Below are 72089 nucleotides of genomic sequence, written 5' to 3'. Positions count from 1 at the left end.
TCTTTAAGTCTTTTGTACATGCACGTGTCATGGGTTTCAAAATCTCGAGATGATGTTTTTGATTATTAAAAAAAACTAAAAAGGCGGATAACCCTTACACCACTATAGCACAGGGGATGTCCAAAACAACTATATACAAAAAGGTCAAGAAATACCTCTAATAATAGATTAGTAACACAACTTCAAAATGACCACAAGAATGATTAGATATATTAGTTGTAACCCACAATAGAGGGACAAGAGAGAGAAATTTTGGATTGATTTTTCCTTCACCATTGGACAACCATTTAGGCAATTGGACCCCTGCCACATAGGGACAATAATGACACCTTTAAAGAGAGAACCAATGTTAGTATCATGAACATAGTCTTGACATTTTTAAACTTCAGCAACCATAGGTTGGGGTAGAACATGAGCAACCATAGTCAGAGAAGGGTCCATATTGTTAGAGGGGACCATATTAGTAGAAAGAGTTTGGACCTTGAGATGATATTGGATCTATGTGGTTTTTTTTATAGAAATATTTAATGGTTTTTATGAAGTCTCTCACCTCTACACCATTTATGATGAGAATCATATTAGAGATTTTAATATACCATTTTATATTCTTAATCAAGCATGCAAAAATGAGTCTTAAATTTTCTCACATCACTGTCTAATAAATTTTAATCTAGAGTAATATAGGTGTAAATATTTAGTCATCATGTGGTTTGGTGATGAAGGTTGAGTTGCACATTTTATGTCAATTAATAAACAAATAACTTAAAAAACCACAAATTAGAAGTGGAATTACTTTAGAAAAATAATAGTGAGGGAAAATATTTTTTTTGGTCATCTTCAAAGGCACATATGGTCTTAATTTTGGTCTAATTGTAGGTTAATATACCCAAGTGGGGGTGGGGGGTTGTGAATCATTATTCTCAACTATATTCAAAATTTCTTCTTTTACCACTCTTCACACTAATCTACAAGTTAGTGCTAGCTACAACTTAACTGACTAGGACTAAGCAAAAATATTGAAGACAATCATAGCAACACATAACACAATATTTACCTCATGGAAACCCAACTAGGGTAAAAACCATAGTGAGTGAGTCGATCCTCATAAAGCTTGCATGCTCCTAAAGTGCACCCAATCAAGATCTTATCTCTATTAAAATATTACAATGACACTATTAAGTGCCACCTAGTTAAGATTTTTGAACAATACTTGTGAAAGTCTTCCCCTATTAGGAGTAGCCTACTTAAAGGATTTCATAACACAAGTTAATGTGTCATCCTGTTAGAGGGTTTTGTAAAAAAAATCTATTAGGGTCCACCATCGATGGGATTTTCTATTGTAGATTAGATTAGTAAAAAATAAAAGAATGATCTAATGAAATAACTACTACATTTAGCTTGAGAATATATCCCTTTATTTCTCCTTTGACCTATCTGCAACTGTTCTCTTCCCACTCTTGACTCTGCAACTTCACACATGATTACTTACATGCTTGGCACTGGTCACTCTTGCATGCATTCTCTCTTGTGTTGTTTGAGATCCTTGGCTTCTCCTTAACACACTAACTCCTTAGTTGTGACTTGTCTCTGCCACTCTTTCTCACTTTGAGATTACACCTATCTCATCTCTCTTGGCTATCTGACTAATCAATCAACAATCTAACCTTTTCACTTGAGACAATTTTCTCTTTGAAAGTCTCTTCTCATTTATCTATGAAACCCTAATATGTGAATTCAAAATTTGAATTCTCAAGCCTACTTCTAGCTTGAATTCTCATTGCTATCGTGTGCCACTCTTATCAAATATAGAATGTTTGTACAAGATTCACATATGTCTTGCTAGAAAGAATTCAAATTTGAATTCTTTTCACCATTCCTTGATATTGCAACTCCATCACCATTAAGTGTAACAATGTGCGCACTTCTAACTACTCTATGGAGCACAAGTATCCTGTTTCATGCTTCCCTTTTTGACTCAACCAATACATCCTATATGATCACCAATCATTCTAACTTCCTTGGTTACTTGAAATCCTTATACATAGTCTTACTTCACTTAGCATAACTCTATCTAAGTGTGTATCCTTATTCATTGCCTCTACTAGGCTTGTCTTTCATCTTTCTCTACTCACTCTTATGAACTAGAGTCACACATACAAGATCAATATGCCTTGCTGGTCATGGATTTATACTAGTCCTGGTTCCTTCTTTGCCTTGACATTAATGACAATATAGTCGTAACTGAATTCACCAATCATTCTATGAGTCAGTCCTTGAGCTTTGAGACAATTATGTCAACAATCTCCCCTTTGGAATTCATGGAAACACCTCAACACTTTGTTGAATTTTCATTTTTATTCTTATCTTAACATCTTCCCCTGAGATGATGCATCCAAATTCTTTGACTATTTTGAGCCCTTCTTTATGGGTTCACTATTGTTTAAACTCTTTTTTTTCTTTTTCTTCTTCTCAAATTCTCTTTTCTCTTGCTTCTTTCTGCTTCTTGATCCCCTTTGTTTCTCTTCTTGTCTTCTTCTCAACTTCTCCTCTTCTTCTACTCTTCTGCTTCTTTTTCTCTTCTCAACTTCTTCCCCTTTGACAACAATTCCAAAGGCACACATTTTAACTTTGTGATTGCTCCCCTATGGAGTAGTCCCCTTTTCTCATCAATCCACCATTTTTATTTCACTGTTTTTTGATCTTGGGTTGATGCTTGTCTAGATATCTTAGTTAAAGTTTAATAGGTGTAACACTCATAACTTTTCTCTCAAATACTCAAATTCACCCTTTTGAAGAGGCTTTGTGAATATCTCAACCAATTTTTTCTTGATTGGTACATATTTCAATCTTACCTCCTTTTCTTTCTCTTATTCTCTTAGAAAATGACTTTATTGATATATGCTTTGTCTTTGAGTGCATTATTGGGTTTTTGGATATGTTGATTACACTGGTGTTATCAATAGTTGATAACAACTAGTTCCTCCATCTTCACTTGAATTGATTTAAATAGTTATTTGATCCAAACAAGTTGAGTATGAATCATTTTTGTAGTAATGTACTTTTCTTCTTCTATTAATTGCAATATGTGGTTCTGCTTTTTGCTAGCCCATACGACCAATCTTCCTCCAAGAAAGAATGGAACACCATTTGTGCTCTTTCTATCATCTATGTTACCCAACCAATCAACATCAATAAAGATACTGACCTCAAATTTTCCCTTACGATGATACCATAGGCCATACTCTTCAGTACCCTTTAGATATCTAAAGATTCTCTTCATAGCTACCATGTGTGACTCCTTTGGGTTGGTAGAAAACCTAGCTACTATTCCAACTGACTATGAGATGTCCAATCTATTGTGTACAATAGTTTACCAATCACATATTAGTAAAGTGTCTCATTCACTTTAGGGCTTTCATATTCTTTTGAAAACTTACAACCGGTCACCATTAGGGTGCCCACCAACTTTGCTTGCTTTATATTGAATGTCTTTAGAGTATTCTTTACATACTTTATTTTCCCTATGAAGATTCATCCTTTCAGTTGAGATAATTGAAGTCTAATGAAGAATTTGATCTCACTAATTATGGACATTTCAAACTCTCTCTTCATGTAATCAACAAATTCAACACTCATCTTATCATCCCCTCCAAATATGATGTCATCCACAAATATCTCTACAATTAACAAGCTACCCGAAGTCCATTTCTTTCTTTAGATATATGTTGCTATTTTCACTCATTCTTATAAACCCATTTTTTATTAAGTATAAGTATTGTCTCTCATACCATGCTTTGGGTGTTGGGATTAACCTTAGATAGAAATAATAATTACATGCAAATATAAACAATAATATAAAATAATAGATCGCATAGAAGAGAACACAAGACACCAAGATTTAATGTGGTTCACCCAAACCTTGAGCTATGTCCACCAACAACAAGTCAGTTATTATTACGATCCAATGATTACAACCTAATTACAATCCATAATCTCTTACAGCTCAATATTGCCACAAGAAGCAATTTTTGCATCACACCTTATGAAAACCCCTAACCCAAAGCTCTTTTATACAAGTAAATTTATAGCTTTAGGGTTAAAATTAGTTACAATATATTGGCCATAAAATGCTGAAAAAATAGGCCCAAACAGAATTTTCTTGGGGGTTCTTCCCTCGAACCCTCGACAGTCATGGCCAAACAACCTTAACTGTATTGGGGGCTTCCACCCTCAAACCCTCACTCGAGGCCCAACCCGACCCCAAACCCCACCAAGGAATTATGGAGTATGCACAATACTTCCCTGATTAGTCACCAAAAACTAACAATCTCCCACTTGAGGACTGATTAGGCTCCACACTAGACAAAAATCTCCCACTTGGAGACTAATCTTGTAGCTATGTTGCTACTTCATGATGCTCCTAGTATATCAAACCACCTTGGACTCATATTTTCTTTTATTCTATATAGTCTAGAAGACCAACCAAAGCTGAAGAGGAGTTCAACTTCGCCCTTGTCACTACCTTTGTAAATATATCTACTAGATTGTCATCTATATGTATCTTGTCTAGCTTTAGCTATCCATCATCCAAAATTGATTGAATAAAATGGTATCACAATTGAATGTGTTTTGTCTTTGAATGCAGAGCTAAATTATTTGCAAGATGAATGGCACTTTGGCTATCTATAAACAAATAATTATCCTTCTGAGGGTGTTCCAATTCTTCCAGAAAGAACTAAAGCCATAGCATCTCCTTGGCTACCTCTGTAGCAGCAATATACTTTGCCTCTGTAGTGGATTAAGCATTAACCTTCTATAACCTAGAAACCCAACTCATTGCTACCCCACCAACAATAAATATATAACCTATAGTACTTTTCTTGGTATCAATATCCCCTACCAAAACTGAGTCAACATATCCTTGTAAATTAGTAGTAGAGCCCCTAATGTGTAAACACTTACTGGATGTTCCTCTCAAATATCTAAGAATCCATTTGACTGCATTCCAATGCTCAATTCTTGGATGACTCATATCTCCTATTGCATGTACAATATCTGGCCTTGTACATACCATAACATACATCAAGATTCTTATAGTTGAAGCATAAGGTACCTTGGACATCTTATCCTCCTCTTCTTGTGTCTTGGGACACATCTCCTTAGTCAACTTCAAATGACTAGGTAAAGGTGTGCTAACAACTTTAGCATTCTCTATAGAGAAATGTTGCAACACCTTCACAATATAATCAGCCTGAGATAATGTCAATTTCTTGTTATTCCTATCTCTACAAATCTTCATACCAAGGATTTATTTTGCTTCCCACAAATCCTTCATAGAAAATGTATGTTCTAACTGGCGTTTCAACCCTTTAATGTGATATGTGTTAGACCCAACTACAACCATATCATTAACATATAAACATAAAATAATTTATCTACCATTATCCAACCTCTTAAAATAAACACAATGATTTGAATGACACCTACTATATCCATGCTCATGCATAAAACTACAAAATTTTAGATATCATTGCTGAGGTGCTTGCTTCAAGTCATATAAAATTTTCCTCAATTTGGACACTAGATTTGCCTTACCTTTGACCTCAAATCTTTGTGGCTGTCCCATATATATCTCTTCATCCAAATAACCATGAAGGAAGACTATTTTAACATCAAGCTACTCCAAATGCAAATCTTTAGTAGCTATACTATTTATGGTATGAATAGAAGTCATTTTTAATAACAAGAGAGAATATCTCATCAAAATCAATGCATTTTTTCTATGTAAATATTTTTACCACTAACTTGGCTTTAAATATTTTCTTACCTCCATCCTCTTCTTTCAATCTATAAACCCATTTATTCTATAAAGCCCTTTTACCTGCAGGCAACTTGCATAAATCCCATGTCTTATTTTGTAGCAAAGAGTCCATTTTGTCTTTCATTGCAGACTCCCACTGAATCTTAGTATCCACTTGCACATCTTTATCATAAAATTTAGGTTCACCAACATCTATTAGTAAAATAGAGTACAAAGGAGGAGAAAATCTTTCTAGAGGTCTATTTAGCCTTTTTGACCGTTTAACATTCAGTGGTGTGTGCAATACTTGTTGTTGCGCACCATAAAAAATTATTGGAACATCATCTTTTGGAGTATCATTGAGCACTACATAACCATCTTCTTTCTTCTCATGTTGCTACAACAGATCTTTGTACAATACTTTGAATATGACATCCCTACTTCTTACAATTTTATGATTTTCAAAATCTCAAAGCCTATAACCAAATTCATCAATGCCATATGCAAAAAATACACATTTATTTGACTTAGCTTCTAGCTTTGTTCTATCTTTAGAATCTATATGAGAAAATGCTTCACAACTAAAGGTTTTGAGAAAAGAACAACTCACCTTCTTAATAGTCCATGCTTCCTACGGAATACCGCAACCAAAAGGAGTAGAGGGAATATAAGAGGAGTAACTAAGAGGGGAGGGGTGAATTAGTTACTACAAAAAATAATCTTAGATCCCTTAGATGTCAGGACAAAATGCAAATAGATAACTAAATACAGTTGAAGCTCAATAAACACACAAAATGTTGTAATTTAGTAACAACTTGGTAAATGATTAACAAATAAACCTTTAGATGTTATTAGTAATTACCATTACTTTGACTTAGTTGCAAACACATAAAAGAAAATAGTATGAACACATTTGACACTAGAATTTTATGTGGAAACCCAATTTGGGAAAAACCACCAATTTTAACTAGTTACTATTTTTCACTCTTCTGAAGTGAGCCTTGTTAGGAGCCAACTCTGTTAAAGGTTACAAAACACAGTGTTAGGTGTGACACTATTAGAGGATTTAATCACCCTATTAGGAGTGGCCTTGTTAGAGGTCTTGAGAACAATTCAATGGAATTGCCACCTTGTTAGAAGATTTGCAAATAAATGTTAAGCCAAATCTGTTAGGAGATTTAGATCACTGCTACAATGGTTAGAGAGTGACAATGAGATGACCTGATTTGAATGCAATTGAATTGCTAATTACAGATCTCTATTCTAGCTTATACTTGATCCTTCTTGATTGAATATATCTTTGCTACTCCACAAGGATATTCTCCTTATCCTTCAAATTCACTTCCTCTTCTCATCATTAGATCTTCAATCACATTACCATGTCTTTCACTTTCTCACACTTTGAAATCACAACTAGCTCAAATATAACTTAAAATAATCAATATTCATCAACTTAGTCAGCTGGAATCAATAGATAAATCAACTAAGCTTGATACAACAAAATAAGAAAATCCTTCATTAGCCGACCCAACTCAGTAGAAACTTATTCAAAAATGATTTCCTTTGTTAACCAACAGAAGCTTGGTTAAGATTGCAAACTTGCAAAAATCCTTTGGAAACCAAGTGAGCTCGATTAGCACTAGTTCCATCCAACTTTCCTTTGTTGACCAAGTGAGCTCGGTTAACACTCACTTTCTGCAACTTTTCTTTCGATGCTCAAGTGAACTCGGTAGACACTACCTATTAAATTAAGCAAATACAAGAATGCTTGGTAAACACTGAGGACTGTCTTCACTGCTCGAGTGAGCTTGGCATATACTGACTAATAATGATATGACATTTGTGTAACATCAAAGACAACACACAATTAATCAATTGTATCCAACAATCTCCCTCTTTGGCATTGATGACAACACAACATGTCATAACATAATAAAATTTTGTATTTGGCCTTGAGAACTCCCTCTTTTAGTATGAGCTCTTCCTTTCATTGGATTCTATCTGCAACAATTATTATTAAGTTCATTTAGAATCTCCCTCTTTCAGAAAACTTCTTCTATGGAAAACTTCTCCCTTTCTAGTTCTTAGTTCCAAAAATTTCTCAAAGATATGACAGTAAACTTGTCTCTCTTTTACAACACATGCCAAAGACAATAATTCTATAAATACCAATGTACCTTAAGTACTAATTCATTTGCAATATGCCCTTGCTAATTTTGCACCAACTTATTGATCTTCAATAGGTTCTGGTTGATGCATTCACTAAACTTCATTTAGTGAATTTTAGATAGGAGAATGACCCCTAACTTACCTCTCAGATACATAAATGCATCCTTAAAAAATGACTTAGTGAATATGTCTGCAATCTATTCTTTTGTATTCACATATTCCAATTTGATTTCTGTATTCTACACTAATTCTCTTAAAAAATGATATTTTATAGCAATATGCTTTGTTTTGGAATGCATTACTGGATTCATTGATACATTGATTGTACTGGTGTTATCATAATATATGAGAATTGGATCTTTGATTCATACCTTCATTCCTTCCAACAATTGTTTCAACTGTAAGGCCCACACTAGTACCCTGTCCTAGGTCCTAATGACATCAAAGGTGAGTCATGATTTTAGGAGACTAATGTAGATTTGGACACTCTCTCCCGTAACATTAGGTCGATAAGACAAGACCACATGGAAATGAGATTTAAAATGTTCAAGACAGGAATCTGACCATGAGACACTATGGATGATCTACTAGGTAGTTAGGACAGATAAAATAACATTCAACCTACTAAGAACAACTATGAGTATAGGTTATGATGATAATTAAATACATGGATATGTTTGAAACTTGGTTCTAAATTATTATGACATAATTACTGAAACATCTTAACAATATGTGGAGTTAAAACCTGGAAAATAATACAAACCCCTCATAATGTGACAAGGGGATATTGCTAGAAATGTCACTATGTTTGACCTTTATGTTTAACTTAATCAAAGTTACTCGTTAACCAGTCTACACATATTCATTTTATATTGTTTTTGCGATCTACTAAAGATGACTCAGAGTTTCATTGTTATGTGAGAATGAGTTGTGATGATACTCTAATTGACAATGATTTATGTTCAGAAAGATTATTATTGATCCACATATTTGATATGTCAATGTTTTAAATATTTTATGGGAATGATATTGAAATGTTTTGAATATGCACTTAGATGAAAGTTAAATGGAACGTGCTATTGCAATGTTTTATTGATAGTACTTAGAATAGAAATGATTAGATGATACTTACTTGTATACGTTAATGAGTAGTACAAGATATTGGATTTATGTTGTACATGTTTGTATGGATCTTGTGTTATCTTATTGGGTTACTAATGTTTAAGTTGAGTGTGCAGGAAAGTGGAACCATGGTGATTAATGGGGGAAACAAGGTTCAATCTTATGTGAACACGGTTAAGCCAAGGCGAATATTTGAAAGATTCAAAAGCTCGTTGTATTGTGTTTATTTCATACTGTGACTGTGTATGAGTGTTATGATCAGAGAGCATGGTTGATTAGTGACATGTCATCGTAATGTGTGAAGTGTTTTTATGTGCATGTGTGCGTCATTTGACACTTGTTTTGTCTATGTGTAAATGACATGTCAAATAGGATTCTTTGGCATGAAGTCACTCAACCTAAGCCTAATCCTCATTGCAAAATTAATTAAACCACCTTGAAGATTGTTAGGAAGAATCATCTTTTTGACGGGATTCAAGTTATAAGTTGATAGGAACTTTAGAGAGCTAAAGGTGATTCCTAAGTGTTAATTTTGCGGAAACAAGTTACCCACATGGTAATAGTATGGGTTGGGGAGTTAAATATTATCATAAGAGAGTCTAGGGGACCCTCAAAAAAGGTCATTTCCAAGCCAATTCGAAAATCATATTGCAACCTAAATCCTTTCCTCATGACACCACTTGGTTAAGTCCTTATTGGTGGAAAAACACAAAAGTAAAAGAGGTAGGTGAGGATGGAAGTGAGGGTCTTTAGAGGGGAGTTGTGCCAATCTTGGGGATGGATATTTTTTTTCACCCACTCCCTAATTTTAGAGACAACCAAGGATTTGGAAAGGGAAGCTTGAAAGCCAAGCAGGATGAGGTCTCCACTCCATTGGCATAGCTTGTGAGCAGGTTAGTGCTTCATGCCATGCTTCTTCCTTGGAAATGGTAAGAGAGTGTCTTTTGTTGAATTGTGGGAGTGATATGGCATCATGTATTGTGCTTTTTTGTGTTGTGGTGTATTGTGAGTGTATGTATGGTTGTGAAACTCTTTGGCTTCTGTTAGATTTTCTTGTTTTGTTGGATGTTGAATTTTGTTTATGGGTGTAAAGGCTTCACTCACCCTTGGGAGGGAAGAGCAAGCCTTGGGTGAAGGGGTTAGTTGGGCTTGAAAGGTAGTTGAGAGCATGGGAGTATTGGCTCCAAATTGTGTATGGATTTCTTGATGGCAGTATGATGGAAGAATGCTTGTGCATAGCCCCGAAAGGGCATGAAAACTATTGTTACAGATTCTATTTGATATGGCAAGTCTCCTACTTGAAAGCCCACCTTCACCTGATGTGTATGATTCCAATGGAGAATCATTGTGTAAATCCTGGGTTGGGAATTGTAAATGTGTTGCAAAATATGTGATTGTGCTAGTTTAAGTGATGTGATAATGTGTGGATGAAACCTGGTTGAAACTTGTTTTCCCCTAGCGCGGGGGTGGTCTCCTTGAGGCCTAGGTTGGGAGGTGAGCCTCCATGGTTCCTATTTATCTTTCTAATGTGCAGGTATTCCTTTGAAGAGGTTTGGAAGATATGATGGAGTCTATTTCTTGTATAGGAGCAAGTTCATTATCATTGTGTTAAGCAGTATTGTAAAGTGTAGTGTTGTTCCCTTTCTTATGTCCTCAGGAAGAGAAGTTGTAGTATCATTATCATGCATGATTTCCCTGTTGTGATCAGATTGATAGAATTCATGTTTGCTATTCCATTGAAGAAAACTTGAATATCATGTTAGAGAGATTAAGTTATATTGATGTTATTCCATTTAGATTCCATAAGAATGTGAAGGAAGAAGAATTTGAGTATCTTAAGATTACAATAGGATTAAAACTGAACTTTGCCAACTTGATATCTTATGTTTTCTATTGGGGAATAATGTAAAAGTTTGATGTTAGTATTGAAATTGTTAATGCAGTAAGGTATGAAATTGATAGAAGTAATGGAAGTATTGAGTGATATCAAAGAAAATGGAGACACTTGATGTATTAAAAGTTAGCTCAATACTTCCTGAGTTCTATCTTTTTCAAATTTGAATTCACCAGCATGTTTTTCTCTATGTTGATTTAAATGAAATCCTTTGTACAAAGAATTTAATAAGTTTAGAAATTTAATTGGTAAGAACAAGTTAAATAATTCATAGTATGTCATTATAATAACTCATGGAGGATGATCTCTTTTAATGGAGAAGAAAATCAGAATAATACACATAAGTGTAAGGAACATAAAAAAACTAACTAGCTGAAGGTGCTCATTTATCTCTGGAATTTATATGGAAAGATAACTAATTCCCTCCTTCTAATACAGAGCAATATTTTATTGGCTAGGAGTTTATCTAGGACTCTAGAGGGATAAGACAATCCTAGCTAGAAATAGTATCAAATAAACAATGAACTATAAAATCCAAGTGTCAAATCACTCTTTATAAGGAAGAAAATTAATAAATAAATAAAAAAACAAGGGGGAGCTACATATAATAATGCTAACATAAAAGTTATTCATGATCCTTAGGATAGTTTTGATAACTAAGGCGCCACCTTTTTGGTAATAACCCAAGTAAACAACAAAACCTAATAATAAAATGGCAAAATATATCCTAAAAGCTAGTGGCATCCCATCCTAGACATCACCCTCTATGGACATGGGAAAAAGGTGTTTGAAAAGTCATAAATAGCTGCTGCTTGGCTATGATTACCTTTTCTCCTTGGTCAGCGTTATCCACTATGTGGTTAAGGAAGGAAAGACTTAAGAAAGCCTTGGGGAGCGCACCATTCTTTCTCCTTGCTCCTCATCTACCACCATCTTCACTTTGGGCGCCCATGTGGCAAGGAAATAGGTGGCATTTTATTATGTTTAGTTCAAACAAATTTGCCATAGTAAAAAACATGCGTTTGGAAAAAGGAGGTAAGTTTTAAGAGCATGGAAATATGTGATGGGACAGCTTGAAAGGACATAATGATGAAAGGCTAAACCCTCTAGCTTAGGTGATTGAAGTAGGGGACAACAAGATAGGACTAATGAAGTAATGGTGATATTCAAAGAAATTGAATATATAATCATAGGTGAAGTTTAATATTATATTTAGTTGAATATGATACATGAAATAATAAAGTAGTCCCTATTTTAAAGAAAACCTAGATGTACATAGGCAGATTTGAAATGTAGTTTAGTTATCCATTAAATGTGACATAAAACTAGCAAGTCATGGTTGTAGGGATTATTTATATGTTATTTACTTTAAAAAATGGGTAAAGGAGATTAAAGTGTGTGGATATATATGTTAGTTTATTAATAAGACAACCTTAAACATACTCATGATGTAAGTCTAGACCCTTAGCCTAGGCAAAATAGATGTAATTTAAGTGGTATTTTTAAGTGGGTTTAAATAGTAACTTAGTTTTTGTGTTTGGAATTTAATTATGGCATGTAAATTAAAGTTATGTTTTAGTGGAAATTAATATATAAATAGGTTTGATTCTAGCATAAGGATGTTATGGGTAACAAGGGATATAACTATATTATTTATATACTAGATGATTTATATTATATTCTTCTAATGTCTCTATATTATTATCGTATAATGGTTGGATAAATTACATTATTTAGTGGTTATTGTCAAGAGTAGTATAGAAAGATAGACGGGTAAGGCACTTAATTTTGGAGATGCTGATATTGCCATTGACCCTAGCCATAATTGATGATGTCTTGTTAATTATATCAGGAAATATGGAATTGGAAGGTGAGTTGATCGAGTTAGTAATAGCTCAATAGTACCGAGTATCGTAGCTTGAGTCAATCTGCATAGGTGCTTTTGGGTTATAGCTATAATACTATGTACTCATAATAGTAAGTAAAATAACAAGTAATATAACAATGCCTTGAATACTGATGGAGGCAAATTAGTTAGTGATTCATCCTCTCATTACAGTTCTCAGTGCTATCACGATTGTTTTTTTATGTATAGAAGAATAAGGGCTGATAACTTCATCTCCCGAGTAGAGCCTACTGATCCATTAACGAACCTTAACAACTTCGAGTTTGAATACAGATAGTTTATCCTTTAAACTTATCGACAACTCCAGTTAGGTAATTATCGAAGCTTCATCGTAAGCTCTAAACTTAGAATGTAACTCACACTTTTAACCATTCAGTGTAACAACCAAATATAACTGCCACTTGATAGGAGTATAATTCTCCTTCACAAGGCACACTAAACCATTCAGCTAATCCAGGAAACGGTAATGTATTCTTCACAACAACAACAAAAAAAAAAAAAAAAAAAAAAAAAATTAGTTGTGTTCTTCCGTTAAAATGAGGTTGAGTTCTCCTGTTAAAATTCATGGCATGGCATCAACCAAACAATGTTAGAACAATTGACTGTTGCTGCTACATATTTTGCCTCTACTGTGGATTGAGATGTACAATTTTGCTTTTTTCTTGTTCAAGATATTAGTCTTTTACCAAGAAAGAATGCTTCACCACTAGTGGCTAGTAAAGTTTTGACACCTTCTAGTCTTGCCATAGGAGCAAAAGTCTCACCATAGTCAATACCTTCTTCTTGAGAATAACTTTTGCACACTAATCTTGCTTTATTTCTTGATATTTTTCCATCTTCATTCAACTTATTTCTAAATACCCACTTTGTACCAACTACATTTTTATCCTTGGGTCTAGGAACAAGAGTCCAAGTTTTGCTCTTTCCTATTTGTTCTATTTCTTCATTCATTGCTTCAATCTAACTTTCATTTTCTAGGGCATCTTTAACACTTCTAGGTTCAAATTTAGGAAGTAAACATGTGCCTTTTAATTTGCTTCTTTTCATTGTTCCATTTGATTTGTCTCCAATGGTCTAATCAGGTGCATGACCTTCTGACATATCTTGCTAACACAAGATCCTTGGTCTTTGAATGAGTTCCACTCTCTTCTTGAATTTTAGTTTCAAGCTCGAGTTCTTTTACCTATGACTCGGGTCCATCAGGCTAAGTTTGAACTAGCTTGGTAGCCTTTGATTGTGACTCGAGTCCTTGTAGCTTAGGTTGCACTATTTGCAACTTGGTAACTGTAGGAGCTTCTATGGACTCGAGAGATGAAGCTTCTTTTCTCTCAAATAGATTCGGCAGAGCATTAGGTTCATAGTAAATAAATCTTCTATAATCTTCAAGTTCCTTGTTGCTTTCTTCTTCTCTCTTTTTGGCAAATTCATCAATTTTGATATGTACAATTTCTATAATTTTGTGAATGGACAAATTCAAACATTTGTATGCTTTACTTTTGCAAGAGTATCCTAGAAATATGCCTTCATCACATTTTACATCAAATTTTCCTTTTCTAGATTCTTTTGATATACAACATTTTTTGCCAAATACTTTCAAGTAACATACATTAGGTTTGTAGCCATATAGGTGTTTTGTTTGAATCTTTCTTCAACTGAACTCTGTTCAAGGTATGAACTGTAGTGCTGATAGCTTCCTTGCAGTATTTGAAAGCAATGTTCTTTTCAATCATCAGGGTTCGTCATGCCCATAACTCGACAAGGCAGACAAGGCAAACACAACATTTTTTTAAAATTTTTAATATCAATATTATTATTAGGGTTAATATTTACTAACTTAACTATATTCCTAGCACATGACAATAATCAGAACTACCTCTAACTCTCCTTTACATCAAGAAAAATCTCAATTAATTGACACATCCTTATACTTTAATTCACTACAATGCTAACATTGGGTCATCCCTTAGAAATACATGGAGCTTTTATATACTTCATTCAATAAATTTCGCTTCCATGATATTGGTTTCTCATCTCACTACATCTAAGGCATATAAGTGTAATAAAGCTTATCATTCTACTTGTTCTCTATCATTGGTTAAACTTGATTTGAAACTAAATTTGGTGGATGTCGTTCATCAGTAACACCACTCCACGTAAGCTTAAATTTTAACATTGATTTATAACATTGTATAATATACATTTGACTATTATTTGTACCCAAGTCTTATGAATATTATTTGATATTAACATTTTATGTAAATTTTATTTTAGACTTAATTGCAACTCCATTCCAACATTCTAATGTAACCTTCTTATTTCTCTTTCTAATAAATCTATAAGAACATTAAAATGTTACAAAACAATCTTCACTATCCTCAAAAAATCTTGCATTATCAAATTGTATTAATCTCATAATAACCATACCTATAGAGTTTTCCCTCTAAATTATCTAATGAGTGTTTGTCTCAAAAATATATATAACCAAAGACATAATCCCCCTAAATATCTTAATATTACTCTAATTATTATTATTGTTATCTCTAAGTTTCAATAGCATTCACTAGCTATTAGGTTTTCTTAACCTACACCCTATCTATTTACCTATTCATATTTAATTTTCCTAGCATACTTTATTTCCTTTATGCTGCCCCATCCAAGTCATACTACTAACCACCACCTAGAAATCTTAAATTAAAAAAAAATACTATGCACAAGACTTACTAGGACCATACCTACTCTAAACTACCCCCATCTCATCCTATGGCAACGTCTATACAGCCATGAAAATGCACTTTCTTACGAAGGAGAGGACTTAGAATTTTTTTTTGAAAAGTTAGAAAAAACAATGTAAAGGGAGTGCATTTTCGTGGCTGTTTAGCCACGGGCCTCATCCTATTACTTTCCCCTACATCCCAAGGCGCCCAAGTTGCTAAGCATTTATTTTGCTTTTTGTTTTCTTTGACTAAGTATGTGGTGTAAGGTGCAAAATTCAAAATTCTTGTGGTCTCTTTCCTAGGTGCCGATTCACCTCTCCATGCGTGATGTGATGTGTTAATTAAAGAGCAAGGAAACTATGGTTTATGTTTATCTTGTACCCCACCTCTTGGAAACACCATTTAAGGAGGCTTGCTGACTTATGTCAGACTAGTGTACAACCCCTCCCTTAATTCACACGTGCCAAGAAATGGAGAGAAAATGGGGTACCCAGTCACATCTTATTTTGTGAATTCATTTATTTAGATTTGTATCTATAGTTTCATGATTGACTTGTTACTTACGGCAGCAACTTTGGAGTTAGTTTTTATTTATTTGTTTATTATTTTATTAATAGATGTCCTATCTAGTTGCCTTGTTGACCCATACTTGGGAATTTGATCTTTAACATTTTCAGACCTTTTCATTTGAAATGATTGTGATGTGTACCTAGGTGTTTGTTTTTTTGATTATTTTATTATTTCATGTCTTGCAAGCTAACTAGGGGCTCTATTATTTTATTTAGGAAATGCTATAGGATATTCTTTGATTATTATATTGTTCTGTATTACTAGATATGTTTTCCATTTTCTCCATATAAAATCAAGAGAGTGGTTTGTGTGTCTACAACAAGCTTAATGTTTTATACCTTCTACATTATATGTCATCTATTTGTTTGTCTTTTTGCAATATTACACTGGAGATGTCTAAATTATATTATGATAATCTAAATGGCACCAACAAGACCTAAAGGAACATGCTAGAATTCTTATATGAAAGAGATCTAATTATTTTCATCTATGGATTTAAAATATTGAAGAAACTTTCAAATATATATATGGCTCACAGACTTTCAAATATTTTAAATTTTAGAATGATTTTCTTCTCCCTTAATACAGGTCATCCACCATAGATGATTGCAATGAGACATTAAGAGTTATTAGACTTACTCTTACAATTTAAATTAATAACTTATTAGATCATTTGGGCAAAGAACTCAATTTAAAATAACATATGGAAAAACATGCTGGAAGTTTTAGATGAATCAAACTGAGTTAATTCTAATATGTAAGTATTGAAATTGGGCAAATCACTTGCTCAAGAGCTAATATTACATTCATCTATAAGGATCCAATACTAAAATGCATGGATCTTAATTTATTTAAAAGAATTGAAATATCATTTTCCCTTTAACTTTCATCTAAGTGCATATTCAAAACATTGCATTATCATTCTCATTAAGTATTTAAAACATTGAAATATCGAATATGTGTATCAACAATAATCTTTCTTAGTATAAATCATTTTCAATTAGAGTATCATCACAACTCTTTCTCACATAACAATGAAACTCTAAGTCATCTTTAGTAAATTGTAAAAACAATATAAAATGGATATGTGCAAACTGGTTAACTAGTAACTTTTGATTAAGTTAAACAGAGTGACGTTCCTAGCAATATCCCTTTATCACATTATGAGGGGTTTGTGTGATTTTTTAGGTTTAACTCCATAGACTGTTAGAATGTTTCAATAATTATGTCATAATACTTGAGAACCAATTTCAAACATACCCATATGTCTGATCATTATCATAACCTATACTCACAATTGTTCTTAGTAGGCTGAATGTTATCTTATCCTTCCTAATTGCCTAGGAGATCATCCGTAGTGTCTCATGATCAGGTTCTTGTCTTGAACATTTAAATCTTATTTCCATGTGGTCTTATCTTATCGACTTAATATTATGGAAGAGAGTATCAAAATTTACATTAGTCTCTTCTAGGATCCCTTAAATCATGATTTGTAATGAAAACAAAATGTAAATCATAACTCAATTAACTCCTAACCATTTTTATTTCATTAGGATCTAGAATAGGGTACTAGTGTGGGCCTTACATTTCTTGCACACTCCATGATAGATTTATTTCTTTGTTCAACTATCCCATTCTGTTGTGGTGTACTAGGGGCTGATACTTATCTTTTGATTCCTCTTTCAATGCTGAAGTTATTGAATTCATGGGAGATGAATTCACCACCTCTGTCTGATCTTAAGCATTTCAATCTTTTTCCAGTTTCCTTTTCTACTCTTTCCAAATACCACTTGAATTTTTGAAAGGCTTCTAATTTTTCTTTTAGATACATTACTGTCATCATTCTAGAGTAGTCATCTACAAAAAGAACGAATTTTTTTTCTCCACTATAACTTTCTATTCCAATAGGTCCACATAAGTCTATACAAAGAATTTCCAAGACTTCTTCTAATTGATAGTCTTTTCTCTTGAAGCTTTTCTTTCCCATCTTACCAATTTGGCAATTCTTGCATAGACCCATGTCAGGTTTCTTCAAACTAGAAATACCTCTCACTCTTCTATGTTTTCTTATCTTAACTAGGTTATCAAAGTTCACATGACATAGTCTTTTGTGCCATAACCAACTTTCCTCTACTTGAGCAATAAAACATGAACAATCACTGAAATCAAGATAAAATAGATTACCTTTTGTTTGCTTGCGAGATCCAACTAGATTTTCTTTCCCATCTAGTAGTTTGGCCTATCCATTCATGAATTCTACCTTGAATCCAATGTTGTTGAATTGTGCCACACTCAATAGATTATGCTTTAGTCCTTCAACCTAATAAGAATTGTCACATACAAGTTCTTTAGTCAACAAGATACGTCATTTTCCTTTTATGTTACAAGGTTCATTGTTTCCAAATCTTACACTACCTCCATCATAATATTTCATATGTTAAAATTTTGTTTTGTCACCAATCATATGATGTGAGCAGTCAATAATCCATTTATCAATTTTGATTACATGAGAGATAAGTGCCATCTTATCTCCTTCATCATTATATTCATTTTTCACAACAATATATATCATTTCATCTTCACTGTTATTAGAATCTTCAACTATAAAACAAGATTTCTTACCCTTTTCTTTGGAGTTCTTGTAGTTTTTGAAGTCCTTCTTGCCTTTATGCTTATTACTTTTCTTCTCATCCTTGATTTCCTTGTTTGGACACCTAGCAGCAATGTGAACAACTTCTTCACAAGAAAATAAGATTAGAGAAACTTTATCTTTGTACTTTCCTCTACCTTTGGAATACTTCCTTGCAAGCAGGGCTTCAACAACTTCAAGATCACTGTTTGAACTTTCTTTTGATGTTTTATCTTCTTCATTTCCTAATTGACTAGATTTTTCCTTTTGGCCCTTTTCTTTGAGTGTGAGTTTGGCTTTAAATGTAAATTTAATATTCTTTGAAATAGGAACATAATTATCATAGTTATCTAATTCAAAAGTTGTCAATTTTCTAACTAGAGCATCCAAGCCTATTTTGTTATTTGGATCACATCCCTTTTCTTGAATAGTAGACACTCTAATTACATAAATAGGAAGAAGAGTTCTGAGCACTTTACTTACAATAGTTTCCTCCTTAATGTCTCCTTCGAATGCTTTGATTGCACTTATACTGGCCTTGATTTTTTTCACATATTTTGCAATATTTTCATCTTCTCTCATTCTCATTTGATCAAATTGTCCTCTAATACTTTCTACTTTGTCTCTTCTTACATTGTCATCTCCTCCATAGATATCTTTCAGTTTGTTCCACATTTCAAAAGTAGTTTTGCAATCCTTTACCTCATCAAATTCAAAATAACTAAGAGTAGATGCAATATCAATGATCATGATATTATGATTCTTCTTTTTAGTAATGTCTTCAACTGATAATGTTCCCGTGGGAGTCTTGTATTTAGCATCAAGATACTTGCAATGTGAATCACTGATGGTAGCTAGGTGTAATCTCATAAGTCCTTTCCATGCTGTAAAATTATCTCTATTCAGCTTAGGAATCTTTTTTTTGTAAGACATCCTAATCTCTAGCTTAGGTCCTTGAAACTTTTTTTGCAAGCACCAAAAGCTCTGATACCAATTGTTGGAAATATAAGAAGAGTAACTAAGAGGGTAGGGGTGAATCAATTACTAAAAAAATAAATCCTATATCCCTTAGATGTCAGTACAAAATGCAAACAGATAACTAAATACTGCTGAAGCTTGGTAAACACACAAAATGCTGTAACTTGGTAATAATTCAGTAAATGATTAATTTTTTTTAAAAAGATGTTATCAGTGATTACCATTACTTTGACTTAGTTGCAAGCACATAAAATAAAATAGCATGAACACATTTGGCACTAGGATTTAATGTGAAAATCCAATTTGGGAAAAACAACCAATTGCAACTAGTTACTGTTTCTCACTCTTCTGAAGTGAGCCCTATTAGGAGTCAACATAGTTAAAGGTTAAAAAACACACTATTAGGTGTGACCCTATTAGAGGATTTAATCAACCTATTAGGAGTGGCCTTATTAGAGGTTTTTAGAACAATTCAATGGAATTTCCAACTTGTTTGAGGATTTGCAAATAGTTGTTAAGCAAACTCTTTTAGGAGATTTAGATCACTACTACAATGGTTAAAGAGTAACATTGAGATGACTTGATTTGAATGCAACTGAATTTTTGATTATAGATCTCTGTTTTGGCTTGTACTTGATCCTTCTTGATCGAATATATCTTTGCTACTCCACAAGGATATTCTATTTATCTTTCAAATTCACTTCCTCTTCTCATCATTAGATCTTCAATCTCATCACCATCAATTTCACTTTCTCACACTTTGAAATCATAACTTAACCTTATACTTATATCTTGCACTTTTTCAAGTCGGCTCAAATACAACTTAGAATGATCAATATTCATCTCCTCAATTGACTATAATCAATAGATAAATCAATTAAGCTTGATACAATGAAATAATAAAATCATTCATTAGCTAAGCTACCTCGATAGAAACTAACTTAGAAATGATTTCCTTTGTTAACCAACAGAAGCTTGGTTAACACTGCAAACTCACAAAAATTCTTTAGCAATCGAGTGAGCTTAGTTATTACTGGTTCCATCCAACTTTCCTTTGTTGATCGAGTGAGCTTGATTAACACTCACTTTCTACAACTTTTCTTTTGACACCCAAGTGAACTTGGTAGACACTACCTTCTGAATTAGGCAAACACAGGAATGCTCGGTAGACACTGAGAACTGTCTTCACTACCTGAATGAGCTCGACATATATTGACTAATAATGATATGACATTTTGGTAACATCACAGACAACACACAATTAATCAATTGTATCCAATACTACGCTCATGCATAAAACTATCAAATTTCATATACCATTGCCAAGGTGTTTGCTTCAAGCCATATAAACTTTTCTTCAATTTGCACACTAGGTTCCCCTTACCTTTGACCTCAAATCCCTGTGGCTATGACATATATATCTCTTCATCCAAGTCACCATGAAGGAAGGTTAGTTTAACATCAAGCTACTCCAAATGCAAATCTTCAATAGCCATACTACTTATAGTATGAATAGAAGTCATTTTAACAACAGAAGAGAATATCTCATCAAAATTGATGCATTTTTTCTATGTAAATCCTTTTACCACTAACTTGGCTTTAAAAATTTTCTTACCTCCATCCCCTTCTTTCAACTTGTAAACCCATTTATTCTGTAAAGCCCTTTTAACTACAGACAACTTGCATAAATCCCATGTCTTAATTTATAGCAAAGAGTCCATTTTGTCTTTCATTGTAGACTCCCACTGAATCTTAGTATCCACCTACACAGCTTCATCATAAAATTTAGGTTTACCAACATCTATTAGTAAAATAGAGTATAAAAGAGGAGAAAATATTTTTGGAGGTCTACTTAGCCTTGTTGACCATCTAACATTCAGTGATGTGTGCGGTATTTTTTGTTGCAAATCATGAAGAATTGTTGGAACATCATCTTTTGGAGTATCATCGAGGACTACATAACCATCTTCTTTCTTCTCATGTTGCTGCAATGGATTTTTGTACAACACTTTCTTATTGAATATGACATCCCCACTTCTTACAATTTTATGATTTTCAAAATCTCAAAGCCTATAACCAAATTCATTAATGCCATATGCAAAAAATACACATTTCTTTGACTTAGCTTCTATCTTGGTTCTATTTTCAGAATCCATATGAGCGAAGGTTTTGAGAAAATAACGACTCACCTTCTTACTAGTCCATGCTTCTTCTAGAATACTACAACCAAAAGGAGTAGAGGGACCTCTATTAATAAAATTTATACCATTATTGATAGCTTCTACCCACATGTTTAAGGGAAACCTTGCATGCAACCTCATGCTCCTTGCATACTCTATTACAATCTCATTCATGTGTTCAACCATTTTTCTATGTAGTCCTTGGAACAATTTTCTATCTATGTATACCATTAATGGAGCAATAATCTTCAAATTCATGACTGCAATACTCACCACCACTATCAGTTCTAAGACATTTTAATTTCTTACCATTCTCATTTCCAACCAAGCATTTCGATTTCTAAAAAATTTGAAATACATCATATTTATGTGTAATGAAATAAACCCATACTTTTCTTGTTGAATCATCAATAAATGTAACATAATAATGAAAGCCACTAAGGGAAGATACATGAGTTGGTCCCCATACATTTGTATGCACAAGTTATAATCTCTCACTTTTCTTTTCCTTCCCAATCTTCACAAAAATTACTCTCTTTTATTTTCTATACACACAACTTTCATAGAAATTCATATTAACACATTTCAGACCTGGTAAAACTTACTTTGAATGAAGTTCTTTCATACCTTTCTCACTCATGTGCCTAATTCTATTGTGCCACAACACTATACTAGAATTTACAAAAACAATTTGTTCTCATTGCTTAACTGCAAGAACTATTCCTAAACATTCATTTTTCTCTAAAAAAATCAAAGTAGGAGTAATATGATTTGCAGGAAGATATAAGGTGCCTACTTTCACACCTTTTGCTACTACAAGAGAACCTTTTGAAACCTCCTAATTTTTAATCATTAAAAGTAACTACACAACCCTCATCATCGAGTTGCCCTGTTGAAATTAAATTCTTACTCAATCTTGGAACATGCCTTACCTCATGTAGTAGCCAATGATTCCCATTCTGCAACTTAATCTTAACTTTTCCTTTTCCAACAATCTAACAAGGTTTTCCATTCTGCAACTTAATCTTAACTTTTCCTTTTCCAACAATCTAACAAGGTTTATTACCCCCCAAATAAAAAATCCCAAAATCCCCTTGGACAAAATCAATGAAATAACATCTATGAGGTGTAGCATGAAATGAAGTACCAGAATCAAAACTTTTTAAAGACAGAAGCAAAGCATCCTCTTTGGATTTGTTACTTAACACATTTGTTTTCTTTCCTTCTTATTTATCTCCTTCTTTTTTCTTTTGAGTCCAACAATCTTTCTTCTTATGCCCTAGTTTCCCATAGTAGTAATAGTCATTTGGTCCTCTTGATTGAGACCTTTTCCCTTTTGACTTTCCTCTTGATTTCCTATGATTTTTAGAATTATTTCCTCTCTTAGTCATTCTGCCACTACTTTGTGTATTCAAAGCACTTCCTAATGTAGATCCACTTGAGGTTTTCCTACAAGTTCTCTCACTCAAAATAACATTGATCACATCATCATATTTTAAGGTATTAGATCCCAAAATAGGATTGCTCACAACCATTACCAAGCCATTTCATCTTTCAAAAAAAGAACACAAAATCAAGAGAGCCCTAATTTATTCATCAAAATTAATACCCATAGAAGATAATTGACTAGTAACAATATTAAACTCATTTAGATGATATGCAACAATTCCACCTTCTGTCACCTTCATGTGAAATAAATGCTTCATGAGAAATACCTTATTTGAAGTGGAGGGATTTTCATACAATTTTGCTAGGTTTCCATCAACTCTTCCATTGTCTTCACTTTTGTAATGTTAAATGTCACTGATGGTACCAAACATAATTGAATGCTTCCAAGTTCTTTTTTGTCTAAAATCTCCCAGTTCTCATTTTTCATAGTTCTCTGGTTTTAGTTTTCCTTCCAATGACTTCCATAAATCCTTCTGATAAAGATAGTCTTCCATTTGTATCTTCCATAACTAAAAGTTCTATCCATTAAACTTGTCAACGCTTAGCTTACCCCCATCTACCATTGCTCCCACTCAACCATGAGAGTCCCACTCAACTGTGATAATTTTTTACAAAGGATAACTAAAAAATAATCTCGCTCTGATACCACTTGTTAGGATTAACCTTAGACAAAAACAACCATTATGTGCAAATATAAATAATATCAAAAAATAATAGGTTGCACAGAACAGAAAATAAGACACCAAGATTTAATGTGGTTCACCCAAACCTTGAGCTACATCCACCAAAGAACAAGTCCAATATTATTCTGATGCAGTGATTACAACCTGATTACAATCCATAATCCCTTACAACTCAATTCTACCACAAGAAGCAATTTTTGCATTATACCTTATGAAAACCCCTAACCCTAAGCTATTTTATACAAGCATTTTTACCACTTTAGGGTTAAAATTAATTACAACATGTCGGCTATAAAATACCGATAAAATATCCTAAACTCTATCGAGGAATTATAGAGTAAGTACAGTACTTCCATGATCAGTCACCACAAACTAACAATCTCCCATTTGGGAACTGATAAGGATCCACACTAAACAACACTGGGTTCCTATTTTAGTCGATACATGGATTTATTTAGTCTACACACTTGATTTTTTCCTTCTTCATCATGGTATTTTTTAGTGGCTAATATTCTATTCTTTCTTTTAGCAACACCATTTTATGTGGTGTTGTAGGATCTATCTTCTAATTCTTGTGAGGTTAACTCACCTCCCTAGTCAATATTTTCATTTCTCTACCAATATATCTTTTTACTTTTTCCTTGTAGGCCATGAACATGTGGAAGGATTCTAACTTTTGCTTCAAATAGACAATTAACATCATTCTAGAAAAAGTATCAATAAACAACATAAAATATCTATCACTAGATACACTCTTCATCCTCATGGGACCACACAAGTAAGTATGTGTTAGATTTGTAGGATTTTCTACAAATGTACTAAGCAATTCCTTATTAGGTATGTGTATTCCAAATGAAGCTCTCTTTATATTAGTAAGCATAAGTCATGAATAGACATGTCCCTTAAAGGGACATGTCTATTTGTTAATTAATAATTTTTATTATAATAAATATAACCATGGTTATATTATTATATTAATTTATCTCATATAATAATAAAAACACACACACACACACACATAATTATATCTCATAGATAGTTATATATAGGTTTATCCAACTAAAGCTACCACACATCGACACTCCCTCTTAGCTAGGGAGGATAAAAACATTATCCTATATTACCTCAATATAAGAATATCTTTGATCAAAAGATATTTAACATTTTTATATCATATTTGATATAATTAGTATTGGTCTTCTAAAATATCAACATATGATATTCACCAATTACTCAAATAGGGTTTTGATATCACATCTAATATCAAAAGTATTAGTCTCCTAGAATATTGACATTCGATATTCACCAAGTACTAAAATAAGGTGTGATATCACAAGTATTGGTCTCCTAGAATATCACATGATATTCGCCAATTAATGAAAACACGGTTTGATATCACATCTGATATCAAGAGTATCAACTTCTAAGAATATTAATGATATTCACCAAATACTTTGAGCAATGGTCTTCTTGAATGTTGAGATGCAAGACATTAACCATTTACTTAATTTGTTTGATCTCATAATACAAGTTATTTTGATATTGTCACCTAACAAAAACTTATCCAAATACAAGTGATAATCATTTGGAAGGTGTCACTTCCTCATAATGTACACATGGGGTAGGCCCATTAAAATCACATAGTCACAATGTATACTCATGAATCACAATCCTCTTGATTGCTACAATTTATTGATCATAGGAGAATCCATTACAATATGGTTTACTCCCTCTGAATAATATAACTAAGATCACTAAAGGTTAACTGAATCATATCATTTACTTGCTCCCTCTCTTTCAAGGATGCTTAAAATATCAACCTCCCTTTATGTCTCAATCTCCCTCTTTTTCTTGCAATAACATTCTTGGAGGAAAAGATCAAGGCAAATAGCTCTAATAGTACATATTAAAAAATATGAAAGAGACTAATATAATACTCATTTAGATAAAGATCATTAGAACATATTATATATATAGAATTTAAATATATACATTGAATATATATAGTATACATGCATTCCATCTTCTATGCATATAATTTTAATATTTTTTTTTTACGATCTAAAATGGCCAATTTTTTATACCATAATCATTAACAACCAAACCAAAATAATAATAATGTACTTGAGTAGGAAAGTTCCTTTAATATGCATAACCTACTTTCTTGTTACTTCTTTAATTTTCATGTGCTTCAGTGGTACCTATGTCACCACCAATTTTCTCGATGGTATTCTACTTGCAAACTAATAGGGGTTATAGAGTTTGCAATTGTCACATGTTGAGGTTATTCTCAACCTTGTGATATCCTACACTGCTACTTTTCTAGTTAATCATGTGGATTTGTCTGATGTTCCTAGCTCATGTCATTGGATTAAAAACACAAAGTACTTTTTATCATTCACCGTCAATGGTGGGTTTGTGGTTTGAAAGACTTGGGCATAGTTGACTTTGTCTAATCTCTTATAAGTAAGAAAAAATTAAGCAGTATAGAGTATCACAAGGTTGAGAATAACCTTGACATGTGTAATTGCAGACTCCATTTATGGCATTTAAAAACTTTATTTTTCCTCTAAATGTAAGTTTGTTTCACATTCTTTTGTGCCTTTTCTTACTAGCACTATTAGGTTTATATATTTATTTAAAACCTCTTTACTCATTGGTGGATTTGGGTTTTGATCGCCTTGGTTAGGCATTGCTTTAACATATACTTTACAAGCGTGGCAAAGAATTCATTTCACATTGGAACCATGATGTGTCTTTTATTTGTAATCGATGATCTTCCAATCCAATGAAAATTTCCTCTTTTAAAATGTGATTTAACTTAAAATTTTTCAAATGTACTTAGAATCTACATTTTATGTCTAGTCATTTAGCACCATCATTCTATGAGGTCTATCTTTTCCATGAACTGCTAGAGACAAGACAAGTAAACCCCCAAGTTCCTTCATTAATTTACATTATAATTTGATAAAAGTTTCCATAAATATAATAAAACTATATGACATTCTTCAACCACCAAGTCCATAGGTTTGAACCAATATGCGACTCATTCACAAGAAACAATCACACCAGATGGGTATCCAAAATTCAAATGTTGAAATCCACAAATAATAGAATGGAGGTCCAAGTGTCTCAAAAAGTTAAGATTAAATCATGAGGCAATTTTTTGAAATCATATTAAAATAAATATCCTATAATTCACTGTGACTCTCTATCCTTTAACACAAGGTGTATATCTGCCATATGCATGTGCAAGTTTCTAATAGAATATTATTTGCTGTATGGATGTCAGTTGAGCCTTATTTTCTTTTCTCTCTTACATTTGCAACCTTTCTCTAATACACTATTAGATTTGTAGGATCTACTACAAATGTACTAAGCACTACCTTATTAGGTATGTGTATTCCAAATGAATCTATCCTCATATTAATAAGCATACGTCATGAATAGACATGTCCCTTTAAAGGAGATGTCTATTTGCTAATTAATAATTTATATTGTAATAAATATAAACATAGTTTTATTATTATTATATTAATTTATCTCATATAATAATAAACACACAGATACACATATAATTATATCTCATAGATAATTATATATAGATTTATCCAACTAAAGCTACCACACATCAATAGTATGAACTAGATCTAGACTTTCTAGAGAAAATAGAGCTTGCCAGATTTCCTAGTTGACAATCCTTACACATAACATTGTCTAGTTTAGTATTAGGAGGTAGACCCCTTACACAATTTTTCCTTCCCAACTTAATGATGCTTTCAGAGTTTACATAAAATGACCTTCTATGCAAAAACCAACTCTAATCATTCTTAGCTACTAAAGATTACCTTTTAGATATATTGAGGTAGAAAAGGTTATGTCTTCTTTGTTCTCATGTAGCTAAAAGTTTACATGCCTTTTCAAATATTCTAGAAGACCCTTTATTGATTTCAAACCTATAACCTATATCCACTAGTTGAGCCACACACAGTAGATTATACTTAATACCTTCCACTAAATATACATCTTCATAATTAGTGGAATCATTCAGAACTACATTACCATTACCATTACCATGCATGGTGAGTTATTGTCAAACTTTACCATTAGTTTGTTGTAGGCCTTCACCTCATGGAACTTTCTCCTATCACCATACATGTAGTGATAGAAACCACTATCAATTATCTAGTTTTCGTGGATACTAATACTAGTTAATAGGGGTGTTTTGACCCTTTCTTCTATGATAGCTATTGATATCTCTAACTATTGTTTTCTATTAGTGTGAAACACTTAGTCATATACTAGGTAGAGTCGGACAGTCATCATTGCAACCAAACTACTCTATATAGGACGAGTCTAATGTCTATCACGAAATTGAAGCATATTGTTGCCAAGTTACAAAAAAGGTGCAGAGTATAGTAGAGACCAAGTGTCAACAACATATACAATGAATGCCAAGTGTTAGAGACAATAAGTACCGATCAATGTAGAATTAGCATTCAATTCAAGAATGATATAAACTTTGAGGTAAACTGTTTCAAGCTAACATAGACAAGATATTTAATATGGGTAGATTATGTTATAGAGATTATTACATATTTTATGATGTAGATCATAGATCCTTATGTTTTGAGATGAATGAATTAGATGGAGAGGCAAAACAAGGAAGCATCTAAAAAAATCTTTATGAAATCTTTAAATAGAGTAGATCAAGACCTATTTCAATATATGGTATGACAAATAGAGTTGATGAGAAGGAGCGAACAATATATTCATGTGATTTTTGTGAATGTGCAAACACTGTAGAAGAGATACAGAGTCCTATTATTCTAGAACAAAGCACACAACCTAGTTAAGAAGTGAAGGACAATAAAGCTATATCAGATCGAAGATTAGATTAGAAAGAGAGTCAAGAAAAGCTTATCATAGAAGATCAAGGATTAGGTACTGAATCAATTTTAATAGATTGAGTTAGGGTAAATCCCTTAACAGAGTGATCTTAATAGATCTTTGTAAATCTCCTAGCAAAGTCCTTACTTTGTTGTAAGTGTGAGATCCTCTAACATGGTGAGATCTAACAATCTGAAAAGATTTTAATGGGGAAGAACCCTCATAGGGTAGATCATTGGATATTTTCAAACATTATAACCCTAATAGGTTAATTTTATTACTCCCCACCCTAGGTTTACCTTCACCTTGAAGTGTTTCTGGACAACCAAAATCTTTGTGTCATGTGATTATTTTTCATGTATGTGATTGATAGATTAGATCTATATGTTATTATAGTTTTATTTTATAAGTTATGCATGCATAAGAAATTGGATATGAGATTGTAAATTAGGTAAATGCACTACTACTGTGAAGAAGTTAAAAGTGTTAAAGATCTTGATTCAACCCCCCTCTTAGTATCTTGGTTTCCAATTTATACTTCCAACAATAGAAACAAATGATATTTCATCCTTTTCCTCATCATCATTATTGGATGAATTTTCATTAGTAACACCCTCTTTGGCAATGTAGCATCACTTCTTCTTTCCTTTGGAGCTTTTCCATATTTTTCTAGTTTTCTTTACATTCTCTAGACATCTAACATCATACTATCCTACATTATTGTGATTAAATCACTTTAATGGAAGCTTACCTTCATAATTCACTTTTCCTCTTACTATTCTCTTTGTGATCAAATCCTCCAACTCTTCCTTTTTGGCCTCTTCAACATTGAGACTCTCCAGTTCTTTTCTATATCTAGAGGTGATTGCCTCTTCACTTCCTCTTTGGGTTGTAATATTTGCAACCGAGGTTTTGAAAGAAGTCTTGACCTTGGGTTGATATTTTTTGAAGCTTCTTAGTTACTAAACATAGTGAGCTTCACTATCACAGCATCAAGAGAGACATCCATCTTGTCTATCATTCTCAACTCTTGAATGGATGATACCCTTATAGCATACTTGGGTAACAAGGTTCTCAATATCTTTCTTACACATTCATCTTCACCTAGCATGTCTCAAATAACTTTGATGGATACCATCAAATCTTTCATCTTTTTTCTATAGGATTTGACACTTCTCCTTCTTGCATTCTCGTGTCATCAAATTTTCCTCTCAAGATTTCAGCTTTAGAATTTTGTACATGCTTGTCACCACCATATACAACTTTGAGATTTTCCTACATTTCATATGTAGTCCCCAATTCCTCTATATATTTATATTCAGAGTAGTAACCATTGTGGCTATGTGTGCCTCTTTTTCTTTTATTTGATCAACACTAAGTGGACCAATAGGTTCCACATATTTGACCTCTACATGAGTCCAGTACATATATCAAGGAGTTATTAGATGTATCCATATCTTTCTACACCATGAGTTATAGTTTTCCTTCAAAAACTTTGGTGCTTCTCTTTTAAACATCTTGATCTTTTCCTTGAGCTGTTAAACTCTCTCCTTTAGAGGACCTAGGATCTGATAAGAATTATTGGTCCAATCATAGGTTATTATATTGATAGAAGGAGGGGAGGGGGTGAATTGATACACTCAAGTAGTTTAAAATTTTATTATTTTACACTCTTTATGCCAACCTATAGGTTAGTGCTAGCTACAACTTAATTGGTAAGAAATAAGAAAAAATAATGAAGATAATCATAAAACACATAACACAATATTTATCTCATGGAAACCTAGCTAAGGTAAAACCATAGTGTGTGAGTAAATCATCACAAAGCTTGCACTCTTATGAAGTGTGCCTGAAGAGATTATCTCTATCAAAGAAATTACATTAACACTGTTAAATGCCACCTAGTTAAGAGATTTGAATAAGATTTGTGAAAGTCTTTTCCTAGTAGGGGTATCTTGGTTAAACGACTTTAGAACACAAGTTAATGTGTCATCCTATTATGGGAGTTAGTGCAAATAACTTGTTAGGTTCCACCTGTTGTTGTTTTTCAACTATTGAACCAACAAAGGTTCAATACCAAGATAATAATACTCACAAATCTAAGGATTAGCTACATCCCATTAAAAATTATGTTTGCATATCATTTGGAACCAACTTCATAAAAGCCAAGACTAGATTTCTACTCTTTAGGCTCTACAGAACCAAGGTGGGTATACCTAAGGGATGATTTAGAGCAAATGCTATTGTATGAGAATTTTATTAGTTTCATTCTGATTTTCATCTTCTATCCCTGACATAAATATAGCTTATCCATTTCTTGACTCTTTCAGATGATATACACCCCTTATAAATAGATTTGGTCATAATTCTTCTTCGATTTGCAAGTATTTCAAACAATAGTAGCTAACTATAGCTTAAAAGTTACATGCAAACAATTGCTGACCACCCTTGAAACTCTTCAAATAGTAAAATAAAGTTGATTTTGATTTTAGACTTGATGTTTACTTATGATCTACCTATCTGCATTTTAGTGCTTATATTTTTCTCTCGCACCCTAGTATGTTTCGATCTTAAGTCTTCTCTCCTAAAGTTGAACTTGAAGTTTTAGTTTACTTCAACTTCAAGTTTGAGTCTGCATCAGTCTTCATATGTCAACTACAACTTCTTTTCTCGAATCGACCTTAGTAAAGTTGAAGTTGAAGTTGAAACCCGACCACCCAAAACTTCAACTTCAGCTTCGATGTTGATTTTGCACACTAACGATAATTGTATGCAGGTTTGAAATTTTTGGGTCAAACCAAGGTGGGTCCCAATATAGCACTTCCCAAGACATGCAAAGTTATAAGTGAAGGGGTTTAAGGCAGTAAGTGTTTGGCTATGGCAAGATTTGATTAAGGGTTAAAATTGTCATGTCATGATCACTTAGCATAATAGTATATGTGCGGATTTGATGGAGTATTTAAAACAAAGCACATCGGTGTCTTTTCCAATGCATGTTACATGAATGAGCAATTATTGTGCTTACTTTTTGAATCTGTCCTGCAATCTTTTGCACAAATAATTCCTTAAATGCATTCATTTTAGCCTTTCCCACTCATTCCACTTTCTCCAAAGAAATTCCAGCACTATCAGGTAAGAAGGGTGAATTGCAGGCTGTGTCTCTATCAACCTATAAGTGCATTTCCATAACCCTTTACATTTCAAATTGTGTTTGCTTTGTTTTGAGATATTTCAAGACGTATCTTGTAAACCTATCTTTCTTCGCAATCATGACACTTTTTTGCCCCAAAATGCCCAAGTTAGAGAAGCCATCTTTGCTTAGTTCACTACCTGAAATTCATGACACGTTTTTGGTAACTAAAAATTTATCTGAGGTAATTGAATGAGCCAAGAACACCTAGTCAAACCCTATTTACAAGAAAATAGTTGATAGTGGATTATTAGAAGCTGCCACTTTTTCCATTGCTATCACATACCTAGAACTCATCCTTGAATGTGCAAGCCATTATGACCCTATTTTTTTGGGTGTATTAAGAAAGCCTTAGGAGAAGTGATTGTTAGAATCAATAGAACCAGTGTCCATTTGGCCTTTAGGATTCCTCACAAGGAACCCTACGAGCCATGGATGTTCAAAGAAGCTGAGTGCCTATATGTTGAAAATAAAAGAAGCTACGATAACAAGATAGCTCAGTTCTAGCTTTTGAAACCAGCAAAGGGAGGTTCTAGATTGCCTAAACCATTGACTATTGAGCATTTTATAAAAGAGATTGTAGACATTGTTCTTCTGCTGAATATGATTAAGGGAAATGAGCATGCATTCCACTGGGAGTCATGGATGTACTTTTTCATATAGAAGATTGTTGAAGGAATCAAGTTCATTGATTGGTCTGACTTGATAGAAAAAAACTTGCATAAGGGTTTAATAGCCGTTAACAATTGTGGTCCATTTTTCTTGTCTTCTTATCTTGTCTACATCCTAGTAGCCTCTAAGGAATGGGACTATCTTCCACATACACCTTGGGTTGATGACATGCCCATCTACTAGTATTACAGTGATCTTCAGGAAACTACATTATGCAAAGAGTTTAAAGGGGTAAATGATGTCTTTCTAGGGAAATTGGTATTTGAACTCCAAGGCTGAGAAAATGATAGGATATTAGAAGAAGCTATGCAGGTTGTGCAAATCTATGGTTGCTTTTACATTCAATTCCCCAGATTTACATATATCAGAGTGGGCAATTTTTTTGATGAACCTTTAAAGCTACCACGTTATTGTTCAGACTTTGTAGTGTCATTTGAGATGTGTGGGCAATTTGTTTTCATGGTTGAGTCTTTTTAGATTTCAAAAAGATCTTCTTTGGTATTCTTCCCAATTGAGATTGGACACTATACATGCCCCAGTCTAAAAGAAGCCACATTGTCAGCAAAATCATTAACCTACTTATGCTTAAACCTTTCATTTCTCGATTAGATTTTGACTATATTGGCTTTTTCAGAAACAATGTTAAGAATGCAATATCCTTGGTTCATTCCCCACAATTAGAAGATTTTTGGGCAAACTGCCTTAATGAATTTGAAGTAAGGAAAAGATTGTGGTCACACTTAACCATTAAGAAAATCATTATGTTTAATGTGGAGTTGGATACTTATGGATTAAAAGATGATGATTCTAAATAAGTGCTTGATCAATTTTATATTGATTAGATTGAATGCATGCCTATTCCTAAGATTGACTCGGAAAAGAGGGAAGAAAATGATGTCTATGCCAGTACTAAAGATGTAATTGCTAGAATCACCAAGTGGATAAGATTAAAGGCAATGGCTACTCCAGATCTTTCTGGGAAGTTTTCAAAAAATAAAGATAAAAAGACTGCCAAAAAGAAAACTAATCAAGGTGTTCCTGATCCTATTGTAGGTCCAGTTGAAGTTGAAGTTGAAGCAACTCCTAAACCACTTTGACTTTAAGTTCAAGAGGCAACTCCAAAGATCAAGAGAGTAACTCATTCAAGCACAAAGAAGGCATCAATCATCAAAAAAAAGAACACCATAACTGTCAACTTGGAGGTAGCAGAAGACCCACCTATGGCAGATAATGTACCTAAATCCTAGAACTTGTCAGTGACTACCGAAGGCCATGAGAGTAACCTCACCTTGGTAAAATGCTCCCCTGCTATAGAAAAAGATCAAGCTACACCTAAATGGTTAGAGACATCAATGGAGAAGAAAATGAGCATAGTCCCAATGTCTATGCCTATTGATGATTTGGTTAGTAAGTGTCTTGGTAAGACACCTAAAGTAAAGAAAGCCAGAACCAAGGAAAGGATTAATTTTGATAAGAATTCAAGACGTTCGGCAGCAGAGATAGCTACACCACCAAATGGAAGCTTAAATGATTCTGTGGTCCCTCAAGACTACCAAATAACAAAGGTTGACCTAGGAAAAGGGAATCACGAGGTAGACATGGAGTTCTTTGGAGTATCCAATAAAAAGATTGCACATAGGGTGTGGAAGGAGAGATAGGATAAGTAGGAAATGAAGGAAACAATAAAAAACATGGCACAATATATTAATGCTATCCTTCATCCTGAAGCAAGGCCAATCAGTGAAATTTCAACGATTGTTGATGTGTCCACTATGACTAATCAACAATCATTGGAGAATTTGCATAAGTGAAAAGCGGTAGCAAAAATAGCAGGCGAATGGGTTCAGGATGTCCTGCATGACATCGTAAAGCACATAGGTCACTTAGATCATGCTTCAAAAGAAATATCAAACATTGTTAAAAAGGTGGAGGTAAGCAATGAAGGATATGAAAAAGAGAAGAATAACTGGGCAAAGGTGGTAGTGTGGTTAGAAGATGTGCAAGAATTTGGTTTATAGAAGTTCCAAGTTGAATGCCTCGTAGCTGGTATAGACGAAAAGGCCCTGTATGTCATCAAAGACTGCATCAAATGGAAGAATGAGGCATTGACGCAAGGGGTAACTGAAATTAAAGAGGCATTGCAAGAACTTAAGGTTATACACCAAATTATTCAAAATGACCTTAAATGGTTTGCCAAACAATTCATGAAAGGAAGAAAACTCTATTGCCCAATCGGATGAGATAATCAAAGAGGTTTAGAAGAAGTTTCAAGAGTGACAAGACAAGAAGGCACCAACTAAGCAAGACTTTTCTAACATGGTGCATACTGAGGCTATATTTATCATCAATCTAAAGCACTTGGAAATGCATGAAGAAAAGATTGTTGAACTGAAGAACATGAAAGAAATATGAAAGCAAAGGTTCACCTATATTGGTTTGCCACATCAATCTGTTATCTCAGCCATTTTGACTGCCTATGAAATGTGGAAAATGGTGAAAGGCGTGGCCAGTGGAGACAATGCTACCTGATCAAGACAAGCCGTTACACTTAATAGCTTAGTTATATTTTCTTTTTCCATTTTGTTTTTCTTGCATTTCAGTTAGCATTTACTTTACCCAAAGACAATTAACTCTTGGCCAGGTAATTTTGGTAGTAGTCTAGCCCCATGCATATATATGTGTGTGTGTGTGTGTGTAATAATTAGTATGGTATAAGGGTTAGAATTCTCCAGCAGATTGATAGACAAAACTATTTTTGTTTGTGATCTTATTCCAAGTCTAGAAGTAGCATTTCAAAATTCTGCAGATACAATGAAACTCTACAGTTTGATTTATTGTTAAAAGCTTTGTAAGTGGATACTATTATCTACCTATTTAAATCAGTATTTTTGAAGATACTATTTAAGCTTTTGGCTGTGTCTATTATTGGTTTTGAAATTGTCAATTTAGAACTTGGGATGCTGTGAGAAGTTAACTTTATAGAATTTGCCTACTCGATGGTTTAATTTTCAACTATGTGGATAATCTTGATAATTAAAATCGAGTGGTTCTTTTGCATAAAAAATTGTTTTGTATTGATGAGATAAAATAAGTCGATTCAACACTTTTAGCAAATTGTTTTCTGAAAAGGTCATTCTATTGAGTCTTTAGATCAAAAAATTCTCATTGTAATAAAGGTAGCTGCACTTGTTTTCATCGAAGAAACTTTAAGCAGAGAATTCCTTAACCTCTTCTATAGGAATTCATTTTTTAGTTTAAATTCTTTTTCTCTATTTTCTACATATGAAAATTTATGAGAAAAACTATTTACTAACAGTTTTTGGTGACTCTGCTGGGGAACAACAAAATGGTTTTACCTCATCATGAAATTTTCTCGGTACTTCAACCAGGCTTAGGGTTTGATAATACAGAAGAGGATATCATTTCTGATTTAAGTGAACAACCTTGGAAACTTAGAACAAGCCTAGAACAATTTACACAAGTTAACCAAGTGCTTGAAAGAGAAGAAGAAAGAGCCAAACTCATTAGAGGCATAACTATTGCTAATGAAGAAGAAATAGTTGATAGACTAATCCCAAGGCCATTCTAAGTGTTGAATGTTAATCTATACAGTGATAAGATGGCTAGTAAAAAGTATACTCGAAGTGATGAAAGAAAGGGGTCCATTGATGAGTCTTATGAATTTGCGAAAAACCTCAATTTCGCTCTTGATCTCTCCCAGAAATGGAAGAAGTCTGTCAAGAGTAAAAGTAGGCAAACTTCCCCTAAGAAATCCACCCCGATAGCTGTGAACCTTCAAGCCTTAATTCTACCAAGGACATTAATACCTTCTCATTTGAACATCCAACCTTTGAATTTTGTTTTCCCTAGGATGGCTACTAATTCATGGGGTGCACAAGTAGGTCCCTTGGCTCTTGGAGGTAATCTTAATCCACTTCCTAAAGGTGCTAGAGAAGTGTTGCCTAAATTTTATGGTGATGGAAAGAAATCAACTGATGAGCATCTTAATGCCTTCAATACTGCATGTGCTACCCTCACCATTGCACATGAAGATGTGGCTATGAGGTTATTTGTGCAAACTTTGATTGATGATGCAACAGACTGGTTTCACCATCTTCCTCAAGGGTCCATTACTGATTGGAATCATATGCATACTACTTTTGAAGATAGATTTAAATCTTCTGAAGATGAACATACCTTGCTACTTCATTTAACTCAATTGGAAAAGGAAGTACATGAACCCATGAGAGATTTTATAGAAAAATTCAATAAGATAATTCATAAAATCCTTGCTACCAAAAGACCTAATGATAAAAACTGTAAAGGATTCTTTGTTAATGCAATGCCTCCAGACATCAGTTTTCACTTAAGAAGAAATAGAGTAGCAGATGTTGAAGCTACACAGAGACTGGCAATTGAAAGGAGAAAATGGAAGAAAGAGATGCAGAGTTCTAAAACTCAACCACCTTCATCCAAAAAATCAAACCCATTGGTTTAGAAGCTCATTAATGATGTGATGACTATTAAGAAACAACTCCTTAAAATGAACACTCATTATCAAGATATTCCAAGAAAATACCCAGACCAAAGTAGTTTTTAGGGAAAACAACTTACATTACCCTCAAGTCAACAAAGATTACAAATTGAAGCTCCACCTAGAAAAAATAACATGTGTGTTTTTCATGTTATGAATGATCATGAGGGAACTTCTTGCCCTGAAAATATTAGATATCAACAGCTTGAAGCAGAAAAAGTGGCATGCACTAATGTAATAATAGAAGAAGAATCTTCTAAGGAACCTGGAAACTCCATAAATTATTACCTTGAGTATGAATCTAATTTTGACAGGGGTAATGACATCTTATCAACCTTAGAAGAGGCTTCATGTTCGGTCTTGACTCGAGGGAAAAGAACCAAAGTAGCTGATACTCATGACAAAAATATCTCAACTCCTACTCAAGCCAAGGAACAAAGGGAAAAAGGAGAAAGTGAAGGTAAGTCATCACCTATTTTAACAACTACCCCTCAAATCTTAAAGAAAGTTGCTGATTCTGATTCCACATTTGACATTGTTGAGTTTTGTAAGACACCAAGGGTACAAATTTCTCCTATAGAATAGTTGAGAATGAATCCTAGTGAACTTAATAAGTTGATCGAATATGTTAATTAGTCATCTCTTGGCAAAGTAGCCAAACAGATCAATGAAGTCAAGGTTTCGGGAGGCAATGAAATAGTTGCTCAATAGAAGAAAGATTTTTCCAAAGACAAGAAATCAGAGACACAAAAATACCATAGTCAGGAAGAGGTAATTCAACCAGATCAAATTAGTCCTGAAACTTCTTATAACCAAAATCCTGATCCATTTTATGTCTCCCTCTTTTTACATGGCTTTAAGCTGAATAACTGCATCATAGATTTAGGGGCTTCAGATAATATAATGCCAGAAGTAGTAGCAAAAGCTTTGGATCTTCCTTTAACCAAAATATTTGGCAAATGTTATTCCATGGATTCAAAACAAGTACACTTAGTGGGTCAAATTAAAGAGGCCCAAGTATCATTAGCCGCTTACCCTCAGAAAAGGATTAAACTCAACATCCTGGTAGCGGATATCCCCACAAGCTATGGCATGCTTCTTAGTCAGACTTTCTGTCAAGATCTAGGAGGGGAAGTTAAGATGGATTGGTCTCAAGCTATGATACCTATTGGAAAGGAGAAAGTAACCTTATTACCTGAAACAAAATCCAAATATACAGTCTTTCCATTTGATGACCCCAAATCTCAAATTCTTTATCACGAAATTGATTTTGCTAATTATTTGATTCTATTTGAAGATGAGAAAATAGGTGAGAAATCATTAGAAGAAGACCTGCTATAGACTCTCAAGTTTGATGGGAGCTGTTGTTCAAATGGATTTGGAGCTGGTGTAGTCCTCATATCACCCGATGATCAGAAATTCCCCTTTTCTTATAAGCTTTCCTTTGAAAATACTAACAATATAGCTGAATATGAGGCCCTACTTCTAGGCATAGAAGAAGCCAAAAGAAGGAACATCAAGCTATTAAAAGCAAGACGAGATGCTGAGTTAATAGTGAAACAAGTTAAAGGCATGTTTTTAGTTAAAAACTAGAGACTAAAGCATTACAGGAATTGTGTATGGGATGAAATTGAGGGTTTTGATGCTTTTGCAATTGAAGCAATCCCTCGAGAACTGAATGACAAGGTAGACTCCTTGGTAGTATTAGCTTCTTTGTTAATTCCCCATTCTAATTTCATAAACAAGAAGTATTCATTGGAAATCATTCACATACCAAGTCTCCCTGATAATAATAATTCTTGGCAGGTATTTAAAGATGATGCTCATATTAATGCTTTCTTGCAAAGTGCTGAGAAGTTCTCTATGAACTATTTTGAAGGCTCAAATGTAGAATGTAGGGAATTTTGTCCTGATTTTCCTGATGAGAGCGAGGTGTTACAATTAAAAGGGAATGTAATACCTAAAGGCCTTGTTGAGCTTGAATTGTTTTTTGATAGGTGAGATACCTTCCTAGCTTCAAATGTAACATCTAAAGAGGATCCAAATGCTGATTATGAAAAAGTGAATCTGGGAGATAAACATAATCCCAAAATTATCAACTTGCTGTGATGAAGGTGAGAAAGTTAGATTCACTAAGCTCCTGTCAAAGTATATAGATGTCTTGCTTGGTCCTATGATGATTTGAAGACTTTCAGAAATGGTAAATTCAAGCACCATATTACTTTGAAACCAGATACCTCTCCTTTTAGGCAAAAATTGAGGACATATAATCCAAAAGTTTTTGATGCAATATTCAGAGAAATAGATAAGATGCTAAAAGCTTACATTATTTTTCTAATTCATCATTCCACATGGGTGGCAAACATAGTGCTAGTCAGAAAGAAAAACATAGAGATAAGGATTTGTGTTGATTTTAGAAACCTTAATCAAGCAAGTTTGAAAGATAACTTTGCTTTACCAATAATGGATCAAATCCTTCAAATAGTTGCTGGTTCAGAAATGATGTCTTTCCTAGATGGTTTCTCAGGTTATAACCAGATAGAAATAGCTGAAGATGATCAACACAAAATAACATTTACAATACCATGGGGAACCTTTGCCTACAAAAGAATGCCTTTTGGCTTAATAAATGCTGGTGCCACATCACAGTGTACCTTGATGATATGATAGTGTTTTCTAGAAGATAGAAGAAACACCTAAAGGATTTGAAAAAGTGCTCCAGAAATGTAGAGATCACAAAATTTCATTGAATTCGAAGAAGTCAATTTTTGCTGTGACTAAAGGAAAGTTACTTGGACACATGGTTTCAAAAGAAGGAATCAAAATTGTCCCAAAAAGAGTGAAATCCATCAAGCAATTATGTCTTCCTATCAATCGAAATGGCATTAAATCCTTCTTTGGACGGATCAATTTCCTGAGAAAGTTTGTACTTGATTTTGTAGAAACTGTTAAACCTATGGCCAAGCTACTCAGCCATAAGCAAAATTTCAAATGGGATGAACCAGCATCAAAAGCATTCAAAGAGGTAAAGGAAGCTATTGCTAAAGCCCCAACGCTTTTTCATCCTAATTTAAAAAAAGACTTTACATTGTATTGTTATGCATCTGAGCATACCATGTCGGGCATATTGCTCCAAAAGAATGACAAAGGGGAAGAGATGCCTATCTCTTTTATGAGTGTACCTCCGAAGAAACATGAGCTTAACTACTCTCTATCTGAAAAGTAAGCTTTTACTATTATAAAAGTAGTAAAATACTTTAGGTACTATATTTTTCATTCTCATTCTATAGTGTTTGTTCCATCCACCACGGTCAAGAGCATTCTCACGCAGCAAGATGTAGCAGTCAACAATTGGGCAACATGGGTAGCAAAAGTCCAAGAATTTGATTTGGATATCGGACCAGCTAAATTGGTTCGAGGATAGGGGTTGTGTAAGCTTATTGTAGAAGGTGAAAAAGAGGAATTATATCCCACCTACTTGTTTGTAAGTCTCAAATATGAATGGTATTCAGATATTGCTTATTTCCTGACATACAAAAGATGTCCTAATCATCTGAAAGGAAAGGACCGACGTAACCTTCAACTCAGAGTAGCCAAGTTTGTTATAATTGATGATATCTTATATAAAAGAGGTTTAGATGGTATATTTTTAAGATATGTTGATACCAACCAATAGGATAAGTTATTGAGAACCTTCCATGATGGAGCCTGCGGAGGTCATTTTTCATCAACAGTTACAACATTCAAGAACCTAAGAAGTTCCAACAGCCTTTTCTTCCTTTCTTGCAATGGCCAAAACAAATTGAGATGTTCCAACACCCATGTGAGTTGCCTACACATGGGAGGTATCTGCTACTCTTCTTACAATGATATTTCCCATTAAACTAGAGTCATTTGGCTGTGATGAAATAACCCTTGATCCCTTCATTAATAACCATATAACCAAAGTGGCCTAGTCCTCACTAAAAGTAGTACCTGTGAATTCTTTCCTATTTTGGTCTTGTAAGTCCAATTTATTTGAAACAAAATTAAAAAGTAGAGCATCTGCTATATCCCAATTGGGTAATAGTAAAATATTTGATGCTTTTACCATCTGCCTCCCCTCTTCAGGAGTTATACTTTGGAATTCTTGCAACATCTTTTCTTTTACCTTATTTTGCAAGGTTGCCTCCTCCAGCTTTGGATGCTCTGTTCTTAACTTATTACATCTTTCTTCAAATTTTCCTATGTTTGTTCTCCATGCAAACTGGTCAAAAGCTCTGGACTGAACAAAACTATCATTTGACAAAATTTTTTGACTAGCTTTCTCTATTATAAGGTCTAATTCCCTTCCTTTAAAATCTTCTACTATTAATTCTAAGCTTGGCATAGGAGGCTCTTGGGGGTTTCCTTCATCTATTTCTGCCTGGGTAATGAAAATTCCTCCTTGGGGCTCCAGTTATTCAATTTTCTCTCCAGTGACTTGTTCCTCTTCAATCCTTAGAGGGGATTGAGAAGGTGAATATTCCTCAATGTGAGGACCTTGATCTTTTATTATTTTTCACCTCTTAGGGGAGGGCTCAAGAGGTTTATCTTCCCAGACAACACTAGTGCATCCAAATATTTTTTTGCCTTTGTCCACAATGGTCTTCTTATTTTGAATGATAGTGTACCCTAGCCTTTTCTGTATAGTTAATTCCCTTGCCCCTAGATTGGGAGTGAATCCCAGTCTTCTCATCACGTCCTTAGCTTTATCTAGAAAAGAATTAATAAATTTTTTCTTTTTCTCATTCATAGCTTCCATTGTTGTAGGAAAAGTAATCATGAGCTTATTTATTCTATCTGCCTCTATAATGGCATTACCTAGAGGACTATAATTCTCATCAAAACAATGAATGAAATCCAAAACTCTTGAGAACACTCTCCATTTTTCTTTCTTGGTTTCCTGTTCTTGCAAGGAGAACTCATTTCTTATTATATCTTGAGGAAAATATGATTCGTGATCAATCATGCCAAGCTTGACCTTGTGCCTAAAGGCCAAGTTATATAATCCCTTAGTATCACAGAAATGGGGATGAGAAATAGCCATCTTGTACTGATCTAATATTCTATGCAAAGAAAGCCAATGCCCTTTTGTGATCACAAATTGATGGGCTACAGTGAAAGTGGGGAACATTGACACTCTTTGACTTTTCAACAAATAGGTTTCCTCTAATCCTCCTAGCTACCACAAAAATTCAGCTACTCCTACATCTAAAGGAACTTGGTAAGGTAACACATGAAGAGTACCTCTGAAACCATAAATTCTAAAGATAGTTGAGATTGAATATGGGATGATGTCTCCCCAATTATGTGAAAGTTTCAAACCAATAGGATTGTCTAGGGGCCTAATAAGACTTGCCAATGCCTTGGGTACTTTGGGATTATCACTTAATAATAGGCACCTCAATTTGAAAGCATAGCACCTATCAAACCTGACAAAACTAGCCTTTTCTACTTCCCACATCATATCTACACTCCATACCTAGATTGGCAATGCTTCCCCATCCCGTTCTCTATTTAATTTCATTTCTTTACCAAAATATGTTTCTCCTTTGAACAAAAACATATGCATTAACAATGAATAGTGACCAAAAATTTTCTCCACCTTGCCCATCACAATCCCAACTAGGCCATTGTGAATTTCTTCCACTAAATAAGAGACAAAATAAAAAATAATGTCCACACCAAAAAAGGAAATCTAAGTGATCATGTACATAAAACCTACGGGCATAAACTCCTCTTCATCTTAACCAAAAACTCTACATAGAGTCCTGTATGCCTCCACAGCCTTGGTATTGAAATATGCCCTTTTGAATGGTTCCTTGGAGGATGCTGTTATTGCTAGAAAATTTCCAATTTTTCCTATATGTGCATTTTGTGCATCCTTCTTGACTGCATCCTTCTTTGACATATATTCATTTTCTAACTCTTTTAGGTCATTGGGAACATGATAGTCTGTCAGAGGCCCTAAACCAAATACCTGTCAAATTTCCTCTGGGCTAATTATGATTAGTATTTCACCATCAATCCTTCTCACCACTCTAATTGCTGGATCATAATTTTTTGTAACAACCTCGAGGAGGTCATTATCCATAAAAACACTTGGAATAGTAACTTTCCCAAATCAAAATTCCAAATATTGGCATGTGGGGCAAATGAGTTTCTTTTTAAAAATCATTTCTTGAATAAAGAAAGACTAGTTTGAGAAGTTTTGGCATCCCGGATCCAGTTCCCCTTATCATATAACCCATATACGATTTTGAGCCTAGGGTTTAACGAAGTTAACTTTTTAACTTGCACAGTTTTAATGGTAGATTCATGGAGCAATTCAAGCAAGTCATCGTGGATATTTCTAGCCAAATAATCCTTCTACTTGGAGAATACCTTCTTTGGAGGCATATTTACTACAATTTGTAGAAAACTTAAAATGCTACAGAGAAAATAGAACATAGGAACTTACTTAACCTTTTTCTAGTTCTGCTCTATAACTCTGTAATGTTTTGAGTGCAAAAAGAAATTGTTTCACGTTTCAATCAACCATAGCACCATTTTTTTGCTAATTTCTTCTATTTAGAAAACTTGAAATCTTGTTCGTGTGAAATTAAAATGGTGAGATCTTCTACAATATACTCTATTTTTTTACTTGCACGTGAAGCTTTTATTCCTCATAAATGAACTATAAGGGAAACATAGTGGCACCACCTTCTATGTTTAAATTCAGACCATTGATCTTAGAAAATCCAATAATCTAGGAGCAAAAATAGGGATGACTCATTTTTCACTTGACATGTTGGTAGTCAAATCAATGATAACTCTCCACCTGAACCTTTTCTTCGTTGCTATCATTTACAACTAGACCCACTAATCCTTGAGGACACATGTCGCTTAATTTCTATCTTGCTATACATAAAGAGTGACCATATTGTGTATGCAATATAGTGACAACCATTGATTTTATCTTGATCAAACAAAGGATGTTTGATTCATTACTTATTAAAAATGTGATGGGCCCCCTATCCATTTGCTTTACTTTATATGTCACTATCCTTAACATTTGAGCAACTCCCCATAGCGATGAAGAGATAGCAGTAGATTTGAACTTGATCTAAAGACGAGGAAAAATGCATTAGAGCTGTATAAATTATGGTGAGTCCCATAGTCACAATGTCACATTGGGTAAACAATGCACAACTTCTCATAGAAACTTAGTGATGATCATTGATTTGATCTTTGATCCAATGATCACAATCTTTCATCTCACTTCTAACTTGGGCATGGGTCCATGTTACTAATGATGTGGGAATGTCTTGTCAAGCTCGCATGTAACTTAATATTCTAATCCTAGCTGTAACACCACTTGATTTGGGTCCCACCATATGCACATTTTCAGGCTAGGCACTATGTCGCTACCGATGAGGTGCAAAGATTTTTTGGTTGCAACATAGCAACCTCTGGCACTCTTAAAATTTTTGGTGCATACGTGTTTCTAGTAGGATGCCACCATGTCTAGGAAATTATGTGGCTCATTTCTGATGAAGTAGACATTGGGACCCACCTCTTGGAATTTTTGCTATATTTCCTAGTTTTTGTCAAGGTGCTATGTTGTTAATGGTGGGATTCTTTCATTTGTTGATAGCAACATAGCGACCTCTTTAAGGCTTTAGAGATTCTAGTGCCGAGAAATTTTTTCCACGTTTGCCATCATTACCACAATCAATGCTTCTGACAAAGAAATAAAGTCACATGACCAAATTTAATGATAGGAATTTTGATGCTCGTCTGTTTCATAATCTCCCATTTTTCTCAATTTTTGGCAAGGCACTATGTCGCTATCGATGAGATCCATTATTTTTCCAATTGTGACAAAGTGACCTCATGAATACAAATGAAATTCGGTGCAAGGAATATCTCTATTTTTAAAACATGATTATGATAATTAATACCTCTAACATAGTAATAAAAACATATGTCCACAATATCATTTAGGAACTTTTATGGTCACCAAATTTTTCAAAAGCCATCATCTTCTATATTTTTTTGTTAAGGCATTATGTTGATACCAATAGGATATAAAATTTTCCAACCATGACATAGCGACTCATTGGAAAAATTGGATTTCAATGACGCCACTTGCGCTTCATTAGATTTGGTTCCTTTTCAATTCTGACAATTCTAACATGAAACATGTGACTGAGACCTTTTAAAATAATGAAATTTTTTAGTCGTTGAGCCTCCACTTCACAACACCATTGTCAATTTTGTGGCAGTTGCTATCATTAAAACACTTTCATCTTCACATAGTGATGACGCGATAGCTATAGATCTTGTAAAGATCGGATGGTGTGAAAAAAAATGGTAAGGGCGCATGAAAGATTGTAAATGGATCAAGGAATATTCAAAATTTGAAAAGCTTCATGCTCAAATAAATTCAAAAAAGAATGCAAGACTTAGGGTTTGACAATTTTTTCAAAGGTTATTAAAACTGCAAGGCTAAAGGACCAAACCCCAACAAGCAAGTAATGGATCCAATTCTAATTTTTTATTCCTGAAGACTATAAATATTTACTTTGTAAAAAATTAGACCAATAGTAGTTATGTCTAGGGATGATAGACTGACCGAGTCTATGTAAGAATCTAGAATCTATGGTAGAATAGACCACAAACCTGACTTTCCTTAGAGCCTGACACAACTGAGAGAGTAACAACCACAGGGAAAAAACTATGTATAGGAAACTAAACAAAGACCAAATGATTTACAATTGTATAGAAAAACCCTAGAATACTATTCATGGAAGAAATAAGTATTTTTTTAGGAAAAATACCTCTTCAAGAACTATCCATGAACTGGCAGTTCAAGAACATTGTTTGACAAATCCTTGAGAATATAAGTCTTCTTCCCAAGTATTTTCATTCAGATAGGGACCTAACCATATAGGAACTTACCATGTTTACCTCTATCCTTAATCTTGGCATTCCACATAAGGACTAAATCTCCATCTTCAAATTTTTTACTTACTATCCTTTTATCATAAAGTTCTTTGACTTGTAGTTGCAACTTCTGATTTTTGATTGATGCTTCTCTCTTGGTTTCTGCTAGTCCTACAAGTTCATCCAACCTTTCTTGCATGTCATCTATGATATCTTCATCATACAACTAGATGTAATTGTAAAGTCCTACCAAGTTATTCTAAGGTTTCCTTGCCTAGATTCCATAAAAAATATCAAAAGACGCTACACCAATGGATTTCTTCACAGTCACCCTATCGAACCATATTGCTAACTGCAACTTGGAATCCCAGGCCTTCTTATTATCATCTAGGGTCCTCTTAATAACCTTTGACAAGCTTTTATTTGTGGATTCAACTTGTCCATTTACTTGTGGATGATAAGGATAAGATATTGATCTTGTTATTCTATATTTATCACAAAATTTTATAAATTCCTCAGATTTGAAGCACATTGCATTATCTATTACAATTTTCTGTGGGCAACCAAATCTTGAAATGATGTTGTTGACAAGAAAATTATTTATAACCTCACTAGTTGCATTTCTTGTTGGAATTCCCTCCACCCATTTTTTGAAGTAATCAGTAGCAACTAATATCTAGGAATAGCCAGTGCTAGATTTAGGAGAGATCTCACCTATGAAATCCATAACCCATTGCTGAAATGGTGCTTGAACCTCAACTAAGTTAATGGAGTATTACCTGAGAATTTCAATTTTTTTACAAACCTTTGACAAGCATCACATTTCTTAACCATGATTTGAGCATCCTTAAAAAGGGATGGCCACCAGAATCCAACTCTCATTACCTTGCGTGTAGTGGTCTTGGCCATATAATGTCCTCCACAAACTCCAGAATGCATTTCATTCAAGACTTCTTTTTCCTTTTCTTGATCAACACATTTCAGTAACTCTCCCTTAAAATTTCTCCACCATAAATTGTTTCTAACAATTATGTATTTGATGGCTTGTAACTTAGCACTCCTCTTCTCATTATTAGTCAGATGGAAAAGGGCTTCCATGTTTTGTAGATAATGAATAACATTAGTATAACATTCACAGTGATCCATCTCACAAAAATCAGATCTTAAGTCATCTAACACTCTATTTATCTAATTAGCATCCAAATTAGATTGAACCATAAGCTTAGCTAATCCTTGACCTCTTACTAGTTTTGTTATCTATATTTCAATATTAAATTCTTGGATCCTATTAATCCACATGCATCTTCTAGTTGATACTTCTTGTTGAGAAAAAATGTCCTTTACAACAACACTTTGTACAAATGCAATGACAATGGCACCTACCAAATAACATCTAAAAGCCTTAACAACTTTCACCAAAGCATATGCTCATTTCTCATTTATCTCATATTTCAGTTTAGTAGGCTATAATGACTTCCTAAAGAATGCAATTGGCTGTTCATATCCTTCCTCATTCTTTTGCAACAAGACTACAACTACAGTATGGAAAGATGCAAAAGAGAATATGTGCATTAGTTTTGTGTAATCTGGAGTCCTAAGGACTGGAGCATTCTTTATGGTAGTTTTAATGTCTTGAAATGCTTGTGAAGGTTCACCATCCCAGTTAATAGTAGCTCCTTTCTTGAACATTTTGAAAATAGGTCTACTAATCTTAGCAATGTTTGTAACAAACCTCCTTAGAAAGTTAACTTGCCCAAAGAAAGATTCTATTCCTTTCACATTTTTTGGCTTAGGCACCTTATCAATGGCTACCACTCTTTTAGGATCTATTTTTATGCCATCTTTTGACACTATATGTCCCAATAATTTTCCTTCAATTACCCTAAAAGTACACTTCTTTGGGTTTAATGACACTCCATATTCCAAGGCTTTGATAGAAATCTTCTCCAAATGCTTATAATGGTCTTCATCCCTTTTGGAGTAAGTTGTAAGGTCATCTTGGTATACAACCATGAATTTATTGATATACCCATTGAAAGCCACTGTAAGGGCCACACTAGCATCCTATTCTAGATCATGATGAAAGAAATATGATTAGGAGTTAATTAGGTCATGATGGAAATTTTTGTTACTAATAATGAGGTATGCGACCCTATTAGAGGCTAATGTAGATTTTGTTTAATATAAGATTGATACCCTATCTAATAACATGAGGATAATAAGATAACACCACATGAAAATGAGACTCAAAACGTTCAAGCTAAGAACTTGGTCACAAGATACAATGTGCGACCCACCAAGTGAATAGGAAAGATAAATAGCATTCATTCTACTAAGAACAACTATGAGCATAGATTAAGATGACATTAAGACATATGGATATGTTTGGAAAATTAGTTTTAAACTGTTATGACATAATTACTGAAACATGCTAACAGTCTGAGAAATTAACCCTAGGGGCACACAGCTAGACATAAATAGTTTCAAGTAATAATATCAACCATCAAATAATAATAACAACAAATACAAATCTAGGTATTCAGAGAGTAACAAATTTTGAGCAAACAACTTAGTACCACTAACATTCTTCATGTTTCAAGCTGGCTTGAGCCCAAAAAAAAAAAATTAGTTGTGTTTTGTCTCGGAGAAATGTGGCATGACATTCTTGTATCAGAGCTGAGTTATACAACACTGGGCATTAATGAGTCCACAAATGAATGTACCATTGAAGTTATCGTAATATCATATTATAAATATGAAATAGGCCTTCTAGGAAATTGGTTTATAATTGTAATTAAGTTGAACACCCTAAAAATGATAACAGTAATTGATCGATGTAATAATTTAGAACTAATAAGGATTAAGATATGATAGGATATCACCTTGACCCTACAAAAATCTAAGGTTCGTTGAATTTTATGTACCCCACTAATGGTTGTGGCACTTAGAGATTTTCAAGCTCGGCACTCGTGGAAACATTCCTTCTTAAATGATACCAACATTTAGGGTTGAATGGATGGTAACTTATCTTGATGGTGTCTAGGTATTGGTAAGAGCTCAAAACCCCTTGAAATGTAGATCCTAGTCCTTCGTGAAACAAAATACTCTTAAATGGGGTAAACAAGAATGACAAGAAAGAAAGTTTATAAATTGTGACTAAGAAACCCCCCCCACTTGTGGTATAGGGATGCAATGACTAATATGTTATACAATCAAGGGTAATATTTTGTGCCATGATTGTCTTGATGTAGACTCCATATTGAGGTGGAAGTAATTACATATGAAGGATCCCATTGGAAGTAATACTGATGGGATAAGCCTCCTACTTGATAGGCAAGGGATAATTAGAGATAACGCACAAAAAATAATCATACATATGGAAGAAAGTAACACAGGATATAACTTAGTTTTTCGAGTTCATGTATTTTCCACTCAAAGAGGAATTGCCACCCTTGTGACACCATCATATGAGGATGGGCAACATGACTGTATAGACTCACTAGTTGGGGTAGCTCGAAGAGCATGAAGGCTCCTCAACAATAATCAGTGAAACTTGCAAACCAAGTGTCTGCTCAAATGATGTCATTACTCAACAACACTTTGCAACTCAGTGAAAAACTATGACTCGATTATCACCATCTTTTCTGGACAACACTATAGCTCAAAAGATACAAAAGCTTGACAAGACTGAATAGTCCTCATCATATCAATGATATCTAAAGTAAATTTAGGCTAACATGAGATTGAATGATGAAACCATTCTTAAAAATATTGATAAATTTGAATAATGTTCAAGGAAGGTGTGACAGAGTTATATGAGATAAACCCATTGATCTTTCTTATAGCAACCTAACCTATCATAATCTTACTCTTGTATGAAGGATCACCTCTTTAATTTGGCTAAAAATCTTGGCCCTGGACTACGTTTGACGATTCTTGATAGTAACAGGTAGGTAGGTAAGGAAACATAAGAAATTAAGGAACTAAATATCTAAGAATTGACAATTCCTTAAGTAACAAGGGGGTGAATTACTCTCTTGACCTATTCTTAGGAAGACTAGAAATACAAGGGAATCATTTTGCATACTTTTGAGTTACCACGTAGGCCTAGGACAACCTTGCCTCTTCCTTTCCTCAGGAAGACCCAGGTATGACCATATTGCTTTTAAGAATTTGAATTGTGGTGAATTGTTGTTGTTGTTCTTGATGTTGCACTTTTGGAACGTTCATTTATGATGGTTTCTTGGTATGGTTCCCTTTGCCTCGGGACATGACTTGTTGAAATGAAAGATTTACCATTGTGGCCACACTTATGTTTTAATTGTGATTTTACTTATTTTTATTTTTATTTTTGAGGCATTTTTCTATGAGAGTGTTGTATGATACCTTTAAGTCAGTCATATCAGGGAATATCATGGATGAACATCACGAAAAAATTAGAATATCACCCTTCCATTCATTATGAGTTATGATTTCATTTAACCCTATAAACTTGGAAATACCTTGACTCTTGAATGAATATACTTCAATTTCACGCTATGCTGAGGACTTTATGTAAAGATACTAAATGTGATAGACCTATAAAGACTGAAAGCTTAGGGATACACCATGCTATTCTGAACTAATACTTAATAAGTATATCCAACTAATAGGATAATGATCAAAGCTCTCAATTTGGATGAAACCAAAAGAATACTGTAACTATCAAGTGTTAGAAACTGAGAACTTGTAAGGGGATATTGGATGTTAAACCCAATTAATTTTTGGAGATTTATGGAATGTATCAACCCTTCCTAATAAATTGATGTTGGAATTATCATCATAAGCCTTGTCAATGTTGAATTGAGGGAATGACTCGAGTCAGTAAGAACTACTGAAAACTATGATGACAATGGTAAATGGATGGTCACCCAAACAAGACATAGCATATAAGATCCCAAGTTGTCAAAAAATAGAAAGCAAACCCTAAAAGAAGAATAACTAAGCGAGAGAGAGGAGAGTAAGTAAGTATGTCGACTAAGGTGCAACATAGGAGGATAAGTAGCTCTGACCTATAAATGGTAATGAAACTGAATAAACAAGTTGACAATGACAAAGGTAAGGAGAATACGCCATGGAATGACTAAACTAATAACCAAAGAAGTATAATTACATAATTAGCTATTGAATATATTATTGTGATGAACCATTCTTAAGAGACTAGGAATTTTGCAATGGGTCTATATATTCTACATATAACAACAACTGCCCTACCTACTTCATAAGTATATCTATATTGGGTATTGGTAGGAACCCTAACTTGAAAAGGAACTCGAACCAACCAATGGTGGGTTGATCAAGTATTCCTCTATAAGCTATGGGATAATATTTTATAAGTCTATTTTCTGATTTTATGTGAGATTGTTAGGAATATGAATTGATTTTAAGGCAAGGCCCAAGTGGAACAATCATATCAAATCAAGGTAAGCCTTCATGTGACAGTTACGTCCCAAAATGCAAAAGACTTCCAGGAGGAAGTCGAGAGCTAGGGTGGGAGGATGTAAGGCCCACACTAACATCCTATTCTAGATCCTGATGAAAGAAATATGATTAGGAGTTAATTGGGTCATGATGGAAATTTTGGTTACTAATAATGAGGTATGGGACCCTATTAGAGGCTAATTGTAGATTTTTTTTAATATAAGATTGATACCCTATGTAATAACATGAGGACAATAAGATAACACCACATGAAAATGAGACTCAAAACGTTCAAGCTAAGAACTTGGTCACAAGATACAAGGTGCAACCTACCAAGTGAATAGGAAAGAAAAATAGCATTCATTCTACTAAGAAAAACTATGAGCATAGATTAAGATGATATTAAGACATATGGATATGTTTGGAAAATTAGTTTTAAACTGTTATGACATAATTAGTGAAACATGCTAATAGTCTGAGAAATTAACCCTAGGGGCACAACTCATAATGAGATAAAAGAACCTTGTTAGAATTACTACTTTAGTCGGTTGATTTGTAAGGATGCTAGTAAACAATATGTAACTAACGATGTTCACTTAAGACATATATAGTAGGAATTCATTTTACATGTTATAGTGATTTAATGGATATGACTTGATGTTTCATTGTTAAGATGGACAAGGATTGTGATGAAATTTAGGACGATAATTTGTTATGATTAGAAAGATTAAAGTGATGCATATCGTGATGTTTCAATGTTTTGAATATTTCAAGAAAATAATTATATGGAAGCTAATTGTATATGTTAATTCAAATTATGTGATAGAGGATCATTCTGCATTTATCTGTACATATTTTTATATTATTTCACTGAGCTACTGATGTTTAAGTTGAGTGTGTAGGAAAGTTGAACCATGGAGATTAATGGGGAAACAAGGTTCAATCTTATGTGAACATAGTAAAGCCAAGGCGAATCTTGGGAAGATTCTAAACCTCGTTGTATTGTGTTTCTCTTGTAATGTGATTGTGCATGAGTGTTATAGTCAGAGAGCATAATTAATTAGAGACATGTCATCGTGATGTGTAAAGTGTTTTAACATGTGCATGTGTGTGTGTCATTTGACACTTGTATTGTTTATGTGTAAATGACATGTCAAATAGGATTCTTTGGCATGAAGTCACTTAACCTAAGCCTATTCCTCATTGCAAAATCAATTAAACCACCTTGGAAAGTGTTAGGAAGAGTCACCCTCTTGACGGAATTTAAGTTATCAAATGACGGGAACTTTAGAGAGCCTAAAGTGTTTCCCAAGTGTTAATTTTGTGAAAATAAGTTACCTACATATTAATAGTATGGGTTAGGGGTTTAAATATAATCATAAGTGGGTCTAGGGGACCTAGGGGACCCTCAAAAATAGTCATTTCCAAGCCAATTCGAAAATTATATTGTCACATGACTTCTTCCCTCATTACACCACTTGGTTAAGTTCTCATTGGTGGAAAGAAACAAGAAAGTAAGAGGGGTAGGTGAGGATGAAAGTGAAGGTCTTTATAGGGAGCTTGTGCCAATCTTGGGGATTATCCACCCACTCTCTAATCTTAGAGACAGACAGGGATTGGAAAGGGGAAGTTTGGAAACCAAGCAAGAAGAAGTCTTCATTCCATTGCCATAGCTTGTAAGCAGGTTAGTGCTTCATGCCATGCTTTCTTTATATCTTATAGCTGAAATGGAAAATTGTAAGAGTGCCTTTTGTAGGATTGTTCTTGGGATTCTTATGTTGTGTTGTATTGTGAGGGTGTGTTTTATTCATGAAATCTCTTGGGGTTCCTTTAAAATTTTCTTGTGTTGTTTGATTGTTGAAATTTGTTCATGGGTGTGAAGGCTTCACTCACCCTTGGGAGGGAAGAGAAAGCCTTGGGTGAAGGGTTTAGCTGGGCTTGAGATATAGTTGAGAACCTTGGAGTATGGCCTCCATTGTATGCCATATGTTTTCATAATTGTTATGGACAGTAAGGAGAGTGATGGTGTGGTAGGAAGGTTGATGAAGTATGGAAATTTAAGAATGCTTTGGTTGATGGTAGTAGGATTTGAGGATGGCTATGAAAGCCTTGAAAGGGCATTAAAACTTGTTGTTTGTGAAAGCCCCAAAAGGGCATGAAAACTTGTTACTTTGTGAAAGCCCCGAAAGGGCATGAAAATTGTTGTTATAGCTTTGGTATGTTACGACAAGTCTCCTAATTGAAAGCCCACCTTCACCCAAATGTTATGATTCCATTTTTCGATCATTGTGCAAACCTTGGTTGGGGTTGTAAATGTGTTATGTAATGTTGTGATCTTGTAAACTCTTGTTGCTGTGATGTTGTTTGAATGCATCTCAATTGAGCCTTGTTTCCCCTAGTGCGGGGGTGGTCTCCTAGAGGCCTAGGTTGGGTGGTGAGCATCCATGGTTCTTCATCTTGTCTCTTATTGCAGGTACTTGTTTGGAGTCTTGGATAGTAGGAAGATGTGGAGACATGCCTTTGCATAGTAGAGAGAATACTATTGTATTTATTGAAATGGTGGTTAAATTTATCTTGTTATGTGAATTCCATTTAATTGGGGAAGTGATATTATCACTCTCATGCATATTCCAATATGAGAGAGACTATTAAACATCAAGTCTATAAAGGTCTTACATTATGTATCCTGTTAAGATGATATCACCACCCTAGTTGATGTTAGTGTTTGTGTTGAGTGTGTGATTGAAAGGAACATAAAAAAAGAATTATTGCTTAAATGTTGCCAAACCACGTGGTTAAACTTATTGAAGGAATAGAAAATTTGTATCAGAATATACATTGCATGAAGAATAGGAGGTATCATTTGTTATATTTACATTTCCTCAAGTTCTTATGAATGATTCAAATACATTTGAGTTCATCTTGAAATTATATCAAGTGTAGTCTATGTTGAAAAGATAATGATTCAATGATCATGATTGAAATATCAACAATAAATTAGAGTATTTGAGGCTTCTAGATTTGCATGCAAAAGTTGTATTGCCTTACAAATAAAAGCATTGTATTATACGTTTGAGAGTAATTAGGATAGTTGTAATTTCCAATGATAAATTCCAGTATGGAATAATCCATAAGATTTATAAAGTAATGGTAAATTATGTTAGTCTTCAAATAAGCATGCATATAGAAAATGAAATTGGGATGAAACAAAAAAATAAAAACTTAAGAATCTCAAACATAAGAGCAAATCCTGTAGGTGCATAATTGGTCCTCTGGAAAATGTATGGAAGAGGAAATAAATCTTTTCCTAGATTACAAATCAATATTTAATTCAAGGAATGTACTTAAAATTTGGTGTTTGACATATTAATAGAATAATACATAGAATAAAATTTAGTAATTAACAAGGTTCAAGTCTCTTACCTTATTTATGAGACATGACCTTCTTGGATCTTGGAATTGTTTAGAAAATAGTATAAAAACATTCAATTAGTAATCTAAACTATGCCTTTAGAATAAGGCTAGTACCTTAGGTCCCACCTACCTACCATGAGATAAGTGGCACATGACATGGAGAACTAAAATAAATATATATTCATCCATCAACATTTACTAGCAAACCTAGCGCTCAAAAAAAAAGGGGACAAATTTAACATAAAATCAGATCAACATATCCCCATACCTTTCCACCTTGAGCCATGTAAGGCGCACCCTCTAGAACCCAAGGCACTGGCTAGGAAAAGTGCAGATTTTTAAGTAGTAAGCCAAACACATGTTGCAAAAATCAAGCCTTATTTAATAGTATCTTGTCAGATGCTTATGTGTACAAAACTAATCTCCCATTACTATTACTTGGTGCCCCTAAGTGTTGACCATGGGAAAATGACCTTTTATTGCATTCCTTGGGGCTTGCAAAACTTGCTTGGGAGAAGTAGCATGTGGGGTAGAGTTGTGTAGGTATTAAGGTAGATTAGGCGTGTAGAGGTAGAAATAAAGTTAAGATTTGGACAAGTGTTGTATTGGATTAAATATGGATAAGTATTAGTTTAGTTGGATAAAATACAATTGAGAAGTAGAGTTTGTGTTTTGAATTAAAAACATTTTGGAATTAATATAGGTATTTAATATATACAAAGTTATGCTTTATTTAAATTTCTTCATGTAAGTAAAAGATAAATGTTTATATTAATTATTTTCCACATGGATGATTGTAATGACAATAATGACAATATTAATAAAATAAATGTATATATATATATATATATATATATATATATATAATAAAGTAATTAAATACAGTATGTTGATCAAATATGAATTCCTCATGACTGATAGAGAAAGGGTTAAATTAGTGGAGGGAAGCAGTAGTGACCATGAGATATATGAGAATATAGTTTAGAAAAGTTAAGTAGGATTCAATAGGGTAGTTGATCGAGTTAGGTATATATATAGATACTGGTATAGTTATTATATTGTAGTAGAAATTTTTAGCAAGGAATTTAGGATCATGTTAGCCCTTCAAAGGGTTGGAGTCAATTGTTCAGATAATTAGCATTTATTGTGAACGTTAGTGGAGTTAGTAAAACTATTAGCTCTCAAATTGGAGGATCTAAAATTTATTCGCATTTAAGTTAACAAATCTTGTTAAGGTATTGATTCCTAATTAAGCTTCCAATTGATTTGACTTTATAATAGTAGTTCATGAAAATAAGATCTAGTCAGTGGCAAGTAAGAAATTAATTTACATATATGTATAATATCAAAGTGATATACATAAATAGTTTCAAGTAATAATATCAACCATCAAATAATAATAACAACAAATACAAATCTAGGTATTCAGAGAGTAGAAAATTTTGAGCAAACAACTTAGTACCACTAAGATTCCTCATGTTTCAAGCTGGCTTGAGCCCAAAAAAAAAAATTAGTTGTGTTTTGTCTTGGAGAAATGTGGCATGATAGCCACATCCATAGCCCTTTGAAAAGTGGCACCAATATTAATCAATCCAAATGACATTCTCACATATAGATATGTTCCCTAGGAAGTTGTAAATGTTGTCTTAAACTTCTCTTCTTCTTTCACTAGAACTTGATTGTACCCTGCGAACCCATCCATCATGGACATAAGTTCAAACCTAGTGATTTGCTGCAATATAGCTTCCATGTTTGGCAACCCATAATTATCTTTTAGAGAAGCAATGTTCAAATTTTTGAAATCCACACACAGTCTGATATCTCCATTCTTTTTCGTAATAGGTACTAGATTTGAGACCTGTTGCCTAACTTTAACTCATCCATTTTTTTTGGCAATATTGGTCATATCAAGTCAGTCTAGTCAGTCTTGAGTCTAGGTTTAATTCGTTATAGGTAGGCAATCTTTGCCGGGTTCCCCTTCAAATTGCCTTCTTCTTTTCAAGCCAGGTGGGTTATTTGGAAGCCCTGTCATGATGAGTAGGTGATAGATCCCAACCCGGTAAGGATATTATGCTCCCATTGATAATATCTTTTAGATGGAATGCTGATTGAAGTCATGATTCTTGGACAGTCATAAGGAATCAGAAAAAGTTTCTTTATTTGAGTAATGCAGTGGAGAGCTTTAGTGGAAAATCTTCAAGATTGCAAGAGGCTAGTGGCATTGAGAGATCTAATGATATGGTATTCTAGTGTGGAAAATGCTACTCGAAATGAAATTTACAATCTTCTTGTGTTGCAGGAGGAAAGATGGATGATATTAATGTGATAGTGGTGATGGTGGTTAATACACAAGCCTTTTTCATTGAACTCGGTTTGCTTTTACTTGACGAACCCACTAATCACCTTGATCTACATGCAGTTTTATGGCTAGAAATATATCTTTTAAAATGGTCAAAAAATTTAATTGTCATCTCACATCCAGGCTTTCACTGACAATTTTCATTACAATGCTAAAAGAGCATATCCTGTTCAATCAAAAATTAAGGAACTAATTATGAAATCTGCATGCAACAAAGGGAGTGTTATTCTAGAGGTTCGAGATGAATCATAGATTGATCAACTAAACATGATCACAAAGATAGAAGGAGGGAGTGAATATCCTTGTTTTCGCTGTAGTTTTTGCTCACTTCGACCACATCTGTTGCTTTTCTATCTATGGATAGTGTTTCTATTTCTGCTTCAGCTTCTGCATCTACTAAAGAAACTACAACTAATGTCACCAAGCATACTTATGCCTCCATTCTTCAGGCATCAAAGACAAAGAAAAAGGCTTCACCTTCTATCACTTCACAATCTTACCAAGCACCATCACATAAGCCTATTGTTGTAGGTTCAGAGCAGCAACCCACAACAAGCCATTTAACTCAAATACTCAGAGGGTGTAAATTGAAATGGAGAGAATTATATGCCTCTTGATTAGTTAACGATGATGATATGGGAAGGATAATATTTGAGCCTTGAAACTAATTCAAGAATCTATCATGAGAGTTGAATTTATTTAGGTTGGTCCACTCTTGATACTATCGATTGATGTAGCAATGATGCCCTTAGAAGATGTATTATGCACACAGAATCAAGATTTTAGATGCAAACTATGAAATGATGAATAGGAAGAATTGTAGCATATAGTTGTAGCTCTTGAAGTTATAAACATATAAGAAACACCACCGCAATTGCTTTTATGGAAAAAAGATCTAAAGAAGATGGAAAACTTGGTTGTCACATCGAGAACTAAAGAATGTTTCTACCATAGAATATAAGATCTACTACCAATCATTCATCATAGCTGATGATATTCAAGGCATATAACATCATGAATTAAAATGTGGCACTGTGATCAATGAGTAGTGACCAAATATGGTGCAAGATTTGTTGAATAGCATTGGTTATTAGTCTAAGCATGGTCTGCCATCACTGAAGCATTAATTCAATGGGACAAGGAAGTTTCAAAATGATTTTACTTCTAGTATTATCATTGTCATCACTCCCCAACCATACAAAGCATACAATGGAGGAACCCAAATCGATGTTGGGGACAAGAATTGAGGTCTTAAATCTGTTGAACAAACAAGAAAATAGTTGAAGAATATGTCTAGACTTGATCCTCGAGATGGAAATAGTCGCAAGGCCAACAAAGATCTTGAATGGAGACAGCTTGTAGAAATCTTGAGAAATGATTCTAAGATCTCAGAATGCAGGTCTTGGAGTGGTTTGGAATACAACAAAAATGGAAGCTAGATCAATTGTTGCAATATTTGATCTTGGTATAGTTGATCTTGCGGTGGTAGAGGGTGCCAAAACAACAAGTGCTTCACGTGTTATTGGCATTGACATTGATCCCAAGAAGTTTGTGATTGCTACAGATTTTGGAGTCACAGAGTTTGTGAATCCCAAAGATCATGATAAACCCATTGAGAATTCTTGGCAGACATAAGACTCTTCGCTCGATCCTACTTTTGAGGCCTTTATCGATGATGTGAAAGAGTTACAAGAGCAGTCTCATGAATTATTGGATGATTACTTAGTTTGTCTAGTAAGAGATATGATTTTCAAGGAAGCATCACCGACTTATCAGACTATGCTTAACACTTTAGATGGGGTGCGAGATGAGAGCGGTGCCAGTCCCACATCCTAGGCTGTGTGGACTCATATGTGAATAGCTGAAGAGAACAGAAATGATGATCTTCTCAATAAGTATCTTTACTTGTGTGGCCATGTGGACATGAGACAGATTGAAAAGACCATACAATATCTCATTGGATTAGGAATGGATCCTCAAACAGAAAATAGTCCTTTTCTTGGCTTTTGCACACATCTTTCCAAGACAGGGAAATGTTCATATTGCATGTTAATACTGCAAGATCTACCAAAGATCATGGTGATCTCAAACTAGCTAGCTCAAATATGTGGAAGTATTGCTGCAGATGAGAAGCGCCATGAGACTGCATATACTAAAATAGTTGAAAAGTTGTTGGAGATTGATCTTGATGGCATAGTCATAGCTTTTGAAGACATGATACGAAAGAAGATTTCTATGTTGGCCCATTTGATGTAAGATAGGCATGATGATAATTTGTTTGAACATTTTTCAGCTGGTTCATGAAGGAGCAGTAGCTGGGGAAGATGTGACATGCTATCTCCAAGTTCCTGTCTATTGGTGAAAGTCTGTTCATTTCACTTTCTTTAAGGTGAAACATATGGAGAGATAGATGAAGAGGCATAGTCCTTTTTCTTTTTGTTTTGAAAGTGGTCTCCAGTCCTTTTAGATTCTGGAATTCATAACATTTCACATTCCCATAAGGGGCATATGCTTGGGATTTTTATATAAGTTGTTGTAAAAGAAACAAAAAGGGTTCATTCTTTTCTACATACGGTTAGAGAGCTGGAGTAGAGAAGGGGTAAATTGTTGATGTAATAGACTTAATATTGCAGAGTCAATGGAAGGGTGTTTTACATCAATAAGTTCCTATCCCATTTAGTTAGTTAATGGTTGCTTCTATGTTTCTTTCTTTAAAATCCAAACTACAGAAAGAAAGAAAAGATGTTTCATTCTTTCGTTATGAAGATATGAATTAACTAAGGTAAGATGTGCTTTGGGAGATTCAGAAAAGGATTCATTGGAAGTTCTTCATCATTTCATTTATATTTTTGTTGATTGTTTTTGTAGTTTAGTTGATGCTGAGTATATGGATTCATAAGAATTGTGAGTTCTATTGTTTGGTTTATAGATTATAAATTTTTTTTCTTACCTAGATTAAGTCCTATTTAGGCTTAATTTGATTTGCCTCTTCTAATCTCAGGTTAGGAGCATACCCCATGTTAGTTTAGGAGAGAAACATAATTCCTTGAACATTATTCACGTAGGAAGCTGTACCTTAATTTAGAGGGAAACTAGTTATTCTCAGAAACAGTTTCCCAACTGTTGTGTAAAGTTGTTCTTCATTACAAATTGGGCAAATTAAAAGGAGAATCAGAAGAAGAACAATATGTTTACCAACAAGACCCAAGTGGAATTTCTAATAGGTTTAATTATCCCTCCATCTCTTAACTTTATCAATTCCTCTTGCATTTTACGGGCTAGAGTGGGATTGACTAGTCTTTGTTTCTACCTAAATGGTTTTACATTATCCTTCAATGGTATGACATGTTGGAAAAGATATTCTCTATAAGCCTTTAAGTCATCATATACCATGCAAAAACATGTCTATATTTTCTTAGTAAGTCAATCAAAGGCTTTCTAATTTTAGATGACAAATTCTAACCAATATAAACTTTCTTAGGGGCCTCATTAGTACCCAAATTTATCTCTTCTAATTCTTGAGGTTTATAATCTTTAGCCCTAGGCTTTACCCTATCTTGGTTATGAAACATGTTATCCAAAACAACCAAACCTTTAGGTACTTTATTAGTCTTTAATTGTATGATCTCTTGACCAAAGATTGTTTCCTTCCCCTCTATAGTTTCAACCAAATCACTACAGTCCAAATCTTGACCATGGTATTTATCTTCATTCAATAAGAAATTCATAATGTATTTGTCATCTTCAAATACTTGCCAATGTTCAATATTATCAGGTATTGAGGGTCTATTCAAGACCTCAATCTATGTAACTCCTACAAATGATACCTCCTATGGTTTAATTTCTATATTTGCAAATAAGTCAGCCATCTTATTCTAAGTTCTATCTCCTCATGAAATACCAAATACATCAAAGAATTCTATCTGATCCCAGACAGTGTTCCTATACTGTTTCAATCTTTTATTTTTAGATGCATATTTCCCCTTTATCTATGAAATAACCAATTTTGGATCACCTTTAGCATGCAACTTTTTAATTCCATGGTGGGTAGCAACTTTCAATCCTAATAGTAGGCTTCATAGTCAACTATATTTTTGGTGCATGAAAAGTTTAGGGTGAAGGACTATCTAAAAGTATTCTATTTAGGAGAAACAAAAATTACCCCTACCCCTACACCTTCTTTAGAGCTGGCCCCATCAAAGAACATAGTCCATGATATTAGTGAATCTATACAACACTCAACTTCATGCTCAATCACAGTAGACAACTTTTGAACTTCTTGGATAATTAACTCAGCTCTAAATGCATTCACACCTGTGTCTAAAAAATTGGTAGCATCTTTATCAATTTCTTCCCCCAAAATATGACTGACCCTTGGCTCTCTATCTACTTTAATAGCCTTATCTCTTATGTGAAAAGTTGCATAGGTTAGGTCACATTGTAGGCTACCTCCCATAGCAACACTCCATTTTTTAGAGAGCAACATTCCATACTGTGGGGGAATATCAACTACAAGGACTAACATGGTCAACTCTACCTCAGGGTATCCAGCTAGTTTAAATGGTAAAGCATTTATAGTACCTATAACTAGAACTTCTCTAGCATCCATACTTCTACATCTGCCTTGCTTAGTATCTACTTTCAACCCTAGAGATTCCATTACTTTGAAAGGCATGATGGTGTTAGATGCTCCTAAATCTATCATGCAATTTTTTAGGATTTTTCCTATTATAATTAGACTAAGAAAAAAGGGGTCAATATCTTCTATATATGCTACTAATGAATCATCTAAGAACATGTGGGGAATTTGAGACATAATACCACTATATTCTACTACCAATGGAGTTTGCTGAATGAAATTTTGTTCTATGTTGTTGTTAATACTTCTTATCCCTCCCAACCATAACAAGGTTTTTCTCTTATGATCTTCAATTCTAAATAGTTTAGATAAGGGTACTTTAACAATAATTTGTGACAACATGGATATCATGTCAATAGGATCAGATATAGTGGGTTTCACAATCATGCTTGGAGTAGGAACCTTCTGAACAATAGGCAATATTGTTTTCTTGATAGTATTAGATCTTGATCCCTTTTCTTGCACAACTGATTTTACTATCTGACTTGTTTAGAATTGAACTTTCTTCTTGGGTTCCCACTTCTTGATTTTGATGTCTTTAATCTTAACTATCTCTACATTAGCCTTCTTGTCTTCATCCTTCATCTTATGTGTAACATCTTTTATAAATATACCAAAAGCTTCCCAATATCATTGTTAACTATTTACTTTCTCAAATTGTAATTGCTATGTACTTGGGAGATCATCTCTATAGTGACCCTATCAATATCCTCTTTAGAAGGCATTCTTAAGTTTACATGACCAACTTTAGAAGATGTAGCACATACCTAATCTTCATCATACCCTTCATTTTTTGAGAACACTTGTTGATGGTGTACCTGATAGGCAATTTTATTATTTTCAAGATCACTTTCAGTCTGTTCCAAAGAAGAATCCACACAATCACTACATATGCTCACCATGTTACAACTTACATAATCATGGCTTTTTTCTTTTTCTTCCTCCTCATTTTTTGCACTATGATATGAAAAAAATGACTAAGAAACTGCACAATACTCTAAAGAGTGAGGTGATTGAAAACTGTTACACCATGACACATCATCATTCATATTAATAGAACTCTTTTGTAGAGGATCTGGTGTACTCTTCTCTTTCATATTTTGGGTTTGGCTAGGAATTGGTTTACCATCCTTCCATTGAGTGGTATAAGGGTAATTTTGCATTTTGGGTTGTCTATTGAAGTTGTTATTGTTCACTTGGGCTTTCTCACCAACCTTTGGCTTATATGTGTTGAAAGTAGTTGGGTTCATCTTTTTAAAAAATTTGAATACCTAACCTATTGTGGCTTCTTCAGGTTTCTTACTTGCAAGAGTTTTATCAACTTCTTTCTTATTGTTATTTTTTGGATTGAACAACTTTGGATCATCTCTCCTACTAAGCTTGCTAGATGCTTTCCTATTATTTTCAATGTTCACTACAATATTATAAGCATCCCTCAAAGTTTTAGGATATTTATCCCTCAACTGGTAAGACATCTTGCTATCAAAAGCATTAAAATATATTGTAAGACAAAGATCCTCATTCAACCTCAAACTTGGAACAATTTGCACATACCCTTTTTGAATCTTACATTGAAGTCAAAATTAGATTCATTAGGGTTCTTGATGTTATTGAAATCATTCACCATAAACCCAACGTTAGTATTATCTCCATATTGTTCTTTGAAGAATTTCTCCAAATAATTCCATGAACTAATTCTGTCATTAGGTAACCTTCTAAACCAATCCCTTGCATCCTTAGTCAATGAATGAAGAAATAACTTCATCAACACATCTTCATGTTCAACTTCAAAGTCATTTAGCATATCTATGAAAACTCTTAAGTGCTCTTCACCAGTAACAACATTTTTTCGTAAGAACTTGACAACTTCATCTCTTAAATAAAAATATATAGGATGTGGAGCACCAAGGATACTTGTAAATGACATTGATCTATATTTTTCCATGTAGATGGTTTCTTCTAAAAACTAGCAACATTTGAGGTGCTTGTTACATTGGCTTGGTTAAGAAAAACATGTTGAGATTGTTGAGGTTGGACAATAGGGGCTTGAGTACTAATGGTGGATGATGAGGTAGGGGCAGATTAAGATATTCCCTAAATTGGAATTATTGGACCAAAAGCTGGTACAAAAGTTGCAGATGGGATAGATAAATTTGGTCACAAAGCCAATACAGAATTAGACTTTATGAATTGGATTTTCCTCCTAGTTTCTGTAGCTTGGGCTTCATTCTAAACCTTTTCAAGTTCTTTTGCAAGGTCTTCTTTCTCTTTCCTAGCCTTTTCCAGATCCAGATCTAATTTTAACATTGGGGGGTTTACAAATTTATTAGTTGCTACTTGAGGCTCATTTATCTGAATTCCTATAGCTTTTCCCTTTTCCTTATCTATTTGCTTGACAGTAGGTTCTACCTAGTTACTCTAGACAGGCTTGTAGGGTTGAACCTAGGAAATAATAGGTTCTTGTTTTTGGCTTAGAAGTTTTTCTTGCTCTTGAACTTTGGCTCTCAAGCTATCTACATGTCCAAATACATCAGCATGAAGGATTGAAGTTCTTTCTTCTAACTTCTTGTTTTTTTCTTTTAAGGCAACCATCCTTCTAAGAAAATTATCTCTTTCAACAAGGGCATTTGGGGTGGCTTGTTCTCTCTCCTTTTCTAGACGAGCATGTTTAGCTTCTTCCTCAGCAACCCACTTCTTCAAAACTCATATCTTTGATCATACTTCTTTAGGATCTATAGAAGTAGCTTCTAAATTAGTAGGATCATCTAGGTCTATAAGATTAGTTTCCATGGATGGGACAGCTCTGGGATTAAAAGAATCCCCAAATGAACTCCTGAGTTCTAGTCTATGATTCATCTTAGATATTAGATTTGGCCTAGGGGATGCATTCCCTATTGGTGACATATCTTTATCTTGATATGTTCTTTAATCTAGTAATGGGGTACTGACTATTCCTCCTAAAAGCCTTGTGGTTTCTAATTTAGAGCTGAGTGAAGATGACTCTCTCCCTACCACTGGTTAGTATTGAGAATTGATTGACACAGTACCTCTTGGTTTCTAGGTGGGATTTGGTTTTTCCTTTTTCTTATTTAGGTTCTTCCTACCACCTTGAGGTAAATTAGTATACATTGGTATGTTAGGATTGGCTCTTGTGTAAGCTCTTGTGTTTTTTCTCTTGTTAGCCATGTTTATTATTTATCAAATAAGTACTAGCTTCAAAACCTTGACTGAGTTGCCACCCTATTCTAGGGAAAATATAACAATAAAAAGAGCTCTCGACTTTAAGGAAAGGACACAAGACAATATAGAAATATCTGACATACAAATGAACCAATCACTAAGATCATGAGATTGTAACTCTTGCTTAACAGATAAGACACTTAGAAGGGTTGTATATGTTGGTGTGCATTTGTGGCATTTGATTTTATTTTCCCCTTTTTCAATTTTCAAGGTTTTTCACTAAAACATGTCCACTATAACCACAAGTCGTACCAAACAATCTAAAAAACATGTACACAACAAGACCAAAGACACTACAGTACTTTTTACACTTGTGTTGACAACTCTGCAGTAAAGTCACCATTTTGTTGGTATTTTTCAAATATTGAATCAACAAAGGTTCAATACCAAGATAATAATATTCACAAATCTAAGGATTAGCTACATCCCATTAACAATTATGTTTTCATATCGTTTGGAACCAACTTCAACAAAACGGAGACTGGCTTTCTACTCTTTAGGCTCTGTAGAACCAAGGTGGGTATACTTAAGGGATGATTCAAAATAAATGCAATTGTATGAGAATTTTATTAGTTTCATTCGAATTGTCATCTTCTATCCCTAACATATATATAGCTTATCCATTTCTTGACACTTTCAAATGATACACACCCCTTATAAACATATTTTCACAATTCTTCTCCGATTTGCAAGTATTTCCAGCAATAGTAGCTAACTACAGCTTAAAAGTTACATGTAAACAAGTGCTGACCACCCTTGAAACTCTTCAAATAGTAAAATAAAGTTGATTTTGATTTTAAACTTGATGCTTACTTATGATCTACCTATCTGCAGACTGGATTAATTAGATCAGTGCCTATTCCATTAGGATTTAGAGTTTGCTCCAATTTATAGATCTAATTTGTTGCATTACAACAAATATTATTAGCAATTCTTACTGGAATTCATTCTTATATACATCATTTCTACTACCATAGCAATCCCATCAAATTCACTAAAGCCTTTACTTAATTTATTGAATTAATAGCAATAATGAATTGACATACAACCTAAGTGAAGTGCATTCAATTGGACAAGCTTTACTCACACAATATCATAATAAATAGGTAATAACAATGGAGACAAAATTCAGCAAGAACAAATATGGGAATGGTTCAATTTTTGTAGTAATTTTCCTTGAAAATTGTATATAGTTGTAATGAAACTCAAAATGACACTAGAGATAGTCACAAGGATCACGTAACATCAATGTATTCTCAAAAAATTTGCAGAGAAGATACACCATAAAGTTTGTATACATCAAACTAGACCGAACCATACTCAATATAGACTCAAATTGTATTAGAAATCAGATTGTTCTCTAGCCTTGGAATCTCACTTATATAGTGTGAGATGCAACAAGCTTCTGGCATAGAGAACTGATAGGTGTCCTTTACAAAGGGTATTTACACTTTAAAAATGGTAACAAAAGGAAAAAAAACTTTGTGTAACAGAAAGTTAATACATCAAATAATTCTTTGGTAGGTCCCATTTCTATTACATCTTCACAAGCTATTGGTTCTTTGGTTGGCCACTACTATTATGAATCTTTGGCATATGTAGCTACTATATTGGCCAATGATGAATCTTGTTGTAGTACTTGCAAATCAATTTCTACCTAATGGTTTTCTCTATTTTCATCTTGAACTGACAAAACTACTTTTACTCTTGTTTGTTCCTCTGTCATGTCCACATCCTAAGCCTCCAAACCTATAACTAAAATTGATTGCTGACCTTTATCCTTGTTCTCTCTCTAATCTAGTGCTATTATATCAACAATCTGTACTTCATCCTCCTACACCTCATCATCAACTATTTTAGCTTCTTCTAATTGTTCATCAAGGGCAATATCTACCATCCACTTGTCACAAAGTGTGTCATCTAGCCAATCAAATTGCAGAATATCTTGTTGCTTCTCAAGCATGTACTCAGCTTCCCTATCAATACTAATAAAATATTTCTTTAAAGAATCAAAGAATAATTAGACCTTCACCAACTCCTTTGTTGTGGTGGCCCACCAAGCATGCCCTTTCTCATTGATGACTTTATTCATTCTTAAATAGAATAATTCATCCAATTCCTTAGCCCATTCATCTTTATTCTTTAATTTATTCTTTCTATCTAAAGCACGAGGGAATAAATCAAATTTATCACTCTTATACTTGCTTAAATAACAAACAACCTTCAATTGTAGTGCAATTCTTCTCTCATCAAAATCTGAGAGATCATGAGCAACATCAAATGTTTTTTCAATATGGTCATGGGTAGACCTTATAATAGAGTAATATAAAAAAGTAATTTCTTTTCTTCTCTTTCCCCACTTATTTATAATGGGCTTCAATGTCTCTTCATGGGCTTTCATTTCTTCCCATATGCTTATTACTTTTGCTAATTGATCATAAAACAATGGCCATTTGATTTTATCTACCAAATACATGAGAGCCTTTCTCAGTTTATCTTCATATTGTACATTCAACTCTACATGTAATGCCCACAATTTGCTCTTTTCTTCTTCAAAGTCTTCAGTAGTGTAATATTGTGGCCTTTGTGGGGTATCTGGCATTTCTTATAATGATATTTCCCATTAAACTAGAGTCAGCTAGCTATGATGAAACAACCCTTGATCCCTTCCTTAATGACCATATAACCAAAGTGGCTTGGTCCTCACTAAAAGAAATACTTGTGAATTCTTTCTTACTTTGGTCTTGTAAGTCCAATTTATTTGAAACAAAATTAAAAATTAGAGCATTTTCTATATCCCAATTGGGTAATAGTAAAATATTTTATGCTTTTACCATCTACCTCCCCTCTTGAGGAGTTATACTTTGGAATTCTTGCACCATCTTTTCTTTTACCTAATTTTGCAAGGCTACCTCCTCCAGCTCTAGATGATCTATTCTTAACTTATTACATTTTTCTTCAAATTTTCCTATGTTTTTTCTCCATGCGAACTGGTGGAAAGCTTTGGACTAAAATAAACTATCATTTGACAAAAATTGTTGACTAGCTTGCTCTATTATAGAGTGTAATTCCCTTCGTTAAAAATATGCTATTGTCAATTCTAAGCTTGGCATAGGAGGCTCTTGGGGGTTTCCTTCATCTATTTCTACCTGGGTAATGAAAATTCCTCCTTGGGACCCCAGTTGTTGAATTTTCTCTCTAGTTAGTTGTTCCTCTTCAATCCTTAGAGGGGATTGGGAAGGTGAATATTCCTCAATGTGAGGACCTTGATCTTTTATTATTTTTTGCCTCTTAAGGGAGGGCTCAAGAGTTCTCTCTCCCCAAACAACATTAGTGGATCCAATTATTTGTTTTCCTTTTTCTAAAGTAGTCTTCTTATTTTGAATGATAGTGTACCATGACCTTTTCTAAATAGTTAATTGCCTTGCCCCTAGATTGGGAGCGAATCCTAGTCTCCTCATCACTTCCTTAGCTTTATCTAGAAAAGAATTAATAAAAAATTACTTTTTCTTATTCATAGCTTCCATTGTTTCAAGGAAAGTAATCATGAGCTTATTTATTCTATCTACCACTGTGATGCCATTACCTAGAGGACTATAATTCTCATCAAAACAATGAATGAAATCCAAAACTCTTGAGAATACTCTCCATTTTTCTTTCTTGGTTTCCTATTCTTGCAAGGAGAACTCATTTCTTATTATATCTTTAGGAAAATATGATTCATGATCAATATTGCCAAGCTTTACCTTGTGCCTAAAGGACAATTTATTGAATCCCTCAATATCACAAAAATGGGGATGAGAAACAACTATCTTGTACTGATCTAATATTTTATGCAGAAAAAGCCAACCTCCTTTTGTGATCACAAATTTATGGGCTACAGTGTAAGTGGGGAATATTGACCCTCTCTACCTTTTCAACAAATAGTTTTCCTCTAATCCTCCTAGCTACCACAAAAATTTGGCTACTCTTACCCTTAAAGGCACTTGGTAAGGTAACACATGAGGAGTACCTCTAAAACCATAAATCCTAAAGATAGTTGAGATTGAATATGGGATGATGTCTCCCTAATTATGTGAAAATTTCAAGCCAATAGGATTTTCCAGGGGCCTAATAAGACTTGCCAATGGCTTGGGTACTCTGGGATTGCCATTTAATAATAGACACCTCAATTTGGAAGCAAAGTACCTATCAAACCTGGCAAAACTAGCCTTTTCTGCTTCCCAGGTCATATCTGCACTCCATAATTGGATTGGCAGTGCTTCCCCATCCTATTCTCTATTCAATTTCATTTCTTTACCAAAATATGTTCTCCTTTGAACAAAAAAAATGCATTAACAATGAATAGTGACCAAAAATTTTCTCCACCTTGCCCTTCACAATCCCAATTGTGAATTTCTTTTGCAAAATAAGAGGCAAAACCAAAAATAATGTCCACACAAAAAGAGGAAATCTGAGTGATCATGTACATAAAAGCTATGGGCATAAACTCCTCTTCATCTTCACCAAGAACTCTACATAGAGTTGTGTATGCCTCCATAGCCCTAGTATTGAAATATTCCCTTTTGAAGGGTTCCCTGGAGGATGCTGTTATTGCTGGAAAATTTCCAATTTTGCCTATATGTGACCTCAGTGCACCCTACCTGACTACATCCTTCTTTGACATATATTCCTTTTCTAATTCTTTTAGGTCAGTAAGCACATGATAGTCTATCAAAGGCCCTAAACCAAACACCTATCGAATTTCCTCTAGGGGTAATTGTGATCAGTATTTTACAATCAATCCTTCTCACCACTCTAATTGTTGGCTCATAATTTTTTGCAATAGCTTCAAGGAGGTCGTAATCCTTAAAAATACTTGGAACAACTAACTTTCCCAAATCAAAATTCAAAATATTGGCAGGTGGGGCAAATAAGTTTCTTTCTAAAAACCATTTCTTGAATAAAGAAAGACTAGTTTGAGAAGTTTTGGCATGCTGAACCTAGTTCCCCTTATCATATAACCCATCTTTGATTTTGAGCCTACGATTTAACGAAGTTAACTTTTTAACTTGCACAATTTTAGTGGTAGATTCAGGGAGCAATTCTAGCAATTCATCATGGATATTTCTAGCCAAATAATCCTCTTGCTTGGAGAACACCTTCTTTGGATGCATATTTACTACAATTTCCAGAAAACTTAAAATGCTACAGAGAAAATAGAACACAAGCACTTACTTGACCTTTTACTAGTTCTTCTTTGTAACTTTGCAATTTTTTGAGTGTAGAAAGAAATTATTTCATGTTTGAATTAACCACAACACCACTTTTTTGCTAATTTCTTATGCTCAGAAAGCTTGAAATATTGTTCACGTGAAATGAAAATGGTGAGATCTTTTGCAATATAGTATATTTTTTTCTCATATGCAAAGCTTTCTTTCCTAATAAATAAACTATAAGGGAAATAGAGTGGCACCACCTTCTACGTTTAAATTCAGACCGTTGATCTCAGAAAATCCTACGATCTAGGAGCCAAAAAAGGGATGACTCATTTTTCACTTGATATGTTGGTAGTGAAACCAATGAAGAATCTCCACCTAAACCTTTCCTTCACTGTTGGTGTTTACAAATGGACCCATTAATCCTTGAGGACACATGTCACTTAATTGCTATCTCACTATACATAAAGAGTGAGCATATTGCCTATATGATATAGCAACAACTATTGATTTCATCTTGATCAAATAGAGGATGTTTGATTCATTACTTAATACAAATGTGGTGGGCTCCCTATCCATTTGCTTTACTCGTTATGTCACTATCCTTAACATTTGAGAAACTTCCCATAGTGATTAAGTGATAGCCGTAGATCTAAAATTGATCTGAAGATGAGGAAAAAATGCATTAGAGTTGTATAAACTATGGTGTGTCCCACAGTCGCCATGTCACATTGGGTGAATAGTGCACAACTTCTCATAGTAATTTAGCAATGATCATTGATCTGATCTTGATCTAATGATCACAATCTTTCACTTGACTTCTGACTTGGGCATGGGTCCATGTTATTGATGATGTGGGAATTTCCTGTCAAGTTGACATTTAACTTAATATTGTAATCCTAGCTATAACACCATGTGATTTGGGTCCCACCATATGCACATTTTTAGGCTAGGCACCATGTCACTACTGGTGAGGCACAAAGATTTTTTGGTCATGACATAGAGACCTCTGGTGCTAGTAAAAATTCTAATGCATATGTGTTTCCAACACGATGCCACCATGTGCAAGAGATTACATGGCTAATTTATGATGAAGTAGACATTGGGACTCACTTCTTGGAATTGTTCCCATATTTACTATTTTCTATCAAGGCACTCTATCACTAATGGTGGGATTCTTTCATTTTTCAATCGTGACATAGTGACCTCTTTAAGGCTTTAGAGATTTTGGTGCCGAGAATTTTTTTACATTTTTTCCATCATTACCACAATCAATGGTTTTGACAAAGTAATAAAGTCACATGACCAAATTTAACGACAATAATTTTAATGCCAGTCCGTTTCATAATCTCCCATTTTTCTCAATTTCTTGCAAGGTGCTATGTCGCTACCAGTGAGATCCATTATTTTTTTGATTGTGATAGAGTGACCTCACGAATATAGATGAAAT

The 72089-nt window shown here is 33.9% G+C and overlaps 1 pseudogene; it reads left to right on the top strand.

Moving 5' to 3' along the window:
* The first annotated feature begins 37515 nt into the window (after positions 1 to 37515).
* On the top strand, positions 37516 to 59866 carry LOC149564232 (stearoyl-[acyl-carrier-protein] 9-desaturase, seed specific, chloroplastic pseudogene; annotated as a pseudogene).
* The last annotated feature ends 12223 nt before the right edge of the window (positions 59867 to 72089 follow it).

This window comes from Cupressus sempervirens, chromosome 4 (assembly GCF_028749045.1).
Source record: "Cupressus sempervirens isolate cs-2001-9-10 chromosome 4, ASM2874904v1, whole genome shotgun sequence".
NCBI classification, from domain to species: domain Eukaryota; kingdom Viridiplantae; phylum Streptophyta; class Pinopsida; order Cupressales; family Cupressaceae; genus Cupressus; species Cupressus sempervirens.
The sequence above is the reverse complement of the archived record's forward strand: the minus strand, read 5'-3'. Positions and strand labels throughout refer to the sequence as shown.